The sequence below is a fragment of the Peromyscus eremicus genome, chromosome 5, assembly GCF_949786415.1.
Source record: "Peromyscus eremicus chromosome 5, PerEre_H2_v1, whole genome shotgun sequence".
Taxonomy (NCBI): Eukaryota; Metazoa; Chordata; class Mammalia; order Rodentia; family Cricetidae; genus Peromyscus; species Peromyscus eremicus.
Window position 1 is genome coordinate 76,848,690 of NC_081420.1, and position 72,089 is coordinate 76,920,778.

The 72,089-nt window shown below is 40.6% G+C and overlaps 1 protein-coding gene across 1 annotated transcript; it reads left to right on the forward strand.

Moving 5' to 3' along the window:
- Nucleotides 1-13,073: 13,073 nt before the first annotated feature.
- On the forward strand, nucleotides 13,074-49,828 carry Rab18 (RAB18, member RAS oncogene family). The gene is made up of 7 exons (XM_059263751.1): nucleotides 13,074-13,280; nucleotides 19,234-19,289; nucleotides 36,304-36,365; nucleotides 40,605-40,677; nucleotides 42,098-42,216; nucleotides 44,681-44,747; nucleotides 48,128-49,828. The coding sequence occupies exons 1-7, from the start codon at nucleotides 13,213-13,215 to the stop codon at nucleotides 48,301-48,303; spliced, it is 621 nt and encodes a 206-aa protein (XP_059119734.1). The 5' UTR covers nucleotides 13,074-13,212; the 3' UTR covers nucleotides 48,304-49,828.
- The last annotated feature ends 22,261 nt before the right edge of the window (nucleotides 49,829-72,089 follow it).

Consider the following 72,089-nt stretch of genomic DNA (forward strand, 5'->3'; position numbering starts at 1 on the left):
AACTCATTCCATGTCATAAATGAATAAATCGAGGCTCAAAAACCTCAATGGCTTGCCTCTGATCACACAGTGAGTGAATGGAGTTTTGAAGTCTGGTCTGTCTGACTACTGCCTCTACCAAGTTGTCATTTCATGTTTTGTATCAAGGCAAGGCTGCTAAACCTTCTCAGGGGGCTGATGCTTTTATGCCAGCCTTGGATTCCCAACATCTCCTCTAATCATATGCCAGCTGAAGTTTGCTTCTTCCCCTCAGCATCCACATGAAGACACTTACTGTTCTCCTCCCAGGGCCCCGCCTTCTTCTAGGAGGTAGACACTGAAAGTAACAACAATGCTGTGCTCTGTGCAGATTGAGGAATTTATCTTCGGTTCTTCCTGGGTAACAGGCACTTTATGAGAGCCTTCCAGAGACCATTCCCGAGTCAAGAATGACTGATGCTGGGTTTTTATGCAGCTTGAAGGAAGCGATTGATGGTTAAGATAAATGGTGCTGGTGGTGGTTCTAGTTACCGGCGGAAAAGTCACGGGCCACGGCCATGACTACCAGAGTGACAAAGAGCTTTATTAGAAAGAAAGAGGGGATAGGAGGGGGGAGAGCCAGGCCTGGAGAGAAAGGAAGATGGTGGGAGCAGAGCAGGAACAGAGAGAGAGCACAGAGAGAAGGTTGGGGGTCTGCTTCTGGCTTTTTAAAGGCAGGTATGTAGTCATCAGTGTCTGCTGATGACGTAAGACTTAAGACGCAAGACCCCCGAGCTGCGCGTGTACAAGATCCTAACATCGATACCTGAAGAATTTTTAAAAACTTTCTGGATGGATTGAGCAAGAATCTTTAGTTGAGGTGTAAGGGGAACCCAGGTATAACATACCTCCAGTATAATTAGAAAAGCATTAGAAATAGAGAGGTGATGAAACCTTTCTTCCTTTATTTTCCTAGGCTGAGGACCTGTGTACTAGACTGATCAAAGGGATTACTAAGAGGGAAACAGTTTATTAACACCTGTAGTGGGCATACACACATGAAAACACATCTCAGTAGCTCTCAGGGGTGGTTAGAAGTTGTCTTTATAACATCTTCACAAAAAACACTCACTTTGTAGAGAGGAGACAGGCTGAAGAGAGATCTTCAGGTTTTTGAGGATGAAATTATAAGAAGGTAAAGGTGTAGGGAAGACAGATGGATTCTGTTGTTGTCATGTAGTTGTTTGGTTGGTTACTGCAGCTCCATCTCCAACTGACTATCCACTTTCTTCCTGGCCATAAGGCATCTCCAGGAAAGGAGATTTATATCAGTATTCATTTCTCTAAAGTTTCTGCTTCTAGTCATAGAAGAGAAGCTCTGGGAAGGAGTCCTCTGCTGATTTCAAATGCTTTCAGATCAAAATAACCCTCATGTCTAAGTGCCACATCTTAGGATAAAATATTGTGGTCGCCTACAAAAATACCAAAGAAAAGGCCAGATGAACACGTGGATTTATGGAACACAAAATATAGCGCTGTAAATGAACATAGAGCTAAATCTCTCAACTTTGTTCAAGCCCCAAAACCTACCCTTGGATAAAAAGGGAAAACTGCAGAAAGACAACATGATTAAAGGTAAAATTCTGTAGGGCAAGTGTAAAGATACATAAGTAGGAAACCAAACATATCATAGTGTATGAATATAACAAACACTGAATATAACAGCAATCACATCTGGGTGACAGGTAGAGAGTGTTTCCAGCCTGTCTTCAGTGTTAAATGACTTATAGTAAAACATCTAACATAAGAAGCTTAATCGATTGATAAAACTGGGTGTTCATTGTGTTCATCGCATGCTCCTCAGATGTGTATTTTTAAATACTTCATGAACTACTTTTAAAAGGGAATAACAGCCGGGCGGTGGTGGCGCACGCCTTTAATCCCAGCACTCGGGAGGCAGAGCCAGGCGGATCTCTGTGAGTTCGAGGCCGGCCTGGGCTACCAAGTGAGTTCCAGGAAAGGCGCAAAGCTACACGGAGAAACCCTGTCTCGAAAAACAAAACAAAAAAACAAAACAAAAAAAAAAAAAAAAAAAAAAGGGAATAACATACTGACTCCTCTCCTAGAAGGATCTATGAGGATCTGACTGGGTCTAGCTTTATCCCGAAGACTGCTAGGTGCTTGCTACCTTCAGCTCTCAGCTCTCCTTTCTTCCCTCTGGCGTCTTTACTGACTTAGGTCCTTTCTAGTGATAACACAAAGGTGTCTCATACCTCTAGGCCTGTCTTACCTCGCCGGCATGGCTTGTAAAATAAACTTCCTTTTTTTTTTTTTTTAACAGCTTCATTAAGAGTTTGAGAGTTTCATTCCATGGAATTGAGTTGTATGCCCTTCCTTAGATTAAGCCATCATTTACTAGGGGAGTGAGTTATCAGCTAGGCCTTGGTGATATGTCAGTATGTCATTCTCAGATTGGTGAAACAGCAGATAAGCTTATCTCAGGTGACATTAGGGGAGAGGTTCTGCAAGAAAAAAAGGGTGTTCTAGTTGCAGGAGAGAAGACATACTTTGGGAAATAAGAAACAACTGATATCAATCACAAAAAAGAACAAAAAATGATTTATTATTATCATCACCATTATCTAACAAATTTTTCCCAAATAATATTTCATGCTAAGGGAGAGAGCAGATATATACAAATATGAAACATGAGACAATTGTTCTACCAACAAAACACAACCAGATTCAGTCCAGTTTATGGACAAAGAGAACCTGATCTAAGGTACAAGAACACAGGGAAGTGTGAGCAGTCGGTACACGGACAGGTCTTTCTAAGAATCATCTCAGAACAAAGGAAGGACACAGGACACAGCCCCAGGGCAACAAGGCTGGCAAGAACAGACCTGGAAGCAGGTTCCAGCCAGCTCAGTACACAGATGAAGGAAGCTGGGGCGTCTGAGTGGAAGAGGGGTTGGCACGGTCCCAGATCTATTTTCAAGTGTCTGTGCCAGTGCTTCCTGGTACACGGGGGTTACATGCGCTTGCTGTATCCCTCAGTAGAGAGCAGTGGGCCAAGACATTTGCTATGGTATTGGGCTGGCTGGCTATTGGTTTGTGGACAGAAAGGGCAAGCAGCCTGTTTGTGAACAGCTAATTCATTTGACAATGTAACTGGGTTGAGACCAGCATGGGCCCATCCTGACACTGTCTTTCATGGGTATCAAAGAATATGAATACAGGCTGGAGAGATGGTTCAGTGGTTAGTGCGACTTACCAGAAGCCCGTTTAAAACACAGCCACACAATACATACCACTTATAAGAGATTTTAAACAACTATGTTTCATATAGACATCAGAGCAGAAAAAATGCCCACCAAGAACAAAGAGGAACACTGCATAATGACAAAAGGGTTAGTTCATGAAGAATACAGAAGATGGTTCCCCGTGCTTGACAGCGAAGCTTCAGCTGTCTGAAGGAAAGACTGACAGAATTCAAAGGAGAAACAGATACTCACACTTGGATATTCTAATACTCCTCTTTTTATAGCAGGGACCACATTAGCAGAGCTAGGAAGAGTTGAACAGCATCCACCAACTGGATCAGATAGATGTTTATAGAACTTCGAAACCAGGGTATCCACTGCTTCCAAGCACACGTGGAGTGCTTGTCAACACTGGTGACACACTAACCCACAGGAGAGAGCCCAATGTTTAAAGTAGATACAATCATAGAAGAGGAGTCAAAGTAGAAACCAGCAACAAAAGAGGAAAAAATACCACCAATGCTTGGGAATGAAAGTGTTTTTATGTAATACAATTCACAGGGTAAAATGAAGTCCTAGGAGAAGAAAGCAAAGGTTTTGAAAGCAAGCACAATGAAAACGTCCCACTTTGACTTCCTGGGGTGTAGCTGCATCAGAGGGGAGTGAGAACTTTTCTGGCCTTCAGTGCTTGTATTACAAGAAAGCCACCCAACCAGCACCAACAATTTCCTCATATGAAACTATAAAAACAGGAATAAAATAATCTCAAACCAAACAGAAGCCAGGAAACAATAAAAGATAAGAGGTATAAATGTAACTGAAAAATCGAGAAACCAAAGAAAACCAATAACATTAAAGATGAGTTTTTGAAAAGATCAATAAATTTGATAAACCTGTAGCAAATAAAAAGAGAGGGAGGGAGAGACAGAGGGACAAAAAGAGGGACGAAGGGAGGGAGGGAGAGAGAAAGGGGAAGGACCTGCATGAGGGAATGGGGAAGAGGGAGGGAGGGAGAAAGGGGAAGGACCTGCATGAGGGAATGGGGAAGAGGGAGGGAGGGAGAAAGGGGAAGGACCTGCATGAGGGTATGGGGAGGATGGAGGGAGGGAGATCTTCAATCCCAGTACTCAAGAAGCTGAGGCAGGAAGACTACAAGTTCTGGATCAAAGAGAAAAAGTTTAAATTCACTATTTATCAGGAAAGACACAGAAGAAACCACTATATGTTTCACACAATGAGATGCTAATGAACTACTCTATTTACATAAACATGACAGTTTACTTGAACTGAACCAATTCTAAAAAAAGAAACTATCAAACTGACTCAAGTTGAAGTACATAACCCAGACAGTCACATGACAATATTAAATAATCCACTGTTATAAAACGTTGGCAACTTGGAGTACATCTGTTCAGGAGTGCTCAGCTTTAAATAAGACATTTATATCACACCCTTCCCCCAAAGCTCAAAGGTCATCACAGAAAGGGCAGAAAGATTGTAGGAGCCAAGGGTAATGGATGTCTTCAGCAAAAGATGGACTGGACATGATGGCACCATTGCACATATGAAGTGACAGTGTTTGGGACTGCATCCATAAGACCTGCACAAGATAAAGGCAGAAAAAAAAAATCTCAGCATGTACTGGGAGGGGAGGGGCTCATAAAGTCCACCCCAGCCAAGAAGATATTGGCAACCTGATGGCTGCTGGGTGGAGGAGAACAAGTTTTCTTCAGGGATGCAGCTCCTGAATGGCTGGCTACCCATGTCCCATTAGGTAGTCCTACACTCATGCACATACAAGCACTAAGTGGACTAAATTGGTAGGTAAAGGGGGAATGGGGAAAAGTTGGGGAAGCAACAAGGGTTCATTTTCACAACACATTGGATATATTTATGGAATTCTCAATAAGAAATTTTTAGAAATTTCGAGGCCAAACTAGTTTTACTGATAAATTCTATGAAGCCTACCTGGAAGGAATAATTCCAGTTCCACTAAATTTCTAAAGAACAACATGAGTAACAACATCACCTAAATTTATAGATATACTGGTGAATTTTATGAATAGTTAGGAAAGAATTAAGAATAATCTGTGTAGGCTATTTTTCTAGAGAACCTTTCAGAAAATAGAAGAAAGACACTCTATAATTTGGTTTATTAAGTATTCATTATCCTGATACTAAAACTAAAAAAAAAAAAATACAGAGAAAGGTAGAACCGATATTCATTAAAAATGTATATGAAATCGTCAGGAAAATATTAGTAAATTGAACTTACTAAGAATAAACAAACAAACAAATGAATAAAAGAATAGTAACTCAACACTAACTGTGCCTTATCTAGGAATGTAAGTGGACCACTGGGGAAAATCAGCCCATGTCATCCACTGTATTAGCAAGAACATGTCATACTAACTGAAACGGAAGCAGCATCTGACAAGTACAACAGCCATTCAAAGTGAAAAGTTACTTGGAAAATGTAGAAACATCCTAAGTTTTATCAAAAACATCTAAAACGCATATCCTTCAATCATGTATTGTCAAATATTGAAACATATCCTGTATGACAATGTACTAGGTGTTTATTTGTATATTTGTCTGTCTTTAAGTTCTATAGCTATCTTATAAATTGAAAGTTGAAGCTTATCAAACACAGTGCTCAATGCACAATTTATAGATATGAACAGTTTTGGAGTACCTTCAGATTTCAGTGTATAAATAAAATATAAAACTGGATTTTTACTAAGGAAATAGCAAAGTTCTTGTAGAGATAGAATTTGAGAAGCAGCCATCAAGACTACAGACTGATTTTCATCACCAGAATCCACATGGTGGATGGAGAGAACCAATTTCAATGTTTCCCTTTGACCTCTACGTGTTTGCACAGGTGCACACACACACACACACACACACACACACACACACACACACACGATAAATACATTTAAAAGATAGAAGCATTGACATAATGGAAGTTCAGGGGATGAAAGCATTCAACTATTATATTATCATATTAGACTGTGGTGTAAAAATCCTGCACTCTGGATTTATGCTGAGTGTTATAAAAATATCCAAGCCCTTCAAGAATTTAAGAGAAGTACAAATCTCTCTTAAAAGTTAAGATGCGCACTTTTCCTGTTCTGTTGTCTACAAAGTACTTTTTATTAATGTTCCAGAGACTAAAATATGGAATAATTACAACAGACAACAAAAAAATTGAAAAGTATTTATCTCTATAAATTATCTGGGACTGAAGCTTCCATCCCATAATCTACAAAACTTTGTCCTCATTGAGAGCACCACTGTTTGTCCACAAGAAGGGTTGGTAATATACCTGGTTCTCTGTAATTGTTCAAAACGTAACCTAAAAAATATAAATTAGTACCCAAATCTTCATGTTCTCTAGGCCCTGCCTGTGGATTAGCAGAATTTGTGTCCTTTCTCAAGTGTTCTCCACTGTCATTTCATGTCCTTCCTTAATAGAGTGTCTTGCTGACCATTAGAAAAATACATGTTAGGGGGCTGGAGAGATTGCTCAGAGGTTAAGAGAACCAACTATTCTTCCAGAGGTCCTAAGTTCAATTCCCAGCACCCACATGGTGGCTCACAATCATCTCTAATGAGATCTGGCATCCTCTTCTGTGTACATAACAAATAAATTTAAAAAAAAAGAAGAAAATACATGTTATTTTTTTGGTGCACAGAAAAATTGAAAGGTACAGAAATTTTCCGTACCTCCCCAAATAGATTCTCTATTATCAATATCTCTTGCCCAGATGGTATATTTGTTATAATTGATGATCCTACATAGGCACATCATTATTGCTCAAAGTCCATAGTTTACGTTAGGGTTCATTCGCGTACATTCTATGGGTTTGGAGAGATTAAGAGGCTTGTGCTACTGTTTTAGTAACATGCAAAATAGTTTCACTGCCCTAAAATCCTCTGTACTATACTCGATTCCCTCCCTCCTCACGACTCCTAATCTTTGAAAACAATTTTATTTATTTTTTGTTTGTTTATTTTGTTTATGTGTGTGCATCTGTGCTTATATTTCAGAGAGGAGAGAGAGAGAGAGAGAGAGAGAGAGAGAGAGAGAGAGAGAGAGAGAGAGAGAGAGAGAGAATGAGAATGTGTATGCCCACAGAGGTCAGATGAGGGCGTTGGATCACTTGGAGCTCCAGTTACAGGAAGTTTTGAGCCACTGGATATGGGTCTGGAATCAAACTCTGGTCCTCAAGGTTGAGCAGCAGTCATTAACTGCTGAGCCAACTTTCTAGCCCCTCCCAATCTTTTCAGCTGTCTTAATAGTTTGTCTTCTGTAGAATGTCATACATTACAGTTAGAATCATATGACATGAAGAAGAACTGTTATTGTTACATGCTTGGCTAGTGTCCATGAGGTTCTGGGTTTGAGTCTCATCCCAATAGGAGGAGCAGGAAGGGAAGAGAGAGAAAGAGAGAAGAATAGAGGAAAAAGAGCAAGGGAATGGGGAAAGGAGGAAAGGGAAAGAATGCTGGTAGAGATATTACATTGTTAGCAGATAATAGCTTTGGAACGTAGTGGGAAACATTAATACTAGGGTACAGATCAGTCAATCATGTCCAAAGGATGCAAATGAATTTGACTGACTCTTTTCTAGTTATTCAAAGACAATGGAGTGTCACAGAGAAGCAAACCATCAAGGACATATCATCCCTCAGGTTTTTTGTTTGTTTGTTTTTGTTTTTTGGTTTTGGTGTCTTGCTCCCTGCATGAAAGAACAAAGTCCCAATTTTGTATAAACTTTCAACTGGGCTTGTTTTCAGTGTCAGAACAGGTAACTTTTGCTTCCGCTGAGTAAGTATGTGGACGGGCTAACCTGAAGGGTATGATTTGGGCTGCAAAGAAGAGAACAAAGAACAAGAGGCAACTACTGACGTCAGAGTTATCTGACCCATGAAGTGCGAACAGAGAGGAGATAATGGAAAAACAGCAGACCCTGGGCCACTTTGGGCTAAGTTTTTATGTAAGGATGAGGGCAAGGGAACTTCCTGATCACGCTGAGTCAAGCTGGTCTGCTGGGAAGCTGGCTGTCCTCTGGACTCCTCACACTGTCGAATTTTGTTTAGGGCATGCAATTTCAACAGGAGTGACTTGATCTTGATTTTTAGTTGGTCCATTGGAACCTAGTGCAGGAGCTCAGTTCAGTATAGAGGAGCCCCAAAATAGCTTGACCACACAGCTGCCATGACAGGCTTAGAGGCCCAGACACAGCTTCTGTGACAGGCTTAATGGCAGGCAACACCTAGACGCAAGAAGAGCCATAAGCTGACCCCACTCAGGGAGGGCCTACATCCAAGGGGAAGTACCTGACATCCCAAACATTCCAACCATTAGATAAGGTGGCCAGATGTCCCTGAGTCTAGCATACACCTATTTTTGTTTTACAGATACTCCTAGACAAATGTCAGCTAATCAGGGTCCTGAACCCTGGAAATCCCCCACCCCAACCACTGCTATGATAAAAACTCTACTCCACTTGGGTTCAGGGCTCTCTGCTCTCATCCCAGTGGAAAGAGGACCAAGCTCAGAGCTTGAAAATAAAGGCTCTTTGCTTTTCCATATGGGATTCAGTCTCCGTGGTGGTCTTTTGGGCGTCCCCGAGATCTGGGCATAACATTCAGAACACTACCCTGTCACCTCAGGAGGAGCTATTGGCCTATGCCAATATGCCCACACTGCCCATGCCCCAGGGGAAGGCTCCACATCTGCGCACATATGAGCAGCACTAACTGGACTAACTAACAAAAATATGCTGCCCTGAATTTTAGAAACAGCTCTAAGAAAGTCCTGAAAAATTTGCCTCCAAGGTTAACTTTCACATAAAATTTAATGATGGAAACCTGACACATTCCTTGCTGACTTCTTTCTTAGATTTCCTTTCTTATCAGTGGCACTAAGGTGGGAAACATTGGAAAACTTTTGATATCTCAGTTTTCCTTTTCCTTCTCTGTCCTTCACTGGCCATGGAACAACACTCCCATTTCTTTGGTAGGCATTCTTTTATTTCCAGCAGTCCCACCCCACCATCCCCACACCCTGGGGTTTCTAGGTAACTTCCATGAGGTCCCTATACCTTTATTTCTCTATTTCATCATTATTGGGTGTGTGCATCCCCTTTTCCATCAAAAAGATTAAATTCTACATGTGCCTCTGATGTCTAAAACTTTTGATACTAGCACTATCCTGACACAAAGCACCCACCCCTTAGATCCGGAGTCTGTTGCTCTCAGCCAGCCTCCCCTTGTCGTTTCCATTTCTTGATTCCACACTGTCTACAGGTGGGTCTTTTCACACTGTGTTCCTATCAGTAGCAGGACAAGATCCTGTCCATCGTGCTTATGTAAACTGGACTTTTTTTCCTCTTTTCTTTCATGAATCTCTTTGTGGTTGCTGTACGCTTCAGTGGACAAGTGTCAGCCCTCCGTTCTCTTCAGGTTTCAGGTCCTCAAATTCAAATACAGATCTAAAATGTAGTGTGTGTGTGTGTGTGTGTGTGTGTGTGTGTGTGTGTGTGTGTCCACATGTCTATGCATGTGCAGAGGCCAGAGATCACCATGGATATTTTCCTCGATGTGCTCCATTTTCTTTCTTTCTTTTTTATTTTTCTGAGGCAGGGTTTCCACTGACCCTGGAGCTCACTGGCTAGGCTGGGTGGCCAGTAAGCTCCAGGATTCTGGCTGTGTGTCTCCCTGCTCCTGCTGAGGTTCCTGACTCAGTCCTGCCATGTCTGGCTTTTACATGGATGCTGCTGAGTCAAGTTCAGGTCCTTATGTTTACACAAGGATCTTTACCAATGGAGCCGTCTACTGAGTCATTGAAAGGACATATTTAAATTGCATCTATGCCGGGCATGTATAAGCATTTTTCTTAGATTATTTCCTCAAAGGTTCAATTGACTTATCTATGCACAACTGTTTATTTATGTCCAGCAGTACCTGGCAATGGGTGTGTGCCAGACGATATCAAGGGGCCTTTCTCCAACTGCAATGTTCAGGATAGCAGGTTCTTTTGTTTGTTTGTTTGTTTGTTTTGTTTTTGGAGACAGGGTTTTTTTGTGTGTCCTTGGCTGTCCTGGAACTTGCTCTGTAGACCAGGCTGGCCTTGAACTCAGAGGTCCACCTGTATCTGCTTCCTGAGTACACAAGTACCTCCATTTTAAGTACCTAGCATTTTAAGAGCTATTCCAATCTATTCTAATAACAAGCAGGGAAACTATATTGTTCCAAATTCCTGAGGTTGGTTTGAGATTTTTTTTTTAATCAACAAATAGTTTTAGACACAAATGAGGCCCTAGGTCTCATCCCAAGAACTAAAGGAAGAAAGGAAGGAGGAAGGAAGGAAGGAAACTTTTAAAGCAAGTTCTCCAAAGCAAGGATTGCATTAAGTGCTGGAGACAAAATTAATGAGCAGACATTATGTAACTCTGCTTTTAAGAAGGAAATGTTGTGGGGCTGGAGAGATGACTTGGTGGTTAAAAGCCCTTGCTGCTCCTCCAGAGCATCCAAGTTTAGTTCTCAGTTACAACTGCCTGTAACTCCAGCTTCAGGAGAGCTGAACCCTCTTCTACCCTCTGTGATCAACTGTGTGTGCACGTGCACACACACACACACACCTACCTCTCTCTCCTCACACACACACTTTCTCTTACACACATACATATAAAGAAAAGGACAAATTGCAATACTGTGGGATACATAGCACCACAGGAACACAGGCCACTAGCAGAGTTTCTGGGAGAAGCAGGTAGCACAGGCCTGGGAGGTGGAGGAAGTAATCCAGGGAAAGATTGAAGAGCTGGAGTGTGAAGGAGCTGTCCTGGCAAAGGTGTGTGACTATGTGGAGGGGGACGGGGCCAGGACCAGCTCTCCTCCAGGCAGATCTGTGTGCAAGGATCCTGATCACTGAACACACGTTTTGTTGGACTGGAATAGAAAACTCAAGGCGTAGACTATCAAGAGATGAAGCTGGAGTGATAACAACAGGATGTCTTAAGTCAGCATTTTAAAAAACTTCATTTTGGCTGCAGTATGATGATGAGGTGAGAGGAAACTGGAGGCAGGCCTCCTGCTGTGCAGCTGACAGGGTGTGGAGCTCACAGATGAGGAGGACTGTGGGAATGCTGACAACACGAAATAAGTGATTTTAGGCATGCTTGAACTGCGAGAACTAAGAGGATGTGGGAGCAAGGGAAAGGAAATTAAATGGGTGTTAATGTTATTCATTATGAAGGAAGTCAAGATAGAAACAGGAGTTGAGGAGAAGATAATGAGTTCAGTGTCAACCTTGGTCCACAGCAGTTTTTCTTGGCCTACACCCAGGAGATACGCTGGAGTTGTGTGTGTTGGCCTGAACTCAAGGAGAAGTATCTAAGCCAGAAATATAACTGTAAGACTCATCAAAGTAAATGGAAGAAGTAGTGCTGATCCAAGAGACACCAAGGGGCAGCACACACACACACACACACACACACACACACACACACACACACACACAACTAGAAGATAAAACCAGGTTAAGAGCCAAGCAGCAAGGAAATCTACAAATGATAAACAGGACTGCACAAAAAACTAGACATGGCCACAAGGTAGGAACAAATGGAAAACAGCTCAATTCTCACACCGATTCTTCACTCTCTCTTTTGCTATTAGGTATTAAGAAACCTAGCTCTAATGAGTCATCTCTGTGGAAGACTAGTGAATAAATGAAGTAACTAATCACATAGTACTTCAGAAGATGGTGCAATATAGAAAAATAATAAAAGGATATATAGCAAATGATGGAGATATCTGTAAATTTTAGAAGTACAGACAAGGACTTGACCGAACTAAAAAGCAACATTTGGGAAAAGACCCAAAGAGACTATTTAGTTATCTTAATAACTTTACAAGACATTTAACAAATCAATTTTTTTGTTTTATTTTTGAGATACAGTCTATGGCTGGAACTCAATATGTAAACTAGGCTGGCCTCAAATCACAGAGATCCACCTGCCTCTGCCTTCTGAGTGCTGGGATTAAAGGTCTGTGCCACCATGCCTGGCCAAAAAAAAAAAAAAAAAAAAAAATTCTTAGCTGATTCTAAATTTTACTTGTATTTTTTTTTTTAATCCAAATGTCTATCACACGTGACTTTAGCCATCACCACAAGGAAGCAGGACAGGATTAATATTGAGTGTCCACCGGACACTTTGGTAGGTAATTTACAGAATTCTGGTAACTTCATCCAGGGTTACAGTTTCGTGGAGAGATGGGCATATGCACGTAATTCTTGCAGTAGTAACGAAGTCGTTTAATCATCAGAAACAGTTGAAGTTGAACCAAAGCTCTGCATGTACTGGATCTACCTTTAGTAGATTTAAGAACATTCTTAAACCTAACAGAAAGAAGCCAAGAAGTTACTGCCTGTTCACAACTGCCCTTGAGCACTTTTCCTGGACTCAGTCTCCCCAATAATTCTAAGAGCTGTTACTTTAAAAATGTTGTCCCTGATGTGGAGACAGTTGAGGAGGCTCAGCAGTGCGACAAGGCAGTTACATGGTACTGCTGTACCTACATCTGAGACAGTTTACCTCCAAGGACCAACTTTCGCACACTGCAACAGCTGTCTTGAGGACGCTGACGTAACACCCAGTCCCCCAAGTGTAAAACCGGAAGCGGGAGGAGTTAGGGCTGGGGCGGAGCCAGCGCCCGGAAGGAGGTAGGCGGATTTACATGCATCCCTGTCCATCGGCCCCTGCACCACTCAGGAGCCACCCGGAAGAACGCCTGCGCTGCGGGGAGTGCGCAGACGCAGAGCCGCCTCTGGGCGGAACCGGACGATCTGTGGCCTCCGCTTGCCCAAACATCCTGTGGGAGAGGACCCTGGAGGTGCGCATGCGCAGGCCGTCTTCGCCGACCCGGGGGAACGCAGACGGGGCCGGGGGCTGGGTCCGAGTCGAGCGGGCGCAGGATGGACGAGGACGTGCTGACCACTCTGAAGATCCTCATCATCGGCGAGAGTGGGGTGGGCAAGTCCAGGTGAGGCGGTGCTCGGCGGGCCCTCAGCCTCCGGGCTGCGGGCTGCTCTCCCGGAACGGTCGCCGCGGCCCTGTTGGCTCCGCCCCGGGCCGGCGCGCCCGGCTCAGGCCTCACAGGCCGGGTTCCTCCCAGCTCGGCGCCCGGGCTTGGGCCTGATCCCGCCGAGGCGATCCGGACCCCTCTGGCCTGTTAGTCCTCTCGAGTCTAGCCGGCCTGTCACTCCTCGAATTCCCCTGCTTGTCACCCCAGAGTCTGGTCAGCCTGTCACCCCTAGAGTCCAGCCGGCCTGTCACTCCGAGAATCCAGCCGGCCTTTAACCATAGAGTCCGGCCGACCTGTCATCGTCATCCCTAGAGTCCAGCCTGCCTGTCACCCCGAGAGTTTAGCCAGTCGTCACCCCCGGAGCTGAGATCAATAGTTACTTTATCACTTTGCGATTTCGATAGAACTGTCCTTCAAGTGCTTAATGTTCTACACAGAAACTTTGGTGATGTCTTAGGTCACATTCCTGGCTCATCTTAGCACAATCTTTCGTTGCATCTTTTTTCTTTTCTTTTTTTTTTTTTTTTTGCGGGGGGCGGGGCGGGGGATACCTGCTTGAAAAATGTCTTTTAAGGCACAGGGTACTTAAGCAGTGAGCCACCTTTAGGTGAGATTATTCTTGGCTTGTCACATTATATAGAAATGAAAGGGAAAAGACTGTATTGTCTTTTTTACTTTGACTCATTCCTTGGGAAGGAGTATATTGACAGTAGAGTTGTGTATTAGGTCAGAGGTGGACCTAGGTGGGTGTTGCCAGAGGGTTATGATTTCATCCAGGTCTGGACAAAGTTCGCCAGGTGAAGTCATCCTTGCCCTCTGATTATGAATAAATGTTATTTCAGCTTCTCTTGATCTTTAAACAGCATTTAAGTCCCAGAGAGCTGTTAACAATTTCATATTTGATTTTACCTTGTGAGATCTGACAGATAACTTGAAAACATTCCATAAAGACTTAGATTTGTAGGTACTTAAGTATTTGCAAGCTTACTAAATAAACCCCAATCTTCCTGTATTTTTAAAAGCTTGACAGTCTATTTTCATAGTTTGTTCCCCTTTAATGTTTACTTTTAGTGTCCTATAGTGACATGCTTCTGAACACCAGGGAACAAATTAAAGGAACTTTCTATAACAATAGAATGGTGTGTGCTAAAGTAACGAATAAAATCTTTATGGTTTTTTTTTTGTACATGAATGTTAAAAAGTTTATGTACTGGACATAGTTTTACTAGAATTCATACACCTTCACGATCTTTGTTTTCTCCATTTTTACTTGAGAAAGAACCCACATCAAGTTTGTCTTGTTTTCTGTCTTTTGAAGTAGTCTCCCTGTGTGATCGAGGCTGGCCTGGAAATTTTTATGTCACTTAGCTGGCCTCAAACTCGGAATCCTCCTCCTCCGGCCTCCAGAGCACAGATTACAGGCATGTATCACCATGCCTGCTTAGAGCTTGTTTTTGAAATCAAGAATAACAGGTTGTCATCTCAACCCAGTATGTGGTTGGCTGAGACAGTGTATTGAATGGGTGAAATTGAGTATGTTAGACTTTTCTAGAAGGTTAACTGGAGGTCCCCTTGATTATTGCTTTTATTTTATTTAGTTTCTTGAAACTATTTCTGGTTACATAGACTGTCTGGCCTGGGACTTGCTATGTCTGTAAACAACAGTTGGCCTGGTATTTACAATCTTTCTACCTCAGTTCCTCAAGTGCTAGGATTATAGGCATGCTGTACTAGGCCTGGTTCTTAGTACTCTTTTAAAGTGTGTTGAGTGGATTTCTCTCCTTGTTCATTCCCCTAGATAATCTTATTTGGGTCAAATGTACTTTAAACTTTTTTAAAGTACTTAATGATGAATTATGAATTGCTCGCTGAAATTGTTTTTAACATTTTAGCCCATTTAAAACAGTATTGGGCCAGCATGGTGGTGCATGCCTTTAATGCTAGCATTTGGGAGGTAGAGGCAGGCAGATCGCTGAGTTCAAGGCCACCCTGGTCTATAGAGCGAGTTCCAGGACAACCAGGGTTATGCAGAGAAACTCTTTCTCAAAAAACCAAAACAACAACAACAATAACAACAAACCAGTGTTAGATTTAAGGAACTAGAATATTGGTCTGTGATATATTGTGGAAAATAGCCTTGACCACTTATCTTGGTGGATATGACAAGAATACATGACTCTATTCTAATAGAAGTCTCTGCCTTTTAAGGCAGATTAGTACAGAAACATTTGTCATAGACATGATCTTGAAGGGTAGTTCTAACCAGCAGTTATTTATGTTTTCTTACGGAGCTAGACCAAGTGAGGTGGCAGTGGGTTGTTGAGAAATTATTGTACAGCAGAGGATAACTTTAATCTGAACAAGTGGATTTTTTTCCTAGTTGATTTCAGGCTGTTAGAAAGCTGCAGTAGACATGAGGTGAGGATTGGTTTGTAGCCTTGTGTATGATACTTGAACTATGTAGTACTCTATTAAAGAACCAGGCTGGACCAGAAACCCTTCAAACACTTAAATGTACAGTTCAAGGCTATGATTCTGTGGCTCAGCTTGTGAAGTAAAAAATGTAATGAAGTGTATCAAGTGCTGGAATGAAATATAGGAATCTGTTAGGCAAATTGCTATCCTTTCTACACTCCTTTCCCTCTCATTTTGTAAGTGGATTTTATTTTATTTTATTTATCTATTTAATTTTTTTGGGGGGGTGGGGTTCGAGACAGGGTTTCTCTGTGTAGCTTTGTGCCTTTCCTGGATCTTGCTCTGTAGACCAGGCTGGCCTTGAACTCACAAAGATCCGCCTGCCTCTGCCTCCCAAGTGCTGGGATTAAAGGTGTGGGCCACCACCGCCCGGCGTGGATTTTATTTTTACAGTAAAAAATATAGATGAGCTATAATCACAGTATTTATTGTGTTTAAAATATTTATTTGTTTGTTTATTTATTTATTTATTTGATGTGTTTGTGAGTGTAGGTCCCCTGAGAGGCCAGAAGAGAGCATCTGCTCCCCTGGAGCTGGAGTTACAGGAGGGCGAACTATTGGATATGGGAGCTGGGAATGGAATGGTGCTAAGAAGAGCAAGTGCTCGTAACTGCTGAACTACCTCCCTAGTCCTCCTGCTCCCTCTTTCATTTTTTAATGTTTTAGATAGACACTCTTAGCCCAGGCTGACCTGGAACTCACTGTGTAACCCAGGCTAGACTTAAGCCTCAAACTTGGAGCAGTCCCCCACTCCTTTTTTTTTTTAGCTTCAGCCTTCCAAATTCTGACATTTCAGGCATGCACCCTGTGACCCCCCCCCCCCAAAAAAAAAAACCCCAAAACCCTGGCTTCTTCACACTAATATAAATTTAGTATTATCTACACAGCATACTCTTCCATCTGTAGTTCTACATGCAAAATATTTTCCTTTTTTAACTTTGAAAGTATACTATGTAAGAACTGAATTCTTAACCATTTGTTGGGGCTTATAGAGTCCTTTCATAATCTAACAGAGAAATAGACTGTGCCTACATAGAATTCAGAATACATTTGGGGCTGCTGGTATACCCCTGGCTATACTCAGGGTTTGTATTAAAGGGTTTTGTTTCACATGGTGCCAGTTCCCTGTCTATACCAACAAAGTACTTATAATGACAAAGTACCTCTTGTAAGGACTAGCAAGTACAGAAGAAACATTTCTGGCTGAGTGTCTGCCCTATTGTTGTTATGTTCAGTTAAAATCCTCAATGCCATTCTGATTGTCTGCATTTTTATGGTATTGCCATGACTACTACTGTACAAGGTAATGTTAGCCTGCTTTTCTTTTTTTTTTTTAAGAGAGGGTTTTTCTATGTAGTCCTGGCGTTCTAGAACTCCACTGTGTGGATCAGGCTGGCCTGCATATGTCTGCCTGCCTCTGTCTCCAGAGTGCTAGAACTAAAGGTGTGCACCATGATAGCTGGCTAGCCTGCATTTTTGTGGCAGTGTTTCTGTGATGAATGAATTATAGGGGTATGTCTTTTCTGTTCTTAAATTCTAGGTAGCTGGGTGCATCGGGATGGGACATTTTGTACAAGTAGATATTAAGAGTCATAAGTTTGTTACTTTTTGTTTTTTGTTTTTGTTTTTGTTTTTTGGACAGGGTTTCTCTGTGAAGTCTAGACCGCCCTGGAACTAGATCTGTAGACCAGGCAGGCTTCGAACTCAGAGACCCACCTGCCTCTGTCTTCAAGTGCTGGGATTAAAGGCGTGTGCCACCGTGCCCCACAGTATTTTTTATTGAAAATATTTTTTTAACATATTCTCCTCATGGTTTCTCCTCCCTTGTCTTTCCTCCCCCTCACCATCCAACTCAGTACCTACTTTCTCTATTTAGAAAACAAACAGACAGGCCAATAAACAAATCAGAGTTAAAAAAAAGTATACACACACACACACACACACACCATAAAAACACAAAATCTGAAACCCTAATATATAAGCAAAAGATCAATAAGATAAAAAAATAAGCAAATGAAGCAATGTGGGACAAGAAAATCTCCCCAAAGTGCCAGTGAGTTCATTTTTTTTTTTTTTTTTTTTTTTTTTTTTGACTGTATACTGCTGGGCATGGGGCTTGGCCTTAAGTGTGGTCATATACGCAGTCTCACTTAACTTACTGTGGAAGTGAAGTCTATGTCCAGATATTAAGTAGAAATCTCTGGATTTTGACTGTTCTATGTTACTTTGACTATATTGTGTCTGTTTTGTAGGAAATAAAACATAGCAGAACCAGGAAAAAGAGATTTAAGTTTGTGTTTTGTTTTTTGTTTTTGTTTTTTTACTATAATTGATGGTGCTGTATTGGAGACTAGCAGGAAGCTGTTGTGGTCTGTGGACACATCATTAGCAGCAGTAATCACAGCCTGTAGAATGTTCCTCAAGGCTCTCACTCAGACCCGGGCTGGTGGAATGGTGTACTTAGGAGGTAGTGTGCAGGAGGCGATTAGCTTTGTACATGTGGGGCTTTAATGAAAACCTTACAGAGTTTATTCTCAAAGAGCCTCTAGTAGGGGACACTCAACAGTGAGTAAAACAGTACTGGGACTTGCGAGCCACAGTGGGCCTTCTAGTCGGCCATTGTTCCTTTTATCAGTCCTTTGCTACTTTCTTGACCATTATTTCCGAGGGTAGCCCTTCTCCCCTTACTCTTTAGCCCCCATTTTGTAGAGTTAACTTTTCAGCTGTAGACCACTCCCTGTCATACTGCCCTTAAAAGCCGTTTGTAGTTCCAGTGCCCTTCCCAGCATTTGCCTGGCTGTCATCTTTCTCCCTGCTGTTTGATTACACCTTAATGTTTTATTGCTTGTTACGGTTTGCTGTGCTTTTCCATCTTTCTGTCTTTATTTAATGCAGAGTCAATAGTGAGCTCTTTTGATTCCAAGAGACTGTTGTTCCCCTGCCATCATCCCTATCCCAGCGTGAGGTGTTGCTGTGTCTTTTTCACAGAAGTGTGTACCAATACAGATTTCAACAAAAAGCAGACTGCTGACTCTTCAGGAGTTGTGTAGAAGAGCATAGTGCATATATTTGTTTGTTAGTGGTTTCCTTTGGTCTTGGGAGTCTTGGAAATTGACAGTTCAGTTATTGTCTTTTCAGTGCCCTAGTTCCCCTGCTCTTCTCTCTGTATCTAAGTAATCATTGTGATACAATGTAACAATCGCAGCATAGAGATCTATGATTAAAATAGGGCGCTGGTGGCACACGCCTTTAATCCCAGCACTCAGGAGACAGAGCCAGGCGGATCTCTGAGTTCGAGGCCAGCTTGGTCTACAGAGTGAGATCCAGGACAGCCACCCAAACTACACAGAAAAACCCGGTCTCGAAAAAAACAACAAAAACCCAAACAAACAAAAAAGAGAAATAAGGTCCTAACCTGTCTTTAACTCTCTTTTAGCCTGCTCCTGAGGTTCACAGATGACACCTTTGATCCAGAACTTGCCGCAACAATAGGTGAGCTAAGTTGAAAAGTCCAGTAGAAATGCATGCCACATGTGTTTATGCCCTTGGCTCTGTTTGTCTTCACTCCTTCCCCTCTTCTCAGCACCTGCACTCTCTCTGCAGACCTTGTCTGTGAGGCTTAGCTTTGGTGTCCATAAAGCCTTGTCTCTTATCTGGTGCCATTCCCTTAGCACTCCTGATAATGATGGTTTGCATACACATTTCATTCCCATACAGGATTGTTTTTTATTCTGCAGTAGATAGTAGTGATTTAGATATTTACTGCATGCCAGCCACTGTTCTCACAGTGATGAATACTATAAACTTGGTCTTCATTGCCATGGACCTAGCAGCAAAGTTTGTTAATTTTATACTTTTAATAATTGCTACAGTATTTATTGTGTTTTTTTAATTTATATCCTTGATAACAGTTATTAACTATTAGGAGCAGTGATACCTAAGTCAACTGTGTGTTTGTTCACGGGAGAGTGTATAACTGCACAGAGGCCAGAGGTTGACATTGGGTTTTGTCCTCTGTCACCCTCCCCCCTTAATCTTTGAGTTAGGGCTTCTCACTGAACCTGGAGCTTTCCGATCTGGCTAGACTGACTAGTGGGCAAGTCCTAGGATCCTCCTGTCTCTGCCTCCCAAAAGCTGAGATAACAGACACAAGCCACTGTGCCCAGCTATTACGTGGGTGCTGGAGATGTGGACTCACGTCCTCATGTTTATGTGGCAAGCACTTTACTGAGTGAATCATTTTCCCAGAGCCCCAAAAGCATTTTAGAAATAAAATTTAGAGTGCTTGAAAGTGGCTTGTCATCTAGACTACTAAAAAAATCTTACTGTCATTGCTAGTGAAAGTAGAAAGTTCTTTTTTTTTTTTTTTTTTTTTTTTTTTCTTTTGGTTTTTTGAGACAGGGTTTCTCTGTGTAGCTTTGCACCTTTCCTGGATCTCACTCTGTAAACCAGGCTGGCCTTGAACTCCCAGAGATCCGCCTGCCTCTGCCTCCCAAGTGCTGGGATTAAAGGCGTGCACTACCACTGCCCGGTGAAAGTTCCTTTTAACTGGCTTTGTTTTTGTTTTTTTTTTTGTTTTTTTTTTTTTTTATTTTTCGAGACAGGGTTTCTCTGTGTAGCTTTGAGCCTTTCCTGGGACTCACTTGGTAGCCCAGGCTGGCCTTGAACTCACAGAGATCCACCTGGCTCTGCCTCCTGAGTGCTGGGATTAAAGGCGTGCGCCACCACCGCCCAGCCTGGCTTTGTTTTTATTTATTGTGGGCTAATGTCAGGTTTAGAGGGAAAATGGGGAATTCTATATATTCCACTCACATTCCCTAAATGCTGGTATTTATCACTTTTGCTTTATTCTTTGTGTATGAGCATGTACACATGTGTATACATAAGTGCTTGTGAAGGTCAGAGTACAATCATCATTCCTCAGGCACTTTAAAAGGAGCCTAGGCTGGCTGGCCGGCCAGCAAGCACTCTGTTGCTGTGATAAAACACCATGACCAAAGGTAACTTGGGAAGGAAAGGGTTTATTTTGCTTTATACTTTCACATCACAGTCATGATCCAGGGAAGTTGGTGCAGGAAGGCAGACAGAGCAGGAACTTGGAGTCAGAGCTGATGCGGAGGCCATGGAGGAGTGCTGCTTACAGGCTTCTTCCTCATGGCTTGTTCAGCTTGCTTTCTTAAATACCTTAGTGTCCCCTACCCAGGGATGGCACAGCTCACAGTGATTAACATCAGCTGTTAATCAAGAAAATGACAGACTTGCCCACAGGTCATTCTGACAGGGTATTCGAGGTTCCCACTTCCCAAAATACTCTAACTTGTGTCCAGTTGACATAAAACTAGCCTGCATATCCTCCCAGGTACTAGGATGACAGGTGTATGCTAACATGCCTGACTTTTCTTATCTGGGTATTGGGATAGAACTCAGGTCCTTTAGGTTTGCAGAGCAAGATCTTTGCTGACTTAGCCATCTCCCTCTGCCTTGCCTTATCATTCTTATGCTGAATCACACACAGGATTATTCTTAAATTAATTGCTTAAGAATATGTTGCAGGCTTTTGTCTTTAATATCTAAGCATTTTAATGTATGTTTCCTAAGTGAACAAAGATAAAATTTTGACCACTGACAGATTTCATCAACTGCCTATCAATACCCAATATAGCAAAATTAGGCCTAAATGATGTTTTGGGTCAAGCAATGTTAGTCGTTTCCAGTTCCTGACCCCTCACCCTGCTTTCTGCAGGTTCTTACACTAGCTCAGATTGGCCTGGAACTCACTCTACAGCATGGATGGCTTCAGACTGGTGATGGCCCTCCAGCCTAGCCACCTCCCACTTGTTGGGATTATAAGCTTGAGCCACCATGCCTACATCTCTTCAGTCTCTTTTAGTTTTAACAGTTCACTGGTCTTTGGTTGTCTGTGTCTGACAGTTTTGAAGAGTACAGGCCAGTTGCTCTGTAGACTGCCCCTCATTTCATTTGCCCAGTGTTTTCCAAGGTAGATTCTAGTTATGCTTTTTTTTTTAGGAATTTCACAAAAATGTTTTTAGGATGTTATAGCAAGAGGTTCATGGTGTGTATTGTTCTGATGCTGGGGGCTTTTAGTCATACAAGGTGCCCAGTTTCTTCATTGTAATGTTTTTATTTTTCTCTTTGTAGCTTTCCTGTGGAAAGACACTTTTTGAGGTTGTATATATGTCCTGTTTCTTGTCATGGTTTTGTGCTCTTGTTTTAATCTGCAACAGATAGGAAAGATAACATGTGATTCTGTTACCCTAGCTGTGGATGTCAAATGACTTTTCAAATGCTCTCCTCGTGTCTACATTTAGTACTTGGATTCTGTGAGGAAGCATTCATCTTTGTTTGTTTCTGTCAGTACAGAATCAAAATGTCTCTAAATTTTTAATAAATTTTATTAGGCATTACTTCATTACTTAGCATCTGTGTGGCATAGATATTACAGATTTATTTCTGTGTATGCCATAAGAAAGGGAACCATTGAAGATACTAGCAAGTCAAACTCCATTTTGTTCTGGTTTTCGCATATTTGCTCATTTTAAACTATGTAATAAAACTTGCCTGTTCAGAGCATGGGTTGTTTTGTGCTGTAATAGATAGAGGTGTAGATGAGTGACAGCTGACGGGGGCAAATGACTGAAATGGAATTTTTACTGAAGAAATGAATCATGCCTAATAGAAAAGTCATTTGAAACTGAAATGACATGAGGACTCACAGAATGGCAGCCATCATGGGCTGTCTATATTACTAAAAGGCTGTATCTTTTACCAAAACAAATACTAAAGTACAATGAAATATCTATAATTTGTTCCCCAAGTTGGCCCTGAGGAACTACTTGAGTTTAAAAATCTCTACATTTGGGCATGAGATTACTTTCTGATTTCAGTTACAGCCACCACACCCATAGATCTAAAAGACAAAAACAATTGGTTCAGTTGTTTATCTTTTTTTTTCAGTTGTGAAAATTAGTGTTTTATACAAAATCAGTATTTCACCTCACAGTAGACTAGCTATGAACATATATCTTTGTATTTCAGTAGTATAGTTAGAGATTAAAATGTCCATCGTGTATAAAGAAACTTTTAAGATAATTGTTGCATATAGTGTTTCACAGTGGTACTGTGAGTTATATTTGCTTTTTGATAATTAACTAATATAACAGAGAGGGAAATACTAAAGCACAATCTCAATATCCCACTAATGCAGAAGATAGCTAAAAAACTTCAAGCCACAAGGCAGGTGGACTCAATACCTAAAGCTGTAGTGAGTCTTTCACTCTCCCGCCAGCCAGCTCCCAAGTAACTATACAAAGACTTATTAATTATGAAAGCCTGGCCGATAGCTTAGACTTGTTTCTAACTAGCTCTTATAACTTAAATTAACCATTTCTTTAATTTTACTTTCTGCCTCATGGCTTTATTACCTCATCTCCATATTGTCCATCCATCTTGCTCTGAGTCTTCGTTTTCTTCCCAGTGTCCTCTCTGCCCCTAGAATCCAGCCTAGCTATTGATCATTCAGCTTTTTGTTAAACCAATCCAAGTGACACATCTTCATAGTATACAAAAAGATTATTCTACAATACCACTCCCCCCACACACACTTTTGTCTAAATAAAAGGGAAAGGTTTTAACTCTAACATAGTAAAACTATATAAAGTAAGAATAATAATCAGGTATTGTCTAAATAGAAAGGAAAGGTATTAACTTTAACAAATGAAACTATATACAATAAGGACAATTATCAAACAGAATTACATTCACAAAGTCCAGTCCATTTGTATTTGGCATATTCAGAGAAAATACTTTCTTATCATCTTATGTTGATGAATTAAAGTTTTGTACCTAAACCATTTTCTATTATAATTTGTATTACCACCTTAAAACTTTTTAGACCTCAAAACATTTTTTTAGATAAGCACTTTAAACTTTTATGTCTCTCAATCTTATAAATTCAACATCTCTTATGTAAATTTCTTTTTTGAATTTGGTAACAAAGAAAACTGTAAAACTAATTATTTAGTCTTCAATCTTTAGAGACTCAAAAAGGATAAAATATTACTTGAGTAAATGGGAAGTACTGAGCAAGTAACTTCTAAAACTAAGAAATCACAGAGACATCTGGCTGCCTGGACAGTCACCCCAAGGTTCCTCTGTAACGTTAGGGCATCCATCTTTGGACTACAGGCCTAAATTACCTTATAGACTTTTCTGTAAAACTGAAATTTTGAAGGACTGTCCTACCTTGTCTTAGCAAAGTTCAGCAGTTGCTTTCTTTTGTGTCCTGATTATCCCATTTGGACAGCATACTGTCTGCAGTCGAGGCAAGGACAGTTTCTTGCCCAGTGGCTAACTTTTGCCACAAAGAAAGCAAACTCCATATAGAGGTTCTTCAATGACCATCATCTTCTCTGAAGTAGATTGGTGCTGCCAGGAGCAGATGTATCTCATTGTCATGAAAAGCCTTATGTAATTAAAATCTCTTAAATGTCATATTCTGTAGATCTCTGAAGTGTTTCAAGACCACCTGTCTATCTAAACTGTATCTCTGTTTGACCTTGAAAACATACTTAACTACAAGTTTGTTATAGGTGACTAACTACTAACCTACATTTCTTTATTATCCTAAATAGCTTGTAATAATAACTTTCAAGGAATAGAAATTTACATTACATTGTTAAATGAGCTGCATAGGTACAATACCTTAAACAAGTAGAAATGTATTTATAGTGTGTTCTAACAAAAATAACCTTAAATTTGTATCAATATACAAAAATACCTTAAACAAGAGTAAACATATATACAATATAACAAAAATACCCCTAAACTTATATCAATATATAACAATCCATACCAATATAAAATATTTAAGACTAGTAGTTGCTTTTTTTTAGTTTAAAAGTAGATTCAATAATCTACACTTTTATCCTGTCATTTCTATATCTCCCATTATTTTTCAGAACAAGATCCCTAAATCTAAAATTCTTTGTTCAGCTTTTTTTCCTGACCATTACCAATAATAAGTTGTAACCAGTCCCACTAAACAATGACAAGTATCCATATAAATTTACTTTCTGCCTCGTTTTATTACCTCATCTTTATATTGCCTATCCTGCTTGCTTTGTGTCTCTTGGCATCTCCACCATCTTCACAGCATCCTCTCTGACCCAAGTATCCTGCCTAGATTCAGCTTTTTGTTGAACCAATCCAAGTGACACATCTTCACAGTGTACAAAAAGATTTTTTCCACAACATAAAGCAGTGGAGTATCAAGCTACTACAAATGGGAGAATGTAGAGAGGATGCCACACTGAAGAATTTAGAGCCAGTATGAAAGGCTTCCTAAGATGAGGGCCTGCAAGGTTTAAAATCTAAACTCTGGTTTATAAAAACATCGTGTTTGTTGGAGTGATGAAGCTGAAGCGTCACACAAACAAGCCATGTCTGCAGAAAATATTGTCTTCTATCAGTGAAGGAGACGATTTCACTTCTAACTCCGTGTCTGTTGAGAAGTGATACACTTAACTGTCTTTCAGATTGTAACCATTTGTGTAGGTATGTGGTGTCTGGTTGTTGTTTAATTAGGATTTCTCTGATAACTGCTGATGTTTATCATGTTAAGTTCTTATTTGTTGCCATGTATGTGTAAAGTATCTGAGTCTCAATTTCTTTTTACTTGTTGTTTTCTTTCTTTTTTAAAATTTATTTTTATTTTATGTGTATTTGTGTTTTGTCCGTGCACCACTTGTATGTAGTGCTGGCAGAGTCCAGGAGAGAACCTTCAGTCCTCTGGAACTGAGTTGTTAATTGATAGGAGAGTACTGGAAGGAACCCAGATCTTCTTAAAGAGCAACACCAAGTAGCCGTTTCTCCAGCCCTTGTATTGTTTTCTTAATGTTGAGATTTGAGAGCTTTTTATATTCAGCATATATTTTTTTGTAGGTGTTATTTTCTTTGTAGATATTTTAGACCCACTCTTTTACCATAATTTTTCTAATAGTACATTTCTAAGTGCACAAATTTATTGCAATGAAATTCCTTGTATCAACTTTTCCATTTATGTATTATGATTTCAGTATTGTTTTTTTGCCTAGCAGAAGGCCACATGATTTTCTTTTTTGTTATTTTGCATATGGATATCTAGTTGTTCCAAAACCACTGACTGAAAAGAATCCACACTGAACAGCTTTCCTGCCCTTATAAAAATATCAGTTGTCTTTAGGTGTCTCAGTGTGTTTCTGGGCTGTCTACACCTGTCTTTATGTTAGTATTTCACTGTCTTCCTTTCTGTAGTTTTGTAATCAATCTGTGAATCAGCCTTGGTAGTCTTCTCTATTTTTTTTTCTTTTAAAAGTTTGAACTATTTTGGTTCTCATTGGACTTTAGAATTGGTTAGTTGATTTTAAATAGAAACCTGCTGGGATTGTGATAGTGGTTGTGTTGTGTCTGCAGGTCATTTTTAGAAGAATTGATTTTTTAAAAATATTTATAAGCATTAAGTGGTGACACAGACCTGTACTCACAGCACTCTGGAGGTTGAGGCAAAAGGGTCTGTATCCTAGAATACACAATGATAGTGATGCCAGACTGGGTTACCTAGTATCACTATCTTAAAGAAAAAAAGATTTAATGTTTTGTGATTTTGGGTATATATACCTATATTAATTATTATTATTATCATTATCTTTTGCTGTGATAAAATACCCTGATAAAAATCTCTTAGGGGAAAACGAATGTATTTTGGCTTATGACTCCATAGGGATAGAGTCCATAATGGTGGGGAAGACATGGCCATAGGAACAGGAACAGTAACAGGAGAAAGAGGAAGAGGAGGAGGAAGAGGAGGAGGAAGAAGAAGAAGAGACAGAGATTGAGAGATTGATCAATCGATCACATTTCATCAGCATACAGGAAGAGAAAGAGAGAACAGGAAGTAGTGAGGTTATATGCTCTCAAAGCCTACCCACCAGTGATAGATATACTTCCTCCAGCAGGGCTCTACCCCCTAAAGGTTCCATAACCTCCCAGACAGTACCACCAACTGGGGTCCAAGTGTTTAAATAAATGAGGCTATGGGTGACATTTCTTATTCACATCACAAGATCTTTCACAGGTTTTGCCAGATTTAAGCCTAGGTGTTCCATGGACTTTCATTCTAAATACTAGGAGTTTATTTTTGTTTTCCCTTCATTACTAACATATAGAAAGAAGTACTCTTAGCAAGTTGTAGTCACACCTGTAATCCTAGCATGTGAGAGGCTAAGACAAAAGAATTGCTGTAAGTTTTAGGACACTCTAGGCTGAGGCAGGATACAGATACAAAAAAATGCTCAGACCAGCCTGGTCTACAAAGTGAGTTCCAGGAAAGGCGCAAAGCTACACAGAGAAACCCTGTCTTGAAACAAAACAAAACAAAACAACCTCAATATTTCAAATATTAATTTTATATCTTCCAACCTGTTATGTCATTTTTTTAAAGACACTGTGCTGGTTAGTTTTATGTCATCTTGACACAAGCTAGAGTTATTGGAGAAAAGGAAGCCTCAATTGAGAAAATGCCTCCATAGATCTGCTATAAGCAAGCCAGTAGGCCTGTATGTGGGAGGGCCCAGGCCATTGTGGATGTGGCCACCCCTAGGCTAGTGGTCCTAAGATCTATTAGAAAATGGGCTGAGCAAACCATGTGGAGCAAGTCAGTAGGCAGCACCCCTCCTTGGCTTCTGTGATAGCTCCTGCCCTCCCTCCAGTTCTGTCCTGCTTGAGTTCCTGCCCGCACTGCTTTTGATGATAACTGTTATCTGGACCTGAATGAAATAAAGCCTTTCCTCCCCAACTTGCCTTTGGTCATTGTGTTTCATCACAGCAGTGTAACCCTAACTACAACACATGGTGACACTTGGAAATTCTAGGAGGTTTTTAGTTTTTTGTTCTCGTTCTTTTAGATTTTTACATTCTTTCTTTATAATCTGTGTCCTTTCTTTCTCTTATTGTCCTGGCTAAAGATGTGAGGTACTGTACAGTGCTGAGTAGAGGTGGTGAGAGTTGTCCTTATTTCATAACTGGCAGTAAGGGAAAACATTTCTGACTTCTGTGTGATGTTCATTGTATGTGTTTTGTAGATTCCCTGTATCAGGTGAAGAAATGCTCTTCTATCACAAGCTTATGGGGAAGGTTCCTCAGAAATGCACCGTGGGTTTTGGTTGTGTGTGTGTGTGTGTGTGTGTGTGTGTGTGTGTGTGCCCTTTGATGAGCAGATCGTCTTCAGTTGAGCATAATAAAGTGTGTGTACATTGCTTTATTTTCCCTTTCTAAGATGGGCCCAGGTAGTTGTCATCTTTGTTGTTCTTGACCTACTTTTACATTCATTAAGTAAGGTTTTGTTTAGGATTCCCATTTGTGTTTGTGAAAGATAATAGTTTCCTTTAACTCATACCTTTCTCTGGTTCTGATGTCAGTACAATTATAGGACTTATAAAAGAATTAAAGAATTAAGGAAGAGTCCACTTCAGTTTCTCTAAGATTTTGTGTAGAATCAATTTAGTTGAACTCACAGGGGCTTTAGAGATTTCTTTTTCATGGGTAGACTTTTAACTACAGATTGAGTTTCTTTAATATGTACAGGAGTTCTCTAGGTCATACATTTATTTAGCTGTTTTGTGGTTGTGGAGGTCAGTGTTTATAGTTATGTTATGATGAAACATGCAGAGTATGAACCATACCATCTTAACCATTTTTACTTATATATCTCACTATCATTCACTATTATAACACTATTCATTTCTAGAACTTTAAATAATTCTTTACTACATCTTCTCTGCAGTTCTTGGTGACCTTTATTCTACTTTCTGTCTCTGTGAAGTTTGCCTATTCTAGGTACGTTGTACAAGTGGACTTGTGCAGCATTTGTCTTACTGTATTTGGCTTATTTCACTTAGCGGAATATTTTCAAGGCCAGTCCATATTGTGGCATGTGCCAGTACCCAGTTCCATTATTAAGTTCAAATAATATTTCCTTGACTGTGTGCACCATTTTTGTTGATTCACTGATCCACTACTGCAGACTTGAGTTGTTTGTACATTTTGGTGGTTGTAGATGACCACTATGATTGTGTTGTCCACAGATATGCTTGAGTCCCTGCTGTCACTTCTTTTGGGTCTCTACTTAGGTGTGGTCCTGCCTTTATCCATACAGTAGTTGTACTTTTAATATTGGGGGAATGCCGGTCTGTGTTTCACAACAGCAGCTGTGCACAGTTCTCCTCTCTATCAGCAGTTCTCAACCTGTGGGTGGTGACCTCTCCTAAGACCATCCTGCATATCAGATATTTTACATTACAGTTCCTAACAGTAGCAAAATTACAGTTACAAAGTAACAACAAAAATAATTTTATGTATAGCTAGAGTTTTCCTGCCTGGCCCACAGTCAGGACAGATCTCTCTCACCTGCCAGTCCCACAGCCGATCAGACCCAACCAAGTAAACACAGAGACTTACATTGGTTATAAACTGTATGGCTGTGGCAGGCTTCTTGCTAACTGTTCTTACAGCTTAAATTAATCCATTTCCATAAATCTATACCTTGCCACATGGCTCATGGCTTACCGGCATCTTCACATGCTGTTTCTCATCATGGCGGCTGGCAGTGTCTCTCTGACTCAGCCTTCCACTTCCCAGCTTTATTTTCCTCCTTGTCCCACCTACACTTCCTGCCTAGCCAATGGCCAATCAGTGTTTTATTTATTGACTAATCAGCAACACATTTGCCATACAGAACATCCCACAGCATTTATGATTGAGGGTCACCAAAACATGAGGAACTATATTAAAGGACCGCAGCATGAGGAGGGTTGAGAACTACTGCTCTACATATTGTCTATACTTATTACTTTCCACTTTTTTAATATATGAAATAACCATGGAAATAGTTATGAAATTCTAGCTCATTGTGGTTTTTAATAAGCATGCCACTAATATCCAGGGAAAGTTGAACATATTTTTAATATGCTTATTGGCTGTTTATGTTCTTTGCAGAAATGTCTAATGAACTATTGTGGTGATTAGGTGTTTTTGTTGTTTGTTGTAGAGGTTCTTAGACATGTGCTGGATTTTCATCTTTTATCAGACACATGATTTGCAAATGTTTTCCCCTATTGTGAGGATTGTCTTTTACATCTTGGCAATCGGTGCATGCTTGGCATAGCTCTGTAAGCTCCACCTTTGCATGTGCAGAGGAATCTTTAAAAGCCGACACAGACTCCTCCCGTCTCTCTTCTGCTTTCTCCTCCTCCCCCCTCTCTCTCTCCTCTGCACATGCCTCTTCCCAGGCCTGGTTACTCTTTTCTGCCCCCCCCCCCCAGTAAAGCTCTGATACTGGGTTTTGTCGGGTCTCTGACCTTTCCTTGCAGGGTAACCAGCACGGGCTTATTATTATTTAAAACCAACAATCAGTAGATCTATATGTACTGATAGAGTCACACTTTGATGATGTGTGGGAGGTGATGGGAACTTGGGAAGGTAGGGAAGCAGGCCACCAGAGGAGTGTATCTAGTGTTTGGCTCCTTTGCCTCTCTCCCTCTTTGCTTCCTGATTGTCTTGAGCTGAAGAACTTTGTTCCATCATGTGGCCCCTGGCATGATGTTCTGCCTCTTCAGTGGCTAACATCTGTGAAGCTAAGTAACTTGAACCACCGGAATTGTGAGCCAAATGAAATATTTTGTCATTTTAAGTTCTTATGTCAGGGATGTTAGCACAGCAACAGAAATCTGACTAACAGAAAGACGAAAGACCTTTATCATTTTGAGGAAATTTCCTTCTATTTCTAGTTTGTTGAGGTTTTTTTTTTTTTTTTTTAATCATGAAAGTGTATTGAATTTCGCTCAGTGCCTTTTCTGTGTCAATTAAAATGATCATGTTCTTTCCCCCCTTCATTTTGCTAATGTATTATTTATATTCAGTCATCCTTGCATTCTGTGAGTAACCTTGATTGATTACTTATTAAGTCTCTAATAGTTTCTGAGTTTGAAGATTTCCTCTTTCTTTGAGTCAATTTTGGGAAACCGTGTTTCTAGGAATTTGTTCATTCATCTAGATTATTCAACTTGTTTTCCAGTTTTTATTTAATCATCTTTTCCTTCTGTAAAATTAGTAGCAGAAGTTGATCACCACTGGTCCAAAAATGTACAGTTTGAGTCTATAGCTGAGCACCAGCTTGATGGTGGGGTTCTTATGCAGATGGCCCCAAGTCCAAGAATCCCAGAATCTTAAGCATTCATTTCAGATAAGGGTTGTCCAACCTGTAATACTCAGAACTTCCTTTTCTTTTTGTTTTCTGAAACAGGGCTTCTCTGTACAGTCCTGGCTGCCCTAGAACTTGCTCTGTAGACCAGGCTGACCTTGAATTCAAGAGATCCTCCTGCCTCTTCCTCACTGCTCGGCACTCAGAACTTTCATATTAGATTTTTTTTTTAAATTTGAGTTTTCTCTTTGTTAGTCTGGTTTATAGCCTTGTTGATCTTTTCCTTTTTAAGTCGTAAAGCTCAGCATCTTCATGGAGGAGAGTAGTCAGAAAGGCCTGCCTTATGAATTAACAAGTGTGAAGGTCAGCCACATGGCAGGGGGTACACTGTAGAGAAAGAGTCGGGCCCAGAGTGTTACCGAAGGCCATGTTTGTTTAAAAAGATAGAAGGAAGAGAAGTTCTGCCGTCCTGGATAATTCAAAAGATAGGCAGTTACAAAGCTGTGCTGCTTTGACCCTGACAGCTGTACTGGGGCTGGCGTTTTGGGAGGGAGAAGCACGTTGTCTTGTTAAAGGGATAATTACTCTGTTTATCTCTTTAGCGTGGCTTAGGCTTCCTAGGAGTGGTCTTTTGGTCAGGAGATTGACATGCCCAGCTAAAATTAGGTCTTGACCCAGGCCAGAGATTCCATTGTCTTGACTGTAACGTGTTTTCCCTAAATGGGCCTTTATTGCCAATCTAACATTTCCCCCTTTTAAGAGGTATCCCTAAAATTATTTAGGAACCAGATCAGTGCTCAGAGGCCCAGAACGTGTCTGGCTTTTCTGGTCTCCGGTCAGGACAGGACCAAGGACATTTTTAGCTTTTAGTCAAGAAAGAAACTAGCCACTTTTCTTTGGGGTCTTTTTACCCTAAACTGCTTAGCCACTTTCTACCTGCTACTGTCATCATTCTTTCTGAATGGGTAACCCTAACTGCTGTCAGGCAACTGGGGTAATGACCAGTCAGCTTTCTGCATGAGGTGGTAGTTGAGATACATCTCCAGTGGTCCATCTGAAAGATCCCAAAAGTTCACCATTTATTTTATTTATATAGCTGCCAGTTGTAGGGAGTAAAGGAAATTTTTGGCTGATGTCTGAAAAGAGCTGCAAGGGGAAAATAAAGGCAAAAGTGATTAGCATTGCAGGTCCTCAGCCAGGAGTCAGGAGAAGCCAGAACTGAGGGCATTTTCTAATTGTCCAAGTCAGAGTCCATTAGAATCTCTTTATGGGCTCACATGCAGCTGTCCATTGGGCTCTTTTTCATTTTTTTACCTTTGGTCTCCAAGGCTGGGCTTAAAGGTGATGAACCCCCCAGTAAGGACTCCTCTCTGGGAGAAGCAAATTTTCCTTCTCTCAGCAGTCATCACTTGCCTATAGTTAGTTCTTTGTCCCTTGTTGGTTATGCGGCGGGGGGGGGTGGGGGGGGGTGGGGGGGTGGGGGGTGGGGGGGGGTGGGGGGGTGCTGGATGTATCGGTGACAGAAGAATCACGAGCCATGGTTACCTTTCTAGAGCTTTGGGGAGAGAGAGAAAGAAACCGCATGGAGGAGGGAGAATATGGAAAGAGGGGACAGACAGAGCATGCCCGCTTTTTAGGCTGGGACACTGTCGCAGGCTGGTGACATAATTAAGGACATAAACCTTACATCCCTAGGTGTGGGATTCCCCCCAAACTTCCCCCTTCCATATTAACTTGTCCATTGATACTGCCATTGTTCTGGTCTTGTTTATACAGCCATTTCTAGGAGAGACTGTATCACAGTAGACTTCCTGGTGTTCTGGCTCTTAAAATCTTTCTGTTCCCTCTTTGACCATGTTCTCCAAGTCAATAAATGCAGGAGCTATGGTGCAGATGTATCCTCTGGGGTTGGACTTGTTGTGATCTGTTGATTTCTGCATTCTGTTCAGTTGGGGCTTTTTGTGATAGTCTCCATTTGCTGTAAAGAGAGGTTTCATTGATGATGGATGATATCTACACTTATCTGAGAATGTGGTAAGTATGGGGGGCCCAAAACAGCTTGACCACACAGCTGCTATGACAGGCTTATAGACGGGTAACACCCTGATCCAGGAAAAGCCATAAGCTGACCTCACCAAGGGAGGGCCAGCATTGAGGGGAAGGACCTGACATCCCAAACATTCCAACAGTTAGATAAGGTCACCAGATGCCTCTGAGCCTAGCACACACCTATTTCCTTTTTACCAAGATACACCTAGACAAATGTCAGCTAATTAGGGTCCTGAGCTCTGGAAATCCCCTCACCCCAACCTCTGCTATGATAAAAACCCTACCCCTCCTGGGCTCAGGGCTCTCTGCTCTCACTGGTGCATCGGACAGACGGAGAGTCCAAGCTCGAGCTTGAAATAAAGGCTCTTTGCTTTTACATATGGCATTTGGTCTCCATGATGGTCTTTTGGGGGTCCCTGTGTTGATATGGGCATAACAGTAAGTGAATGAAAAAAATGAAATAAAAGGAGGAAGACATGACTACTCCTAAAGTATGCAGAAGATTTTTATTTTAGACATAAAAAAGAAAGCAGACAGAAGGAAGAGTCCGGGAAGAACATGGCTGGCAGACTAAACTGGACCATGAGAGGAGAAATGGGGAGGGAGAGCAAGAGAGGTGGTCTAGCCAAGAGAACTGTGTAGCTGAAATGGCTAAGTTATTTAGGGATCAAGCTGGGGGAAGGGAAGCAGAAGCCTAGCCCCTGGCAGGAAGAGGTTTTGGGTGTGGGTGGGGTGAGAAGTGCTGGAAGGAAGTCACAGGTACTGAGTGAGATTTGTCTTTGGTTTGAGACCTAACAATAAGGAATTGTGCTGACCTAGCAAAATGGAGGTGCTATATTCTTTTCTAAAGCCCATTACCTCTCTAGGCCAGGGAAGCTGGCTAGGTTTCCAGTATGAAGCATGATTTTCCTCCTGTTGAGTGGTTTTATTTATTTTGTTTGCCATGCTTAGTCCTTATGACTATGGGGCTTATACTAGAGCATGGGAATGCTACCAGTGGCCACATCCTCCAAGAAGAGTGATTCTCCCTCCTCCATCAATTACTGCCTGTAGTTCCCCAGTAAGGGGTGGGCCCTGGATATGCCTGCATAGATTAGAAGAGATTTTATACTTTTGGTTTTTTTTGGACTTTTTAATCCACTGTCCTTTCATTAATTATTGCTTGTTGTTCTAAGCAGAGCTTGATCAATTTCTTTATTACTGGAGCTCAACATACGAATTTGTGTGTGTGTGTGTGTGTGTGTGTGCTTATGTGCATATATGTCTTTGGATCTTTGTCATATAGAAGACTAGATATAATGCATATTTTTACTTAAGTTTTATATATAATGGATTACCAGAAGACCTCCAAAGATTACTGATATACTAGTGTATTGTGACATTTTTTAAAATAAATGTAAAGCTTACTTTTTAGAAAACATTTAGTAAGCTAGGCAGTGGTGACACATGCCTTTAATCCCAGTACTTGGGAGGCAGAGGTAAGTAGATCTCTGTGAGTTCGAGGCCAGTCTGGTCTACAAAGTGAGTTCCAGGACATCCAGGACTATTACACAGATAAACCCTGTCTCAAAAAACAAAAAAAAAAAACAAACGAAAAATTTAGCATGCTGGTTGTGGTGGCTCATACCTTTAATCCCAATACTTGGGAAGCAGAGGCAGGCAGATCTGAATTTGAGGCCAGCTTGGTCTACAGAGTGAGTTCTAGGACAGCCAGGACTACACAGAGAAACCCTGTCTTGGAAAACAACAAGAACATAAAAAGAATGCTAGTATGTATGGGTGTTGCTCATTTTAGTTCACTCTGTTGTGAATTAATTGTGACAAGCTTGTAGGATCTTGTTTTGAGCTAATGTTTCCCTCTGGCCAGTAGAGTAGCCTGCACTAATGATATTTTAAAGACATGTGAACAGTTACTGTTCAATTTGGGCCAGATGGCCTGTATCAGCTCCCTTTCCTGGAAAGGAGAAAAATTATTGTGTGTGGCCTTATTTGATTTCTTGTGAAGCCCTCCTTAATATTCACAGCAGCTTTTTAGAGAACTTTGGGCCAAAGTTCATTTTACTTAGGAAGACTGGTAGAGAGATTGCCTAAGTGTTTTTATACACATTAAAAAAATAATACAGTTGCATGTGATCATTGAATAAATTATATAAAACTTCTTTCTTCATAGGAAAAAAAGTTGAGTTCATAAGACAAGGAGAAGGTGACCCTTTTACATGTTTACTAGTTCCCCAGCCACTTAGAGCTAAGATTTGTGTTAGTGGTTGAGTTTGGTAAACAACACCCTTTTTTTTTTTTTATTAATTTTAAGTTTTTGAGAATTTCATGCATGAGTACATTGTAATTACATCATTCTTCCTTTTCCTCTCCAACTCATCTCATACCCTTCCTGTATCGTCTCCTGAATTCATGACTTCTATTCTTATTACTGTTTTTTACACACACACACACACACACACACACACACACACACACACAGACAGAGAGAGAGAGAGAGGGAGAGAGAGAGAGAGAGAGAGAGAGAGAGAGAAAGCGAGAGAGAGCGAGAACGCCTACTGAGTCTAGTTACTGAGTCTAGTTACTGAGTCTAGTTACTGAGTCTAGTTAGTGACACCTGTATGCACTTGTGTTTAGGGCTGACCATGTAGGATTGGGAACCTATCAGAGGGCTCGTCTCTGAAGTAAACTGATTCTCTCTCTTAGCAGCCACTGACTGATTACCTGTAGTCTTCTTTAGGGAAGGCCTTATAAAATTTTAACCACTTCATGTTCGTGTGTTAACCTATGTGGTCTTGTGCAGGCAGCCATATTGCTGGCAGTTCATGGGTGTAGTGCCCTTGTCATGGGTTAGACAGTACTCTAGTCCTTGAAAACAGCCACGATCTGCAATCAGAAAAAGAAAAAAAAAAAAACCCTCAATCATTTTTGGATTAGCACTTTAATTGTAGCTGCTGAATTTCAGTCTGCACAGTGATCATCGCAGTTGAATTTGAGCTTTCCTTTTCCAAGTCTTTTTAAAGCCTTCTTCCCATCTACACTATTAATCCTGAGCTGTCCTTATTAATACCTTCAGCTTTCATGTCTAGAGTTTTCAGAAGTGAGACATTGATAAAATATTTTTTCCTTTTTTTTCTGGTTTTCTTTATAATAAATTTAAAAATCATATTTTACTGGATGACTTACCAAAATTTTCATTTCTTCAAGGTGTTGACTTTAAGGTGAAAACGATTTCAGTGGATGGAAATAAGGCTAAACTTGCAATATGGGTAAGAATTTTTAAAATGTACTTTTTAAAATGTATTTTTATTTTATTTATTGTATGTCTATATGCCGTGTTGTGCAGGAGTTATAGGAGGTTTTGAGTCACCAGCTATGGATGTTGGCAGCCCAATTCAGATCCTCTAGAAGAGCTGTGTTTTAGTTAGAGTTTTCTTACTGTGGGAGAGGCCATGACCACGGCAACTCTTATAAAGGAAAACATTTCATTAGGGCTGGCGAACATCCCACTTTGTGTATGTGTTTGTGCTTATCTAGTTGTTGGGGTTGTAAGGCTAGCAGTGGAAATGGTGGCTGAAAGGGTGTGTGTGAAGATCTGCCACTGTCTTCACTCCCACTGATCGGATTATCATATGCACTCCTCCAGCACCTTCATTTCTGTACGCATTACTATCCTTTCTCATTTATGTCTCTCTAATAACTTTTTACTTACATTGTATTTCCGAGTTTTTCTAATCGTGGTCATATTTGCAAACAATTTACTTCTGTTCATAGTCCACTTTATATTAACATTTGTTTTTTCCATGATTGAAAGTCTTTATTATAAAGAGTTATGTTATTGTAACCATCTTCTGACATATAAGGACTGGTAGATACTTCCATGCTGATTCTTTATCTTCATAATGTAAGCAGTCACATCGGATAGTAAATAAATTCTAAAGTTTCCCAGGCATAATAAAGAGATTTTATGACTCATAGATTTTTTTGGTGCTTAACCAATTTATTATCTGTCTGTTCTGTTTACTTTCAACTGAATTCTCACTTAACTGTAATAAAGGACTATTTCTGGAAAAATAAAATCTTTACATAATAAAAATGTTCACTCTTTGCTTGTTATGTTTTCTACTCTGTCATTTATCTTTAAAATTGCTTATGTCTTATGAGTGTGTATAGCCCTGACTCTCTTACCCTGTAGGGGTAAGTTTGTCACACCACTCAAAGCTTGGTGAAGATAATGTGGAATGGGAAGGAAACTTAGGGGATACTTTTGCCTTATCAAAGCTTTTTGGTATTTATTTGATCTGGTTATTTGTTTTCTTTATAACATCTGAGTGTCATGTCATATTTGGGGAGAAGGGCTTCCGGACAATATTAGGAATGTCTGAGTCCATAATTTACCCTAATTTCTGCTGTGGTGTTTATAGAATACAGTGAGTGAGTTCCTCTCCTTGTTAGCTTCATAGCCCTGCCCCCACTACTTCCAAAGTGCACACTCACCATGATACACATGGCCTCTGGGAGCTTGTGTTCTCTTCTTTTCTACACCTTTGCCTCACTTGGATGCTCTGAATTCTGGTATTTAGCCTTACTCGGGCTTTCTCAGCCCTTGGGTTTAATCCATATTTGTCTTTAGTAATCTTTAATTTCCTTGCCTTTCCCCATTAGAAAATAAAACCACAGCATACAAAAGGATTGGTTTCTTTCATCTGAACAAAGATGGCAATTTACTAAACATTTATTGTTGGTTTTAAGACAAACACAAGCAAAAGTTTAATGTTTGACTATTAAGTTCACAGTTGTTATAAAATCTCGTCTAATGCTGTGGTGCAAGAAATTATCATACTAACACATTTGTATAAATAAATGAATCAAAAAGTGCCAAAGGTTTAACATCTGGTCTTAGTTAAGTTTTCACATACAAATTGTCAAAATTACTTTCACATACAAAATGATCGAAATTACAATGGTGTGTGTATGTGTGTGTGAGGAGGGGAGGGGGACTATGAATGAGTGAGGGCACACAGTGCCACAGCATGCTTGTAGGTGAGGAAATTAACTTTTCAGAATCTGTTATCTCCTTCCACCATGGGATCCGAGGGTCAAACACAGGCAGCTCTGACTTCCTTAGCCATCTCAGCCCCAGGCAGTTTTGAAGTTGTTCTCGGCATTCATACTAGATTGCCCTGTGTTTGGCCTAGAAATTAATTTATTGGAATTTTCTGTTTCACAACTGACCTTGTGAAACAGTTTTTGAATTGTGAAACAGTTTTGCTATTGATAGCTTTTCTTCTGTTCCCTTTCTCTCTTTGAAAACAAAGACAAAGACAACAATAAAAATTAAAACACAAACAAACAAACAAACCTGTAGTATTTAAATGCTTCTCATGATGGAATTCTGAGAATTCCAGTATTGTGGATATTGAGTAGTTGAATGTTGCTGCTTCTTTGTATGTAAGTAATTGCTAAAATATGTTTCTGACAATAACTTGTCTTTTTACAGTATAATTTTTATTTTATGTGTATGAGTGTTTGCCTGCATGTATTTCTGTGTACCAGGTGCATATTTGGTGTCCCCAGGGACCATAAAAGGGCATTGGGTTCCCCTGGAACTGGAGTTACAGACTATTGTGTTTGACTAGATGGATACTAGGAACAAAACCTAGGTCCTCTGCAAGAGCAGTAAGGGCTTTTAACTGCTGAGCCATCTCTCCAGCCAGTGTTTCATTTTCCTGAATTGGATTGTCTCAAATAGATACAGATTTAAGTCTCTGACCATTGGTAATATATGTTTTCCTGGCTTTCAATGAAGTAGATTTCGTGTGTGATTAAGTCTTAAGCCCAACATGGCAGAAAACCTTTATTTAGTTGCATTCTGTATGGGTGTATTGAAAAAGGTTGCATTCTATTGTGGCAGAATTATACACTTAATTCTTCTATCACTTGAAAGTTGTATCATGGTTCCCAATTGACTTCTTTTACAAACTTGAGTCTTGATCACTCAATAATAGCCATGTCATGATGATTAAAATATTTACCTCTATCATTATCAGTTATAATCTGCTTTAGATAGTGTGTCTGCTTGATGAAGCTTTAGTTTATAAAATTGCTTTTTAAAACTTAAGTATGTATGTAAATTGAGTGATTGTAAGTGAGAGGGAGGTTTTGCAAGAACCTTTAAGCCTGAGGAATTTGAAGAGAGAAATTGGTTTTTCACTACAATTTTCTGATCAGGAAGTTTAACTGTGTTATGTCTTTATCTGAAATGTAGCAGAGCTAGGGGTATCGTCCTTTGCTGCTATGAATCTGGGAGCAAGGATGGTGTATTTCAAAGCTCTTCATGCTGGAAGTAGTTTTCCTCTTAAGTGTCTCTTGTGAGACTCTGAATTTCCTCAGATACTCTCTGTTGTTTTACAGCATTCTCTTCTTTGGCCAGACAAAGACACTCCATATTGCTGGCACCTCTTGTTGCTGTTTGAAAATTCCTCTCCAATCTTAACAAACGTCTCAGAGGTTATGGACACTTTTTATGTCTGCAGGAGTTTGTGCTTGGTCCATAGCAAACCTTGCTTTTGCACAGTGATCCTGGCAGCTAAGATGAGGTTTGATGGGTGTCTTTACTTTCATTTGGGTTACCTTATATCAGCAGCACAGGCCAGATAGTAAATATTTAAACCTTAAACTGGGCCATATACTGATATTAATGGGCCTGGCTGTTACTAAGACTTTATTTAGTAACCCTTTCATTATAATAGGTTGAAGCAGCAATTTGCCAGATGCAGCTCTGTAAGATCCTCGATACCTTGAAACACAATCCAGGGGTGCTGGAAAGACCAGGAAGGAGGCCTGGAAGAAGATGAAATTAGTCCCTCCCCCCTTCCTCCTCCTCCTTTCTCTCTCTCTCTCTCTCTCTCTCTCTCTCTCTCTCTCTCTCTCTCTCTCTCTCCCTGCCTCTTCCCTCCTCCCGCTGTAATACATTTTGTTTTATGTATTTTCCTAAAAGAAAATATAGCCTCTTTTGAAGCAGATCTTTAAAATCCCTCCCCTGAAATAAACTACTTCTGTATTTGTCTAAATCGGTGGTCCTCAGCTGCACTTCATCATAACAACCTAGGAAGATTGGGTTTTCCTTCCCCAACCTAGATTGCCTAGATGGATTCTGTCAGAATCTTCGTAGATTAGACATAAATGTTCCCAGATATTATGATTGTGTATCTGAAGTTTAGAATCATGCATTCAAAGAACTACGTTTCATGTGTGATAAAAATCTTAAGACTGTAATGGCAGAAAACCTTCACTTGTGTTTTTCTAGAGATGACCCAGTCATGCAAATTATTATTAATTTAATTTTAATTGATTTTATATGTGTAACACTTACTAGTAAATGTACATTGTATTTAAGTTCTAAGTGTTTTTAATAATTTTTTGACTTGCTTGAATATGCTCAATAACATTGAAGATATGATATTTATACTTTGCTTTACTTAGTAATAATTAATTGTCATTTCTAGGATACGGCTGGTCAAGAGAGGTTCAGAACATTAACTCCCAGCTATTACAGAGGTGCACAGGGAGTTATATTAGGTAAGTATTTTACTTTAATATGCTATCCATTGATAAATACTATTCATTGTTAAATATTGTCCATTGTTTAAAATACTTTCCATTGAAATTTCTAATCTAGAAAGATTCATATTTTCTCTAGGGGTACTTTTTTATGTGTATGTGTTCATATATATGTAATTGTAAGTTATAGAGACTTTATTTAATATTATTGAACATTAAACTTAACTTTTTTCAACTCTGTGTGGAAATTTAAAAAAGAGAAGACCATTATCTTTGGTTTTAAAAAACATATTGATGAGGATATAAATTGAAAATTAGCCCACATCTGTCCCAGAGCATTACTGAAACTAGTCTTCATTTATCAGTAAATTAACACCTGCTTCAGTCTGTAAACAGAGTATTTGTTATTAAGTAGAATCTGTTTTATCAAAAGTAGCACTAAACACCAGTTAGGGTTCATAATCAATCAAAGTTTAAAACCAGAATATTTGGTTTTCAGATAATCTGCTGAGGTCATAGTCATCCTCCATTTGATTATGTTATTTTTTAATAAGAGTGGCAAACAGTTTGGAAACCGAGCTCATGATGCAAGATGATACAAGACAAAAGTAACAACAGAGGAAGCCACACAGGATGAGTTTCACTTGGTTTCTGTCATAATTAGCGTTTCTTTTGATGTGATGAAACACCATGACCAAAAGCAAGTTGGAGAGGGAAGGTTTTTTTGATTTATACTTCCACATCATAGCTCATCATCGAAGGAAGTCAGGACAGGAACACAAACAGGGCAGGAACCTAGAGGCAGGAGCTAATGTAGTGCTTTGGAGGAGTAGTGCTTACCAGGTGCTCATCCTGGCTTGCCAGCCTGCTTTCTTATAGAACCTAGGACCATGAATCCAGGTTTGGCACTATCCAGAATGGATAGAGCCCTCCTCCATCAATCACTAGTTAAGAAAATGCCCTACAGCTGAATCTTATGAAGGCATTTTCTTAATTGAGGTTTCCTCCTTTCAGATAATTGCAGCTTGTATCAAGTTGATATAAAACTAGCCAGCACAATAATGACACTGACTTTTTTTAAAGTTACAAATTCTGATCCTTGTTAAAAAAAAAAAAAAAAGAGGTTCATAGATGTTTAAAGTCATGTAATATTTTGATATCCTGTTAAGATTTAGATTAAGATATTGTGCTCACATAGACCTCAACATTATCAAACTACAGTTTTGTTTTAACTTATTGTCAGTTGCCACATAGGGTATAATGTTACTATGTGTGTTAATGATTTAAATTTGTTTTAAGTATTCACTAGTAAGCAGTGAAGGATTAACAAAAAACAGACTTGCTTATACACTATTGTTAGCTTTTAGCGAGTATCAAAAATAAGTCATTGCTCTTATTTTGTGTGATTTTTAAATTAGTGGCTTTGCTTTCATTTCAGTTTATGATGTCACAAGAAGAGACACCTTTGTTAAACTGGATAATTGGTTAAATGAATTGGAAACATACTGTACAAGAAATGACATAGTAAACATGCTAGTTGGAAATAAAATTGATAAGGTAAAAAGCAGACACTTGACATTTGGGTAGCTCTTTTTGGGGAGGGGAGAGGAAGAGAAATGAGATTTAAACACAGCACTTCCTGCATGCTAAACACATGTTCTACTATGGAGCTGCATCCCAACCCTTTTTAATTTTAATGCTAGCTTACCTAGGCTGGTCCCAGAATTAAAATCCTCTCAGCCTTTGTCTTAGTTTGGGTTGCTATTGTTGTGAAGAGACACCATGTCCATGGCAAGTGTTATAAAGGAAAACATTTAACTGGGGCTGGTTTATAGTTCAAAGGTTTAGTCTAGGATCATAGTGGGCAACATGGCAGCATGCAAGCAGACATGGAGAAGTAGTTAAGAGTTCTACATCTTAGTCCGCAGGCAACAGGAAGTGAGCTGTCTACCACACTGGGTATAGCTGGAGCATGTGAGACCTCCAATACCACCCCCACAGTGACACACTTCCTTCAATAAGGTTACACCTACTTCAACAAGGCTACACCTAATAGTGCCACTTACTATGGGCCAAGCATTCAAACACATGAGTCTATAGGGGACATACCTATTCAAGCCACCATATTCCACTCCCTGACCCCATAGACTTGTAGCCATTACATAATGCAAAATGCATTTAGTTCAACCTTAAAAGTCCCCATAGTCTATCACAGTCTCAACAATGTTTAAAAATCCAAAGTCTCTTCTGAGATTCATATAATCTCTTTAACTGTAATCCCCTATAAAATTAAAAAAAAAACAACAGATGATATACTTATAACATATAATGGCACAGGATATACATTACCATTCCAAAAGGGAGGATAGTGAGGAAATACTGGACCAAAGCAAGACCAAAAACCAGCTGGGCAAACTCTAAACTGCATCTCCATGTCTGATGTCAAAATGCTCTTCAGATCATCTTTCAGTGTTGTTGACTGCAACACACTTCTTTCTCTTGGGCTGGTTCCACTCCATTAGCAGCTTTCCTCAGCAGGTATCCCATGACTCTAGCATCTCCAACGTCTTGGGGTGTCCAAGGCAATCCAGGCTTCACCTTCACAGCTTCATACAATGGCCTCTGTGGGCCTCTCCACGCAGGGACATTCCTGCCACATGCCTGGCCTCAGCAGCTTTCCTTAGTCACAGAGAAAGGTTCCATAAGGCCTTTCTTTTATCCTTGACTCTAAAGCCAGAACCACGTGACTGAAGCTGCCAAGTTCTGCTGCTTACTGGGGCTGGAACATGGTCCCCTCATTCAGTTACATCTTTGTCAGCTTTCTGATTTTCCTTCACTGCCTAAGCCTTGGCTGTCTTGGAACTTGCCCTGTAGACCAGACTGGCCTTGCCTTTGTCTCCTAAGTGCTGGGATGAAAGGCGTGTACTACCACACCTGGACCTAAGCTCTTTAATTTCTTTTCACAATTTGGAATCTTAGTTAGATGAAGTCTTGCCTTGAGGTCTCCACTCCCTTTATCCCACTTAATGTCAGGCTTTCCTTTAATCTGTTTATCTCCTTGAACAAAGGATTTAGCTCCATTTCACTTCCTGGAACCCTTTTCTCCTCAAGTTGTACATTTTGTATTTTTCCTTTCTCAGATTGCTTGTTTTCATTATAGATCTTCAGAAGAGAACACTAATACCCCATAATAGGAATTAATCCAAAACTCTTCACTTTAGCCTCAGGCAGACTTTTTGAACAAGGACAAAAAACAGCCACATTCTTCACCAAAATATCCTAGGACTGGCCTGTAGGCCACATACTAATATTCTTCTCTGAAACCTCTTGAGCCACACCCCCACAGGTCAAATCACCCTCAGCATCACTGTCTTCCATGCTCCTACTAGGATGGCCCATTAAGCCCCATTTAAAGTGGTCAACTGCTCTTCTAATCTATAGTTCCAAAGTCCACATTCCTCCAAACAAAAACATGGTCTGGCCTATCACAACATTACTCCAGTACCTAATACCAACTTCTGTCTTAAAGTTTCTGTTAGTGTGAAGAGACACCATGACTGTGGCAACTGTTACAAAGGAAAATATTTATTTGGGGATGGCTTACAGTTTAGAGGTTTAGTCCATTATCATCATCATGGCAGGAAGTGTGGCAGCATGCAGGCAGACATGGTGCTAGAGAAGGAGCTGAGAGTTCTACATCTTGATCTGTAGGCAACAGGAAATGAACTGTCTATCACACTGGGCATAGCTTGAGTCTATGAGACCTCTAAGCCTGCCCCCACAGTGACACACTTCTTCCAACAAGGCCACACCTAATAGTGCCACTCCCTATGGGTCAAGCAGTCAAACACATGAATCTATGGGTGTCATCTCCATTCAAACCACCACAGCCTTCTAAGTAGTTGGGAATACAGGCACACCCCACCATTCAGATGGTTCTAAGCAGTTGAGAATACAGTCATGCCTCACCACCTCTACAAATGGCTGGCATCTTTTAAAATTTGCTGCTTTTATCTTTTAGGAAAATCGTGAAGTTGATAGAAATGAAGGCCTGAAATTTGCACGCAAGCATTCTATGTTGTTCATAGGTAAGTGAGTAAGTGAATCTTTCCAATCTTAAGGAAAAAATTTTAAATTATGGTTTTGTTGAATTATTTCCTTAAAGAACCATAAAATATATGCAGTTCATTGTTGTCTAATGATACATAATCTAACTGTAGAATGAGATTCCTCTTCTTTTGGTTGAAATCATAGAGTATAGTTGAATTGTACCCACTGGTACACAGGGTATCAGCATCATCTGAGAATTTGGTACTAATAGAAATGCATCTTCCCAGGCCGTAACCCAGTTTTCAGTTGGAATCTGAGTTTTAGTGATATCTTTGTATGGTTTCTAGGCATACTAGTATTTGAGGCTCAAGGTTGGCAAGCTAAAACATGGACCACTCACCCATTATATTAAATACAGGGATGCTTATAATTTACTTACTGCCTTTGGCTGCTTTTATGCTATGTGAATGTTTGTAGTTGTCATCAAGCTATATGGCTCACAAAGCCAAAAATACTTAGTCTCTGGCTGTTTGCAGAAAGTTCTCAACCCCCTGTCTAGAAGAGTGAACTGACTGTATCTGAATCATCTGTGAACTGTCCTCTCTGCTCTCATGGAACGAAAAGTATCTTAAAAGTACAGGCTGGAGAGATGGCTCAGCAGTTAGGAGTGCTTACCACTCTTCAGAGGACCCACGTTTGATTCCCAGCACCTGTGTACGTGACTCACAAATCCAAGGAGATCCTTTGTCTTCTGCAGGCACCAGCCCATGAGTTTGCATGTGTGAACACACACACACACACACACACACACACACACACACACACACACACACTGTCTCTCTCTCTCTCTCTCTCTCTCTCTCTCTCTCTCTCTCTCTCTCTCTCTCTCTCTCAGAGTCTTGTTTAAAAAAAATTACCCACACTGATTCTGATGTGGCAGCAACTTTTGGAATTAGTGATTAGTTATCCTGTGTTATTCAAATACTAGGAACCTGCAGATGGACTTGAAGCAGGATGGTGTAAGTGGCTGGTTAGCTGCTGTTCTGAAGGGAATTGAATGCCACCTTTACTGTTGAATTGCTGCATGTCCCACATCTCCATATATTACCTTTCTCCATTTTTCATGACATGGAGGATATAACATTGAACAGACAGACAAATGCTCTGCCCTCTGGAGCTTGCATTCTAGTGTAGAAAAGCAGGTTTAACAAGTAAGCAGTGCTGTGAAGGAAAGAAAGGGGGAGAGAGTACTGGCATGGTGACCACACAGGGAAAGCTATTGACGTAGTTGAGCAGAATGCCAGTGTGCACATCTAGATGCTGAGACAGTGGCAAGTTTCCTAGAGGTAGGGGATAGCATAGTGTGTTTAGAAACAGAAAGGAAGCTTGTGGACTGGAGCTTAACATGCATTTGGGAGAAAGAAGCTGGTAGGACATGAGATTAGAGTATGCTAACAAGATGAAATACATACTAGATGTGTGTAGCAGAAAGCCATGCAATAGTTGGTACTCTTCTAGAGTACCTTACATGTAGAGTATGGTCTATGGAGTGAAAGCAGGAAGCTGATTCTTCTCTTTCTGTGGTCCAGAGGAATAAAGCTGGTGTACTTGCAGCCAGCGGGTCTTGGAAAATTGACAGCTCTGGGAGATACTCTGAATGTTAAAACTGACAGTATATGTGGGAAAATTGGATGAGGCCAAGGAAAGAGAACAGTTAAAGACAACTACAGATTTTTAGCTTGACCAAGTAGTAGGTGGGTTGTATTTCTGTTACCTGGGTGTGGAAGACCGAGGTAAAGCAGATTTGATGGGAAGTGAGAATCAAGAATTTTACTTAGACATAGGATGAGACAGTGTTCAGATATCCAGTAGACATGCTAGTTGTTTAAGTGGCATTTAAAATGCTGTGATTAGTGAAATTGTTCCAAGAATGTGGATTCAAAAGGGCCGGAGATTGACCTCTAGAATATTCCAATGAGGGGCCAGCAGAAAGGCCATGAGTGACATGCCATTGAGACAGGAGGATTCCAAGGCATATTGACTGTGCTGGGAGTCACAGGAGTGAGAGTATTTAAAGAGGGAAGTGATTAGTAATACCAAATGCCAAGGATGTCAGATGAGGTGACCAGAGGAACCAGTGCTGATGGCCGTGAAAGGAATGCCCTTAATGGACTCGTGGGAACAAAAGCCAGAGTAGACTGTGCCTGCCCCTACACGCAGTACACCCTCTCAGAGTTTCAGTTACCATGGTCAGTCTTGTTCTGCAAATATGAAGAACGAGATTTTATTATAGCATATTATAATAATTGCTTAATTTTGTTATTAGTTATTGTTGATAATTTATTACTGTGCCTAATTTAAAAGTTAAAGTTTATCATAGGCATGTTTGCATAGGCACATATAGGTAGATGTGGGAGTTCCCTGGTACATGTGCCCCTTGGATGGGATTGGTGAGTTGGTGAAAGCAGCATATACAAACAACATTCTAGGATGATTTCCATGAAGAATAGAGACACTGGGTGGCTCCGTGGTAGGTATGTGGACTCTAGAGCAAGTCTTGTTCGTAAGATGGAAAATATTAGCAGACATTTAGATTGAATGATAATATTAGAAAAGAGTGCATGAGCCTTCGGTAAATGAGAAGGGGTGGTATAGGCAGCTCACCTTTCCACAGAGTAACAGGACAGGCAGGAAGCTTGTAAACTTAATAATGGGATGACCAGAGAATCTTTGCCAAATTGTTTCTTCTGTTGCCCACTCCCAAACATCTTTTTCACCCTAGATCAGCAACTGGAGGTTTAGCTCAGTGGTAGAGCACACATGCCTATCATGCACAAAGCCATAGATTCAGTCCTCAGTATTAAAAAACTGAAAGACTCTAGAGCGTCATCTGCAATAGAGTAGTAAAGAAGGAATGCAAGGAATCATCCGGTAGTGAGAAAGACCGATAAGCACTCAGCTTACAGGGCCCTGAGAGCACACACAGAATGCACCAGTGGTGGTGTGTCATCTAGCTCTATGTCATACATAGCTCCACATTCAGAAAATTCAAGTTAGTCGTTTACATTGGAGCATGGGTTTCCTTATTTGAAACTAGGAATGCTATCTGCTTTGGGGGCTCATTTGAAGAATTAACTGAAAACTTAAGAAAAAAGCTTAGACCACTGTTTGAGGAGTGCCTTACGAGTTGCAGTTGCTTTACAAATCTTAGGGCTAAACTAATACACTAGTGGGTAGACTTAAAGTAGCTGTGTGTGTGGAGTAGAGTAAATTTACTAATTCTAAACCTGTGGCAAGAAATTGCTGATTTGATTATCAATATCTTGTAAGCTTCTATTTATGCCATAATAATTCTCCAGAAACACATGAGAATATGTCCAACAAAAATTATACTGTGTTCCTTTTCCTTGAATTTTAGAGGCAAGTGCAAAAACCTGCGATGGTGTTCAGTGTGCCTTTGAGGAGCTTGTTGAAAAGATCATTCAGACACCTGGACTGTGGGAAAGTGAGAACCAGAACAAAGGAGTCAAGCTGTCACACAGGGAAGAGAGCCATGGAGGAGGAGCCTGTGGTGGTTACTGTTCTGTGCTATAAACTCTGGGGAGTCCATCTCTTGCATAGTTGATCAGATAGTGACATCTTTCTGTATATAAACTCTTAACTGCTATTAGGGACCTTGCAGTTTGCACATAATCGTTTTTATCATGGCAGTGAGTATTTGCAAGAAATCCCCTCATTGGCTTTCCCAGGTGAAATGTTAGGGTACGCATGCACAGTTTGCAGTCTGTAGTTTTTTATGTAACGTAAAATAGGTGTACCTTCATGAGTACATTTGATTTTATGATTTACATTTATCATGTCATTTTTTAAAAATATCATCTGTCTAGCACATGTTGCTGCAAGTCTGCTTTCGTTCTCCTTTTTACTTAAATACTCTGATCAATTACTGAATTACTTGGTATGTAGAACTAGAACCATGGGAAGGTATGCAGGTGTCATCAAGCCTATCCAGTTTCCCTTGAGGAATAACAAAGCATGATTCACAGCTTTTCTAGGATGTTGGAGAGTCTTAGTACTAAGTAAAATTCTCAGTTCAGAATGTAGCCCAGGCCAATTCATAATTAAATCTCTATTTGTTCTGATGATGCTTCCAAAATAGTATTGATAAGTTAAAGCAGTTTGGTATTTTAATTTACTCCAGTGATTAGCTCAGTTACCTGGAGCTTTAATCCATTGCACACATTGGGTTTCTGATCCTTGGTGCAATGTTTTAGTTACATGGCATCTGGCAGGATGGCAGTAATGCTTTCCCTCATTTGGGATTCAGAAGGACATGAACAGTATAACTCCTTCAAGTACTTCCACTTTTAAAACCCAACATCTTTTTTCACAGTGTTGGTAGTGTTTGTCCAGATGCTTCACTGTAGCTTGTGTAATGACTATCTGTAGCTTATGGCTTCCATAAATGGCTAATTGCCATTCAAAAACCTCTTTCTGTGTTTTGAAGCTGGGGGAGAAAACACTAAATAATAATTTGAGAAAGGCGTATTGCTTCCAGATTCTGAATGGTGGGGAAATGCTATTACAATGAGATTGTTGATAATTTACTGTAACAAGTAGCCAATAGTTTATTAAAAACCAACCTGTACAGAATAATAAACCTTTTCCACAGTATTCAGTTTTCTAACTCCTTGTTATAGTACATTGTATGTTTTCACTCATCCATTATTTAATTTACATTGACCTATGCTGTTTATGCTCCATAAGTAATATGTACTTAGGCTAGTCATTGTATTATCCCTCATTAAGATTCTGATATTAATTTTTGCAGTTATCTCTATGTACAATGGTAAATGATAAACATTTTTGTGTACCTTTGCAATATGTGTGTTAGTGGGTTTACTTCAGCTTGGCTTTTTTCTGAACAGGGTGTCTTCATGTATGGAAACCTTACATTTTACTTCATTTATACTTGGTAGTCTACATGTGATTAGAGCTTTTATACATTCTGTATATTTTTATTAAATATAAGACTTTTGCTTCTATAATGTTAGAGAAAGGTAGCTCACAATACACTTATAATTTGGTCATGTTGCATTAAATTTTAGATTTATGTACATTTTGAGTCTGTCTTGACAAGACTTCTGCTTATTCTTGTTCCATGAGTTACGTCATCTTTATTACCATTAGATTGTCGTTTTGATTTGATCAGAACTTAAATATGAGTCACTTGAATATAACTTTTAAAAATTAATGTGGTGTGTGGAGAGGTGGTTCATTGGACAAAGTACTTGCTGCACAAGCTTGAGGACTGTTGTTTGCATTCCCAGAACTCAACTAAAATGCCAGGTGAGTAGCAGCAACTGTAGCTCCAACACTCAGAAGGTGGAGACAGAGCCTCCAGAATCAAGCTGGTGAGCTAGAGTACTCATGCTGGCAAGCTTTGGGTTCAATTGAGAGAGACTTTGCTTCAAAGAATAAAGTGGAGAGCAATTGAGGAAGCCTCAGTATCAACCTCAGGTCTCTATCTATATACATGTGGGCACACATGTAGAAGCCCATACACTCAAATAAATTAATGTTGATAGGTTTATTGTATAACTTTGTATCGTTGGCTATCTCTAGATGGACTTGTACAGGAACTACATTTCCCCTTACTATCCTCAGCAAGAGGACATGTGAATATAGGACTCAAATACATCATGTGGCTTTCATTTCACTGTGTGGTTAAAAGATTACTGTTTCATAGTGAAGGTTTTGTAAGTGACCACTTTAATACCTAACATCAGACACTTATATAACAGTTTTGCTGATTCTTTTCAGAATTACTTGAAGTAATCTTGAGCTCTTTGCAGATGCTATTAGGACATGGTATTTTGAGTTTTAGGAGAACCAGCATAAACTTAAACTACTGAATTGTCTTTTAGTTAGTGAGTAGTAGTGAGCATTTATTGAAGCTTCCTGGGGTGCTTGCTGTAATACAAACTGAACTGTCTTTTAAGGCCTTGTCTAACTTCATGGTATTTGTCTATTTTGCCCATTTTATCATTTTTTTTTTAAATTTGTTTTGTTGTAGTTTGGTTTTTTTGAGATCATCTCACTGTGTGTCCCAGACAGGCCTCAAACTCTCAGTCCCCTTGCCACATCCTTTAGAGGTTTGGATGGTGTGTGTGTCCACCATGTCAGGCCGTGTCCATTTTAATGAGGAAGGTGATCAAATAGGTGTGTGATGCAGTTTTCTAAGGTCCCATGATGCTCAGTGATGCAGCTGGGTTCCTGTCAAGGAGGTTTCACTACTGCGCCTGAACTCTTGATCTCCTCACTGGTTAGTTACTAGCAGCTTAACACACCTGAGCTGAGTTTGCCTGTTTTTCTTCACATTGCTGTATGTAGTAGAAGTATTTCAGATCTGTTATTTGTAGAATGAGTCCCATAGATAGAAAGCTCTCCCTGGAGTCATGGATCTAAAGGTCCAGGCAGCAAAGCAAGTGAAATAAAGGTCCAAGACTTAGGAAAGATATAAAGACTTATGGCACCAGAACTCTCTATTTGTTATTGGGCATAAAAAGAAATTCAGTTGGGAAATGGTCTTTTGCTTAAAATCAAAACTGGGGTGGGTGAGGATATTTCAAGAATTGAGTGGCTGTGCAAAGATTCTAGTTAAATGCAGCAGAGTTAAACATGATTGTGGACTGCATACTCAGGAGTCATAGTTGTCTCCTCAGTGTGGGACTGAAGTGTTCTGTGCACCAGTGGCTGTCCGTCTATTGCTAGCACAGACTCATTCAGATCCACAGTATGTTTGGAGTATGGTTTGGGTGCATGGTTTTTCTGAGTATTTTCTAAGGGTCATAAGAAAAAATAGGTATTATGGTTTAGAAGTCTTCTTAGTATTCAGCTATTAGGCTTCTATTATTATTTCTTGAGTCTACTAGAAATACTTAGCAAGTTTTTTATTGTTTTTTGTCCACCCAATTCTCCTATTGCCCTGCTGTTCCATTGCCGTGATGAGGTTCTATGACCAGGGCAGCTCTTAACAAAAGAGAGCATTTAATTGTTGCATAAAGTTTTAGAGAGTTAGTCTGCGATTATTATGGCAGAAAGCAGTCAGGCATGGCTCTGAGGCAGTAGCTGAGAGCTTTACATCCTGATCCACAGGCAGCAGGCAGAGAAAGTGACACTTGGCTTGGTGTGGGCTTTTGAAACCTCAAAGCTCACCCCAAGTGACGCATCTCCTCCAAGAAGGCCACACCTAATCCTTCCCAAAGACGGTTCCACATCTAGGGACTAAGCATTCAAATATATGAGCCTGTGGAGGCCGTTCTCATTCAGACCACCACTGTTTTTTTTCTTTCTTACTCAGCTTGATGAATGATGGCATTTTATATGTGTTTCTTTGATTACAAGGGAGATTGAATACTCTGTAGTTGGGTACTTCTATTTAAGCTCTTATTCCTGTTGGTTGTGGTTACTAATCAGCATATTTCTTTTTCCAATGCACACTACCACCACCTACCTTTTCTCTGGCTCACCTTGCAAATAGTCATGTCTGTGTTTGGGAGGCATCCCTATACCCTTGGCCATCTGTATTGGCCCTGTTACTCTTAAACATTGTCTTCTTCAGTAGTAAATAACATAGGATGGATTTCAACCCTCCAAGTCTGCCGAGGTAGAGGAGATATGTAGACCAGGTTGACCTGAAAATCAAAAATGTACCTATGTCTGCCTCCACCTCCCTAGTGCAAGGGTTAAAGGTATGTATTTTAAGCCAAAAATGTGGTAATTTTAATACATTTTTAAAGATGAATTCAAATTGGAATTGGAATTGGAATTTGTACTCCCATACTGATGAGGAGACTTTATTTTTGTTTATGATGTGTGTGTGTATGTGTGTGTGTGTGTGTTCATATGTGCATGCATGTGTGTATTGAGACCAGAGGCCTCAATTGCTTTCCACCTTATTTTTTGAGGCAGCATCTCTCATTGAACCTGACGGTCATTAATTCGGTTAGGCTGGCTAGTTAAAGAGCTGTAAGTATCTGCCTCTCTCTGACACCTCTCTCCCCTAAACACTTGTGTTATAGATGATTGTGAACTCTCTTGGCATTTTACCTCTGGAACTGCACTCAGGTTCTCATACTTGGATGACCAGTGGAGCCATCTTCCCATTCCTGAGAAAAACCATCATCAAGCAGAGTTCTGCATTGTGTGTGTGTGTGTGTGTGTGTGTGTGTGTGTGTGTGTGTGTTTTGTACAAACTTTGGATTCCACATTAAATTGCAAAGTGTCTAGTTTATCCAGCTACTTAACCATGAATATTACCACTATTTCCAGTGGTAAATAAAGAGGTGGAGAGTATTCTGTGTCTACAGAGGATAAGTTCCTAAGGTAGTTAAAAAAACTATTGAGATACATTTTAAAGACACTTATATGTGTTTCAACACATGATGTGTACTTCTGAGTGTTCTCAAAATCAAGGTATATGACATTCCTAGTATCAAACATTGCTTGTACATTTGGTTTCTCTTTCCTCCTGCCTTTACCATACCTGATGTGACCAGAGCTTTTTGGGTTTGTCTTTATGGAGCTGTGGTGTGGTTTGGCTTTTTTGAGATAAGATCTTTCCTGAAGAGATGGAGCCCACAGTAGTCCTCCTGCCTCAAGTCTCCAGTGTGCTGAGATTTCAGCAATGTTCCACTTTACCCAGCCACTTTCTGCATTTTTTACCTACGTATTTTCAGCTTCCTTTTTCTTCTCTTTCATTTCTCTTTTCCAGTTTGCATAACCTTTGTAAATATTGCAGCATGTTTATGTTCTTCATGGACTTCACTAGTATAATTTGTTCTTTGACTTTCTTGGGGGGGGGGGTGCATGTGCATGCCTGCTGTGGATATCGCTCTATATAAATAAAACACTGATTGGCCAGTAATCAGACAGGAAGTATAGGTGGGACTAACAGGAGAATTGAGGAAACAGGAAGGCAGAGAGAGAGAGACTTCCTGGAGCCGCCGCCAGGACAAGGAAGATATACCAATAAGCCATGAGCCACGTGGCAAAGTATAGATTAATAGAAATGGGCTAAATATAAGAGTAAGAGCTAGACAATGATAGGCCTGAGCTAATGGCCAAGCAGTTTAAATAATATAAGCGTCTGTATGTTTATTTTATAAGTGGGCTAAGGGACTGCTGGGGCTTGGCGGGACCTCGAGAGAAAACTCCAGCTACACATGCCTGTTCGTGTATGTGTTGCTCATGTGTGCATGTGCTTGTGGAAGTCAGAGGACAGCCTTCACTGTCAGTCTTCAGGTGCCTTCCTCCTCTTTGTTTGAGACAGGGTCTCATTGACGTAGAACTTTGACAAGTAGATTCTGTATCCACAGCATTGAGATTACAAGTGTGCCCAGCTTTTTGCATGGGTTCTGGAGAAATGAACTCAGTCCTCATGCTTGCAAAGTATTTTACCAACTGAAGAATTAATGCAGTACCCTTTAATATATGTTTGACATGTACTTGGGAAAGTCCAAGAGCCAACTTGAGCTTGGCTATGCCTTCTATTATAGAACAATAATTTTTTTCTTAAATTCCTTTGTGTGTGTGTGTGTACATCTTATAGTTTCTGGATTTCTCTTAAGGTAACTCTGGGCTGGAGAGATGGCTCAGGGAATAAAGGTGCCTGCCTCTAAGCATGCAACCTGAGTTCAATTCCTAGGTCCTACATAGCGGGAGAGAACCAATTCCCCCAGCTTACCCTCTGACCTCTGCACAAGCACCATGGCATGCACATGCCTATATACCCACACATAAATAAATTTTTAAAAGGGCAATCTCATCCCAAGAATATACAAATACATACAAATTTGCTCCTATTACTTCATAGTTGTTTACTGGTTTTTGTGTGTATTTCGAGGTATGTAACGAATCTAGAATTTGTGTTGTTTTTGTTTTCTTCCAAGCTGATAACAAAGCATGCCACAAAATATATTATCTTGAAATGCCATAATGCATTGGCTTGCTCAGCAAAGGCTTATTTCATTCTTCCTGTTTGCCTGGCTTAGGGTAAACAAATTGTATTATCTGGAAACAACAGTAATGGGTAGGAGAAAATACCACATGGATAGTCTCAAGCAAGTCTTCTCTGAGGAAATGGCATTTCAACTGAGACTGTGATGACAGAGGCCTACTATGCATAAATCTGGGAGAAGAGCATTCGGGAAGAGGGACTGAATTAAGATAAGGTCAAGGCAGATCCAGCCTGATGCTATGTTTTTGGAGCATGGGAGTGAGTAGGAATTAGACCACATGGACTTTGTAAACCAGGTAGAGTTTGGTTTTTATACAGAAGGGTTTTATCACTTGGTTCTTTTGTATATAACAAAATTAAAGATGATCAATTGAACATGTGAGAGTTTATCCTATAAGAGAAGGCCAAAATGGTGATTCGGTGATGCCCATCGGCCATTTTCATCCTTAGGTTTTCATCCTCAAGAAGACTCCATGTCTCATATTGCTGCAGGAAAATGGAGCTCTATTTCTCATATTCGTATTCTGCAGGATATGGGAAATATCCTGCAAGAAGAGGAGGCCAGCACACTGCCTTACAGGACTCACTCCTTTTAGAGAAATGAAACTTCCCATGCATATCACTCCTTGGAAGGTAGCCACCTAGCCACACCTAATTATAAAGGAAGCTAGGAACTCTAGGTTGGGCACATTGCTATCTCCAGTGACGTACAAGTTCTGTAAGGGACCAGTGAGGTAGTTCAGTGGGTACTGCCAGGCCTGGTGACCTGAGTTCAATGTCGAGGACTCACATGGTAGAAGGAAAGGATTGACTCCTACAAGTTGTCCTGACTTCTCCATGGGTGTGGTGTGTTCACACACACACACACACACACACACACACACACACACATACACACACACTATAAAGATGTTCTGTAAGAATAGGTGACTGGGAAGATGGTTAACCAAATGTGTCATAGAAAGAATGTGAGCTGGTACTTGTTTCAAAAACTACCTGACCTATGTATGGACACAGAGTAGAGACAAAGACCTGAACATTTCTCGGGGGTGACTGAGGAGTTGCTCCTGCAGGCCAATAGAAGAGAACGCTTGAAGGGCAACCGGCGATGACAGTGGCCAACAGTAGAGGAGCCTTGACAGCTTGGCGGATACTTCCAAAGTGCTGCCTACAAGAAACCATGGAATCCTACCAGAACCCTTTCTCATTCCATCAGAAAAGTGTTCTTATCCTCGTTTAAAAAAAAAAATGTAGAAACCCTGGCACCAAGAAGTCAGTAACTCACCCACGTCTTCACAGTGACTCACAGCCAGCACTGTGGCTCCAGAGCCTGCTTGTCCCTGGCTGCTGAGAGGGGAGACACTAGAACAGAAACTGGGTTTGGATTTGGGAATATTGAAGCATTAGTGGAAGACAGTTTGGGAGCTGTAGATGGAAGGGTAATTGTGTCTAGAAAGATATTAAAATGGCTAGTATTACAGAATGTGTGTTGATGAGAAGCATCTGGTAGAGTGAAAAAAGCTGAGAAGACAGGTGTGGAGAAGCAAAGATTGCTGGTTGCTGGCTCCAGTGCTGAGGGCCTGAAATGAATAAATCTTTAGAAAGCTTTCTAAATCTTTAGCAGGCTGAAGATATTGGTGAGTGCTACAGCAGGTAGCCTGTGCTAAGAGCAAGGTTCAGTCACCAGTACTGAAAGATTGGATACATGGAATTACATGGCGTATAATTGTTGAGGCATGATACGAAATGCCTCCCACAAGCTCATGTATGCATACGTGGTTGGTCCCTAGCAGTTGGTGCAGGTTATGGAATCCTCCTGGGTTAGGGCCTGCCTGGTGAAGCTGGGTTACAGGCCAGCACAGCTTCAATCTGGTTCTCTGGGACCTGTTCTTCAAGAGGTGGAAACCTGCTGTCATACACTCATCCACAGGGTTGTTCCTGTCACCACACTTTCCATGAGGTGATGTTCTCTACCCTCCACCACCGGTCAAAGTTCATCCTGCTTCCTTTACATTGCTTCTCTCATGGTACTTCGTTGCAGTGACGAGAAAGGTAACGAACACAGTGACATTTTAAGATAAGTCCTTATCACTTAGCACAAGCCCTTGAGAACCATCCAAGATGTGTGTATCAGCAGTATTGTGTCACTGCCCAGAAGCAGTATTTTATGGTAGTGCAGTACCAGAGTTAGGTCCAGTCATTCATTTATTGTAAGACATGTTTGTTTCTGGTCAGTAACTTGTTAGTAGAAATAAATCTACTGTGAGCATTTTTGTATAATAAGTGTGGTTTTTGAGCCATCACCTGGATTCTCCATGACTTCCTTTTGACATCGTATTTATTTCAAGTTCTTCAGTTGCATGTATAACTCATTTATTGTTAACATACCTTTTAAATAGTAGAAGTGTTTAAACAATATTTTCCTTAGTGTATAGTTTACCTATGAAACAGGTCTTGTAATGGTCCAGACTGTACTTGAACTCTTGTGCTTAAGTCCCCCAAGGAGCTGGGGTTACAGGCACATCTTTCTGCACCCAGTTCTAAACATTTTAGTGTCTAGTATTTTTTTAATTGTAATATCAGCTTTAATTATATTTATGAGTGGGAACTGTTTTCAAGAGTCAATCTAATTTCATGTTGTATAAACTTACTTCCCCTAGAGTTGTTTTTCATACTGTAAATTTAGTTCATAATTGTTATAGTTACAGAATATGAAACATGAAACCTTGATACTTTTTGGTAACTATTAAGGATTTCTTGGCTAAGAATTTGATTTGTTTCTGTTTTGGCTAATTTTTTTGTCATTATTTTGCATAGAGCAGCCAAGGTCAAGAGCAGTTCATCTGGCATGCTTGTGTATGTGTGTCTTAATTATGGTTTCTGTTGCTGTGATAAGAGACCATGACCAAAAGCAACTTAGGAAAGAGTTTATTTCAGCTTATAGCTGATTGATAGCTTTGTGTTACTGAAGGAATGGAAAAATATACCAGATCTAGTCTTCATTGTTTCTGTCATTTATCATTGTCTAGTTTACTCAGGGCTTCTATGTGTGTAATCTAGTGGTAATACTGAAACTGTTCTGCTGTTTTATTACCTTTTTAGTATAATTTTCATCTTGTCAAATGTGTAACTAGTATAAATATAAAGTGCAATATGAAGACCAACTGTTGAAGTCCTACCTGGAGTGTGGACATGTGCACATGTGTAATACACATGTGTATGGCATGACTCCCTATTGAAGGTGTAATACACATGTGTATGGCATGACTCCCCATTGAAGGTGTAATACACATGTGTATGGCATGACTCCCTATTGAAGGCTTCTTAAATTTCTGTATAAATTAGCCCTGATAATAAAATTTAAAATAAATGTTGATTTTTCTCTCCTACCTTTTGAAATATTTTTGGAGGAGAAGCAAAATATGAATCCAGGCATTTAGATTTGCTTTCAAGCTCTACTGAGTTTCTTGTGTTAAGTAGAAGCAAAGGCAGGAAAGAAAATTAGAACTCAAATTTATAATAGACTTGACGAGGGAGTAGACTTGGTTGCAGTATTCAAAGAGAAGACACAGACCAGCTGTTTAAAACTCAACTGGAATCTCCACTAACAACGTCCTCGGCGAAAAGCACATCTTATCCATTGATGTTGCTCTGGATCCCACCCTACACTGTGGCGCTTCTGCAGGGAAAGACAGTATTTTTGCTGTCGAGATGTTGCAGAGAAGATGGTCAGGAAGTCTCAGAGTCAATTTTAGTTTGCTGTTCTCCACAGTGAAGTTTACCTATGAGCTTTGTAAAGTGTATGTTAAGCACAAACTTCAACATGTCCTGTTAGGATATTTTTCTGTACAGTCAGGAGCAGGATTTGGCTGATGCTATGTCTAAATCCATGTAATGATCAGTTACCCAAGAAGAAACTGTTTTATTCCTTTCCCGTGCATGTGCTATGTGGCCGTGAGAGTAGAATGAATATTTAAATTTATGTAGCTATACGCAGAAACAAAGGATCACTGGTATTGATGAAGTGGCATGCAAAGCTTGACTTCGTTACTTCAAAAGGAAATCATATACCAGGAAGAGTTGGCCTTTTCTAAAGAAATCCATGCCGTGGTCATGAGCTCTTTATTTTCCCAATAAAAGAGAAAGAGCAGGGGTGGGGGATGCCACTCAGCAGGTAAAGGGCTTTCCGTAGAAGCATGAAGACCTGACTTTGGTACCCAGAGCCCACATGACAAAAGCTGGGCATGGTGGCTCGTGCTCACAATCCTGCAGCTCACTGACCAGCTGGCCAGCCTAATTGCCAGGTTCCATGCTGGTGAGAGACCCTGTCTCAAAAGCAGGGGTGGTTGACCTCTGGCCTCCACATGCACACACGTGTTCAGGAACATGTGCCACCACGCACCCACATATGCTCCAAGAAGGAAAAAGAGGAAGGGCAAACATGAGGCAGAATGCTTTCTGAAGGAGATCTTTCTGCCGTCCAGGAGGTGGCGGCAGCTGTTCATAACCCGGGTGAGGCCCGCGTGAAGGCCAAGATCAAAGCAGCCCAAGACACTGTCCAACTGAGAATTTTTACAAGTGCGTGCTTGCTGTTGCCGGATCTCTTCTGTGGCTCTGTTGTTTTTCTTCTTGGTGAAGCCCGTCTATGAATCACCTTGTTGTTAGCGCCGGGCCTTTCTGTTCCACATCGGCTTGTTGATGCTGAAGTCAGTGACAGGCATCTCAAGAGAGGGACTTAACTTAAAGGAAGCACGATTAACCTTGCATTTTGGAGGAGGGGATGGCTTGCTTTCTGTGGTGTGTGATTAGTGTTTGTCTGTTTGTGGAAGGCTTGGCGTTCTGGTTTGGTGAACCACTGAGTTTATTTAGGATTGCTTACAAAAGCATGGGCAACTTGGAAAGAGAGTTTTGAGGACTCGATAGAGGCGTCCCCAGGTAAATGAGGGCTCCATCCGTGTTTTGTAAAACTGCATTACTTCAGGAGTTGAAATTATTTCACTTGTCCATAAAATCCATTTTTTAAAGATTAAAAATGAGATTATACCAGGCTTCTTTTTGTGAGAGGAGAGAACTTTTCTGGAAACAGTGCATTTTAAAAATCGTGTTTCATATTCTAGCAGATTTTTAAAGTGAATTGCTGGGTGATTTTGACTCCAGTATATTGAACATATTTCATTCTAACAAGCTTCCTTCTCCAAATGTTTCAGACAATGAGGCAGTTCTGTCCTTGTACACCTCATCAGAGTTTGGCAGTGTCCCCTTCCCCTTCCCCTTCCTTTGCTAATGACTGTTTCTGGGCCGTGACAGGCAGCCTTGGTGTGAGCGTGTTTCGGTGTTAGAATCTGTTTAGGAAGCCCAGAAGTCTTGTCAGCTGACATTCACAACCACCCTTCTTTTTTTCTTTTATTGAGACAGGGTCTCGTATATAGCTCTGGCTAGCCTGGAACTCTCCATTTAGAGCAGGCTAATCCAGATGGTACAGATAAGCCTGTCTCTGCAGTGATTAAAGGCATGTACCACCACCACGTCTGGCCCTCCTCCACTAGCATTCTTTATCACACTTGCCAAAGAATATGATTAAAATATCTTATATGAAAAAATAATTTTAAACATAGGAAAAAATTGTGAGAGTCAGTTTTCTCCTTCCCTCTTTATGTGGGTGTGGGGGGTTGAACTCACATCACCAGGCATGCACTTCAAACACCTTCACCCATTGAGACATCTTAGAGTGAGGTAGTGCCAGTGCGCTAACTCAGTTCCCTTGTTTTTGTTTTGCCTAGCCACACCAACTTTACAGTTGAAAAGTGTCGAGAAAATAATTTTCTAAGTCATGGTTTAGGATGATATTCAATCTCTAAGCTGGGATAAACTGATAACCGAGTGATGCAGAGGGTTTTATGTTCACAAAAAATGGAGTATCTCTTGCTTGATTTAGTTCTTTTCTTTCATCAGAGTTTTGTAGCTTTCTTCATATGGATATTATGTACATTTTTTAGATTTATGTCTAAGGTTCTTTAGAGGGCCTTGGTGTAAATGGTGACATATTAACTTAAATTTTAATGACTTCATTGCTAGCATGGAGGGAAGTGATTGACATTTCTATGTAAATCTTGTATCCTGGTTTTTATTCATCAGTTCTTTTGGATTTTCCGCATAGATGACCATGTCATCTACCTATCTACATCTATCTATCTATCTATCTATCTATCTATCTATCTATCTATCTATCATCATCATCATCTAATGTCTCTTTTTGCTCTTACTGAGTTTGCTAGGACTTTCAGTCTGATGTTGAGTGTTTTGAAACTATGTCTTTGTATTTTTCCTGGTCTCTGGGGAAGGCTATTTTCTTGTCATTGAGGATCATATTAGTTGTATATTTTTGGATATGTTTTTCTTTATATTCCTAGTTGCAGAAAAGTTCATTATGAATGAATGTTGGAGTTTATAAAATGTTTTTCTCTAACTATTAATGTGATCATGCGATTTTCTTCTTTAGCCTCTTCACGTGTTAAGTTACATTTATTTAGTTTTTGAATCCACCTTTATGTTGAACCTACCTGCACACCTTGGATAAATTCTACTTGGTAATGATATCTAATTTATAATAGAATGCCACAGTTTGGATAATTTGTAGTGAATAGAAATTTATTAGCTCATGGTTCTGGAGGCTGGGAGGTCCAGTTGTCTGACAAGACCTTCTTGTTGCATCATAACATGGGGTGGGGGGTGAGGGGTGAGAGGGGACAGAGAGGAAGTGACTCTCAAGCAGAGCCCCAGATCATCATTTTCTAAGGAACCCATGCCTGTAGGAACAATGTCTCTTCTTGATGGTGGCCCTGCGCCACTCCTTAGTGCTGAGCCCACGTGAGCTAAACACCTTTTGAAGGTCTCACCTTCTAACACTTCTTTTATACAATGAAAATATACAAGGAAAGTGAATACTCAAGAACATATATCTACAGTCAAGAGAATCCTACCCTGAGAGGACACTGGTGTTAGCAGACGAGACCTCAAAAGTGGCTGTTGTGAATATACTCAAAGACTTAAAGGAAAAACATCCATAATGAATAACCAGATGGTCACTACATGAGAGGTTTATAATGGTAAAAGAATCAAATTAGGCTTCAGAATAAGAGTGTGAAACAGGATGTTTTCTGAACATGCATCCCATGGGTTAGTTGAGGAATAAGAAATTCCAATAAGGAATAAGAAACAATGGTGCACTGAAGATAAGCCAGTAGGGAGGACTCAACCTGAGGAACATAAAAACAAAATCCTAAAATGAACAAAATGGCGGGGAGCTGCAGGATAAACCATGTGTAATGAATGTGGAATCTGAGTCCCAACTGAGGAGAATGGGGATGGAGAAAGGTAGACAGTGCAGTGACTGAGCAAGTCCAGACATAGTGTAATTACAACTATGTCTGGTGTCTATAAACAGAAATGCAAGACGAACATTCAGAGAATTTTGCTAAAGGAAAATGCAAAGAAAGCCACATGTAGATGTATAATAATTCTAAAATCAAAATCTGGAGAGAAAATCATGAAAACCCATATATGGTATAAGATCTTATTTCTCACCAAAATGATAAATGCCAGAAGTAATGAAAGAGCTACTAAATAAAACTTGAAAGTATGTCTACCCCACGTCATATATCCATCTAGAGTGACATTGTGTATCCATCTAAAGTGATGCTGTATATCCATCTAGAGTAACATCGCATGTCCATCTAGAGTGATATCATATATTCATCTAGAGTGACCTTCAAAACGAGCTGAAAAGAGGAGCTTTGACATAAATGGAGGCTGGGACTTTTCTCTTGGCACACCTACACTGTGGCCCTACAGGAAGTTCCTGAGGCCAGGTGATGACAGGTGGAAACCTGGAGTAAGGGAAGGAATGAAGAGTACTCAAGTGGTAGGTGGGCATGTGGGAGGTACAGAGGAATATCTTCTTCCTCATATAAAAAAGTGTATATTTTAAATTATGCATAACCATATGCCTTGTATCACAACAGCAATTCGTATAATATATTCCTATAAAGAAAACCTTAGACCCAGATAATATCAGTGATTTCTGAAAATATAGAATAATTTCTTAGACTAAACTTAATGAAATACTTTTAGGACAATCCACTCACTGCTTTCCAAAAACCTTCATTTTAATCTGCATTATCCTGATAACAAAAACTGAGAAAGACATGATTACAAATCAGTCTCCTTTATGCAGGTGGAGGTGATCGCTTCTTGCGTTCGCTTCCCTCAGTGATGGACTATTTATTCCCTATAAGCTGAAATAAAGTCTTTCTTCCCCCTATTCCCGCAGGTTGCTTTTGCTTGTGATATTTATCACAGCATTATAAGGCAAACTAGGACATATGAAAACGTACGTTTTTGTTTAGCTTGAGACAGGGTCTCACTATATTGCTTTTGTTAGCCTAGTATTCATTATGTAGACCAGGCTGGCATAGAACTCAAAGAGATCTGCCTGCCTCTGCCTCCTGAGTGCTGAGATTAAAGGTGTGCACTGCCTCACCTGGCAAATGGGAACTTCTTAGTTTTCTAACCCTCACATGATGGTGGGAGGTACACCTGTAATCTCAGCTCTGAGGAGGCCAAGGCTGTAAGGAAAGAGATACATATAGAGATGTCTCAGTAAGAACAACGTGAGTCACTGCCTCCTGAAATCAGTGGTGGGGGAGCCCTTCTGTCCTCGTTTATGCTCTCATGATTATACTGGAGGGCTGTGTGTGTGAGGGGAAGGACATAAAAACTGTCAGGGAAGAACTGAAGCTGCTCTCATTTACAGAGAGCACTTACGTAGATTATTCACCAAGCTGGGAGCCAATACAAGATCCCATCAGTGTGTAGAAATCAAATTTATTTCTAGCAGCAAGCAATTGGACAATGAAGTGATGAGTGCATCTCCAACAGGCCACAGCCGTGGCATTAGTGATAAATGCTGTAGAAGAGTGCAGGTCCTTCGCATTGAGCACTGCAAGGTGTTCCTGAGGAAAATGGAGGCAGCCTGGTAAACAGAGAGGAAGTGACTGTGGGAAGCTCAGGATCGCCCAAGATGCCAGTCCTCCCCAGTTGGTCTGGACAGCTACAGCTACAGCCATCCAAACAAAAGTCCCAACAGGCTTTATTTTTTCTAACATTTACAGGATGATTATAAAATGTATATGAAATACACTGAATACATCACAAAAGAGAAATGCCTAGATTTAGTAATAAAACAAATAAGCTACCAAGTGAGAGGACCCCTAAAGTCAAGGGAATGGAGTGTTGGTGTGAAGGGACCAAATGCTCTTCTGTGGCACGGTGGAAGGCCTAGGAAAGCCACTGAACTGGCTTGTAGAGAGAAAGGCTCTAAGACCATCTGCTGAACAGAAGGAGGCCTTTCACAATCACTTGTAAAATGTACTTTCAGAGTTACCTTGAAACAGATTGATCAGAAACAGAAGAGCGAAAACGGATGCTTTTAGAAAAATGTGGAATGCTGTTATATTGGAATACTGTTGTAACCTCTGGATTACCCAAGACTTCCGAGAAAGGATCCAGAAAACACTCACCAGGGCTGGAGAGATGGCTCATTTGGGAAAGTGCTTGCAGCCCTGACTTTAATCTCCAGAACCCACATGAAAAAACAAAATAAAACAAAACAAAACAAACAAAAAAAACCACACATGCCTAGTAACACTTATAATAATCACAGTGCTGGGGAAGCCGAGACAGGCAGAGCCCTGGCTCCAATGGGCCAGTCAGTGTCGCCTAGTTGGTAAGCTTGAGGACAATGAGAGACTCTGAAACAGCGAAGCGGACAACTGAGGAATAGCGCTTGAGACTGTCCTCTGCCATCCACAGTGTAAACATTCATGTGTGCCTATCCACATGTGCACCCAGACAACTCAACAAATACATAGTACTAGGCACCCAGATTAAACCTGTTTACTAAAGAAGACATGGATATACAAACAGGGCTGGAAAGATAGCCCAGTCAGATTTGAGTTTGGATCCCCAGCACCCACTCACTAAACAGCTGGGAACTTGGAGAAATAGAGAGAGCAGGAGCCCGGGGGCTCACTGGCCAAAAGTAATCTAGCTAATCAATCAGTTCCAGGTTTAGTGAAAGACCCTGTCTCCAAATGTAAGGTGGAGTGAGGAACACACACACACACACACACACACACACACACACACACACACAGCAGGCAGACGCACAGAGAATATAGAAATACAAGCCACAGACTGAGAGGACATTCATAGTACATGTCTCACAAAAGACTTATTCTCCTATCTTAAAATTCTAAAATTAGCAATTAAAGACAGCCAGTGAAATAGATGAGAAAGTTGGAGAATGGATCAGTGCTTGATAAGCACATGGAGTATGCTTAGTATCATTTAGTTAACACAGGTGAAAATTAAAACCACAATAAAATACTGTTTCTGATTCACTAGAATGTCTAAAGCTAACTCAAAAAACTCTCAGACTGTGGAGGAAATAGCTTACATTTTGCTTGGATGTGGAGAGCTGAGGAAGCCTTGAGTGAGTGTGTAAAGAGCAGATGAAGTCCCTGGTGAATGCATGTTGTTGACATAGGCATGGCCACGTCAAAGATCCTATGCCTCAGAACCATGGGAGCGACAAAACCTTCCTCGGGTCAGAATCAGCATGGCAAAGCCTTCCTCTGGTTCTAGTAGGACATTTAAAATACAAAGCCCATGTGTGTAAAAACTAGAAACTGTACTTTTTCCTCCCAGATGTCTACAGCTTAAGACGGCTCACCGAGGGACAGCTCCTTAGGTTCCAGTGCTGTACATAACGAAAGAGCTGAGGTTCCAAGTCCCACTCATCATACTCCCTCTGCCTCCCCAAACCTAGCTTTTCTTTGTCTGCCCTTTCTTCATTCCCTAGTTAGGACAAGTCCCAGCCACACAGGTCGCTTGGATATACAGCTACATTGAAAACAATTTAGTGCTTTCAAGAGAGTTCACTATTCATCTGCTCTGAGGTCACGGAAGCTCTTGCACATGACTGCTCATAGTGGCATTTGCAATAGCCCACCCCCAGGAGAACAGCTGAAAACCATTACGCGTTCTTACACTGGAGCATGGTTCAGCATTAAAGGAGGAAAGAGCTCATGAACCACAGACATGGCAGATTGAAAAAGCGGTGTTGAGTGAACGCACCCAGGCCCCTATGTTTGATTTCATTTATGTAAAAGCCCAGGAAAGGCAAAACCAATTGATAGAAATCAGAGTACTGATTGCCTAAGGAGGTTGTGGACAAAGAGGGCACAGGAAAACATTTCCAAAACCAGTCAAATTGTCCACTTAGGATCTGTATATTCCATCCCCACACATTTTACCTCAATGAAAAACTACATCCTGGGGTGGAAAGATGCCTGGATTGTTAAGAATGCTTGTTGCAGAGGACAGGAGCTTGGTTCCCATCACTGATGTCAGGAGACTCACAACCATCTATATAACTCTAGCTCCGGGGGATTTGATGTTCTGTTATGGCTTCCTAGGGGACACTTAAGCACTCTCTCTCTCTCTCTCTCTCTCTCTCTCTCTCTCTCTCTCTCTCTCTCTCTCTCACACACACACACACACACACACACACACACACACATACACAATTGAGAAATAAAATCTTTTAAAAGTCTATATTTTGTGTTTTCCTACATATACCCTCTAGAGTAGCCTTCTGAGTGGGGCCCGGTTAGTAGTGGCTTTTCTCCATCCCCACTCATCACACCCTGCCCATCACATGAACTTTCTTACTGTTCTAGCCTTGCTTTATGACTTCTTCTTTTGCTAATTTCATTTTATGGAATGACAATTTTAGAGTTCACGGCGATTAGGAGAGTGTCTCTCCCTACTATAAAGAAAGCACTCTTTTTGTAGTTTTCCAATAAAATATCCACTGCTTTAATTATATCCTGCTTGACATTAATAGTCCCCAAGTGCTAACATCTCTCAAGTTTATCAGTTTCCACTTTACCGCTTTCAATTCTTGTGTCATTCTGATTTATATATTCTGTAAACCACATAGAATGGAATTTCATTTCTGTTTCTGTTTAGCTCCATCTAAGAATCTGTCTTTTATTTTCTGGGTTTAACCCGTTTATCATTATTGCAGCAGCTGACTGTGTAGTGTGGTGCCCGTTGCCCGACTAACTGCCCTTTCTTGTCCATCTGTGAAGTGTTTTAATTTTCTCCTTTTATTTCTTTTTCCTTTCTCATGCTTCTGGTCCCTTTAAAATACTTTTGGGGTTTGGAAGCTATACATCTTATTCCTAGTCTTGAAACTGGTAAGCTTATATTTGCACGAACATTGGAAACCTGTGTCTGTTACATGCCTAGCTCATAATTTGAACAATCTGAAAAACTACCTGAGTTCAATCCCCGGTACCCACATGGTGGAGGGGGAGAACCCATTCCTGCAAGTTGTCCTTTGTCCTTTACATTCATGTCATGACTTGCACATACCCACACATCCACACACAAAACACAAATAAAATATATTTAGAGAGTAAAAATGTACACAATGGTATGTTTCTATATTTGACTTCTTTTAAAAAAATGTTTTTGTGTATATGGGTGTTTTGTCTACATATCTGCCTGTGTACCACATGAATGCCTAGTGCCCCTGGAGGCCAGAAGAGGGTGTTGGCTTTCCCAGGACTGGAGTTACAGATGACTATGAGCTGTCATGTAGGTGATGGAACTTGACCTTGGGTTCTCCGGAAGAGCAGCTCTTAACGGCTGAACCATCTCTCCAGCCCTCTCCTTTTCGCTTTTTGAGAGAACACTGCTGCATGGTCAGTTTCTTGCTGGCGCGTTGTTACATGCTCGTCCACTTTGATGTCTGTCGTTGTGCTGGCTAGTTTCATGTCAACTGGATATAAGCTGGAGAAAGGAGGGAACCTCGACTGAGAAAATGCCTCCTTAAGATCCGGCTGTAAGGCATTTTCTTAATGAGTGACTGATGGGGGAGGTCGATTGTGGGTGGTGTTGGCCCTGGGCTGGTGGTCCTGGGTTCTATAAGCAGGCTGAGCAAGCCAGGAAGCAGCATTCCTCCATGGCCTCTGCATCAGCTCCTGCCTTTAGGTTCCTGCCTTGTTTGAGTTCCTGTCCTGACTTCCTTCAATGATGGACAGTGCTGTCGAAGTGTAAGCCAAATTAACCCTTTCCTCCCCAGCTTGCCTTTGGCCATGGTGTTTCGTTGCAGCAATAGAAACCACAAGCCAGCAGGTCACCTCCTTCATCAATGCTGTGCTTACTCTTCTTCCTCTCAGCCTCTTCTCACCCCTGTACATCTCCTTCTTTTCCTCATCCCTCCATGTCCCCTTCCTTTTCTTTCTTCATTTCCTCTTTGCTACTTGAATTCATTAAAAAATGTCAATAAAATGCTTCTGTCCCTGCCTTCCCCCGACAACTTCTGGCTTTTGGTGATACTTACATCTGATCTCTTTATTCCTCACCCTTTTCTCATCATTTCATTATGTTTTGTTTTAAACTCTGGAGAATCCCTCCACTTGCACTCTGGGTTCCTGCCCTAGCCTTCATTCATTTCCTTCCTGTAGCTCATACATAGAAGCTCGTGGACTTGGTGTGATCTTCTCTCACCTTGGGTCTCTGAGGTTAGCCGAGGCATTAACCAAGTCATGTTAGTTTGTTTTACAAGCGGTTTCCCTGAATGTTCTTTCCTGCCTTGCTTTTCCTCAGACACCCAGTGGATCTCGGATGTGTTTTATATGGATGTCTGAACCTTTGCGTGAAGGGTGAATTCTTTCATCTAGTTCAAGATGATTGGTTTTCTGAAGAGGATGTAGGTCCCAAGGAAGTTCAGGAAAGACAAGGAAGGTGTCTGGCATGGGCTCACACTTGTGATCCAGCACTTGGGAGGTAGAGGAAGAAGGATCAGGAGTTCAAGGTCATCCTGGGTAAAAGATGAGCTGGAGGCCAGCCTGAAATACAGGAGACCCTGTCTTAAAAGAGAGAGATGGGGGGAGGGGGAGGAAGGGAACAAGGAAGAATGGAAGACATGGACGGTGGAGGGATGCAGGCAGCAGCCATCAGGCAGATTCAAAGGGGAGAGTGAAGGTGGCTTTTTTTCACTGGGTGGGCTAGACTGGTCTTGTGGATGCAGAGTTTCTGGTTCTTCCTATGCTTCTGTTTGATGTGATATCATCTCCCTCTGTGGCCTCAGAGACTCTCACATCAGGTCTCAAAATCAGTTTAGAGTGCCATGCATTCAGCATAGTGAAACCTGACAGGATTTCCCATAGTCCTCTAGTAGCTAGTCACCACAATACTGACTTTGAGGACTGGTCCGGGATGTAGGGCATGGGGGAACTTTTCACTATGGGAGTGATGATCAGTTTCCTGTTGCTGTAACAAACTGTCACAAACTTGGTGGCTTGAAACAACACAGTTCTAGAGGCCTGACATCCTCAAATTTAGGCAGTAGCAGGGTTGCACTCCCAGAGCCTTTAGGAAGGGATGCTTCCTTACTCTTTGTTGGAGGACTCTGCCTTCAAAGCTAGGAGCTTACTGTTCAAAGGTCCTCTCCTCTCCCCACCTCTCCCTTCTCTTCTGTTATCAGTTTCCTTCTCTGAGTAAGATTCTTCTGCCCCCAAGGTTACTTTGGCTCATGAAGTTAATCCAGGGCCATGAGCCTCTCTCAAGACCCATAACTAAGTCAGTCTGAAAAGTCTATTTTGCCATGCAAGAAAGCATGTGTCCCTGCCCTGGGGTTGGGATAGCAGTTTCTCAGAAGTTCTCTTTGGGCTGTTTAGGCAAGGTAGTAGGTGGTCTCCAGCAGTGAAGGTGGAGTTTCCTAGGCTGGGATAGATTGTCTGATGGGTCTTGACCCTAGGACCCCCAAGTCATCCTCTAGGCCGTCAGACGTCACAACAGCCGGTTCATACAACACAGTGGGTAAATGTCAACTTTCATACAAAGACTTGCCAGGAAGGGGATAAAAAGAGGGCTGGGTTCTTTATGGATTCTGTACAGGCTTGTAAAAATCCAATTTATGTACCAGAAATGACTACATGTGTTATACAATCGAAATACGTCTACTGCATCCTGAACTGTCTGTGTGTGGAGCCTGCATTTAATCTAGGCTCGTCTCTTTAGATTACAATGCAAAACACCCTCCTGAGGTCTTTGATGAGAACCACATGGTTGAGCTTTGCTGCTAGGCTGTTGAGGGGGCAGACCCTCAGCACCACAGTCTCTGCCTGCTTCTCCGTATTAGCAGAGGCCTTCTTGGGCCTGGGATCTGACAATGGAGCCTGTATTTAATTTATTTAGCTTGAGCTGTTGATAGAATTAAAAGTCTATCAGCCAAAGACTCTGCTCTTCCTCCACCGTTGAAAAGCACTTGCTGCTGTCAGCCTTGCCGTGTTCTTTCCGCCACGTTGTGCCTGGAGAGAAGGAGGACAGGTTGGCAACTGAACAGCTACGGCCAACAGCAGCAGCGGGTAGCGAGCTTGGGCATCACACCTTTAACGTTTCATCTTGTTATGTTTGCTTTGTTCTGTGGTGACCGAACCCAGAGCCTCACACGAAGGAGGCTCAGCCTCTGAGCCTCCTCCAGTCCATTCATGCATTTCAGACGGACGCCAGCCAATGAAAGCCAGGCAGTGACTCACTCCTGCAATCCCAGCGTTCCAGTGGCTGAGGTAGGGGGACCCGGAGTGCAGGGGCCAAAAATTACAACCAAGAAGGTGGTGTATGGTAGACAAGCAGTTCAAACAAGATACTCTACTCTATAAAATACCCTTACTACTTATGAAATACCTCTGGTATACAGAAACTACTAGGCAAGATTAAAAAGAGCCCGATTTAACAAATCTCAACACTTTCCTTGGGATATTAAGAGAAAGCCCTGGCCAGAGACTCCTTCCAGCTCCCTCTAGGGTCCTTCTCTCCTCTATCTTTTTCTCATCCGTATTTTCTGATCTTGAAAAGTTTCTATTCAGCCATAAAGATAAGCAGAATTAATTAGTGTTGAAATGCTCTATCAACGGTGTTCGACGGTAGCCATCATTTTATAACGTGGTTTGTGTCCTCATTGCTAAGGAGCTTCCCTTACATCCTCCTTGAAATGGACTCAGTTCCAGGACACCAATATGCCCACACTGCCTTTGCTTAGTTCTTAATGGTACGTATTGAAGTTGTTTGCAGTGTTTTGCTATTTTTCAAAAAGCTGCAAAAAATTACTATTTTTTTTTTCTTGTTTGTGCTTGTGTGTGCTGGCTTCTAAGCTTATGGACTTCCAGAAAGATTTATACCTTTGGACATTCTAAACTGACCCCCTTAGCTTCTTCTTAGTCCTTTGAATTAAACTGCTGGTACTTAAGGCAAAATATTTAATTATTAGATAACATCTTAGCGTATTTCCACAGGTTTTGATATGGTGCATTTTCCATGCCATTACTTTTAAATTTCATACTTTACTTCAAGATTTTTACCCTATAACTATCAGTTATTTTGCTTTTTAGTTTTCCAACTTGGGCTGTTAATTTTTTATAGATATATACTTTTCATTATTAATTTGTAATTCAATAACACTGTGGCAAAGAGCATGGTATAGGAATAAGAGTGTGTGGCCTGTTTACTTGCTGTGCAGTTGGTGAATAATCACTCATGCGTCTGGGTGTGTGACTGTGTCATTGAAACCTTCTCTAGTCTGAATAACCCCTCTCTCTTTGACCTACTAAAGAAAGAAGTTTGTTAAAATCTCCTACCTTAACTATTTATTTTTAAAATTTTTCTAGTGTTTCCCTTTTACTTTTAACCCAAGACTCCTGTGGCCTGCTACCTACATTAGGTCTTCCGGGGAACGTGATAATTCTCAAATGCAGCTGTAGAGTGAACTTTTTCCAACTTTATTCTTTTATGTAGACCCCATGCTTATAGAATTGTCTCCCGCCAATTCCCTGTCATGAGAGGACCACATGCTATGTCCCTCTTCTCCTGATCACTGTGTGGCCATTACAACAAGGAGTGGTTACATTGTATAGAGGAACTGCCTTAGTTTCCTTCTTTCATTTATCTATTGACTTAACTACATAAGCAATTAAAGAAAACAGTTTTTAATCAAGCATTATAGATAATTATGAAATAGTTTGAAGCTACCCAACTTCTTTGCTTTTCTTTACTAGAACTTTATATCCCAGATTTGTGCTTTCAACAATTTTTATTGGCACATATCAGTCTGATTTAGGAGGTTGGTTTACTCTTAACCTGAGAGTAAATCAGATACATATATAATTAAATATGCTAGACAGCATGAATGTATTATAAATAATAAGGGATAAGACCAAGGAAATCA

Excerpts from the sequence above, each read along its gene's own strand:
- Rab18 (XM_059263751.1), top strand. The coding sequence starts at position 13,213 with ATGGACGAGGACGTGCTGACCACTCTGAAGATCCTCATCATCGGCGAG. Across the intron at positions 36,366-40,604 it reads AGGCTAAACTTGCAATATGG|GATACGGCTGGTCAAGAGAG; the intron begins GTAAGAATTTTT and ends TGTCATTTCTAG. Across the intron at positions 40,678-42,097 it reads TGCACAGGGAGTTATATTAG|TTTATGATGTCACAAGAAGA; the intron begins GTAAGTATTTTA and ends CTTTCATTTCAG.